At 43.3% G+C, this 72,089-nt stretch overlaps 1 protein-coding gene across 4 annotated transcripts; it reads right to left on the bottom strand.

The window, feature by feature from the left end:
- Positions 1-26,680: 26,680 nt before the first annotated feature.
- On the bottom strand, positions 26,681-62,537 carry LOC128136207 (sorting nexin-2-like). Of its 4 annotated transcripts, none has more exons than XM_052775410.1 (13): positions 62,334-62,533; positions 61,053-61,119; positions 60,799-60,842; positions 60,563-60,704; positions 55,328-55,406; positions 51,624-51,699; positions 49,625-49,738; positions 49,299-49,392; positions 32,934-33,139; positions 30,678-30,821; positions 28,188-28,268; positions 28,005-28,076; positions 26,681-27,157 (listed from the first exon to the last, which is right to left on the bottom strand). In XM_052775410.1, exons 1-13 carry the CDS (start codon positions 62,385-62,387, stop codon positions 27,107-27,109), a joined length of 1,224 nt encoding a protein of 407 aa, XP_052631370.1. In that variant the 5' UTR covers positions 62,388-62,533; the 3' UTR covers positions 26,681-27,106. The 4 variants fall into 4 exon arrangements, with proteins under 4 accessions (XP_052631370.1, XP_052631369.1, XP_052631367.1 ...); XM_052775409.1 differs by lacking the exon at positions 26,681-27,157 and adding an exon at positions 27,169-27,254 and having other exon boundaries at positions 62,334-62,534; XM_052775407.1 differs by lacking the exons at positions 26,681-27,157; positions 28,005-28,076; positions 28,188-28,268 and adding an exon at positions 28,279-30,174 and having other exon boundaries at positions 62,334-62,536.
- Positions 62,538-72,089: the final 9,552 nt, after the last annotated feature.

Raw genomic sequence — 72,089 nt, 5'->3', positions numbered from 1 at the left:
TCGGACTTCCCCATCTTTTCGCATCACCCACCAAGTGCACCCAGGCCCTTGAGCAAAAGCAATCCCACGAATGGGTTTACCTTTGCCTGAGGCAGGAGTAACCCAGACTGTCTTCCCTAACATATTTTTTATGTGCACTACAGGGACTTTATCCCCTTCTACAGTATGTAAAAATTCCGACTGGGCAGGGCCACCCCGATTGGCAGATCCTCTGGTGGTGACTAACCAGGTGGCTTTTGCTAAATGTGTATCCCAATGTTTGAAAGTTCCACCCCCCATTGCTCTCAATGTAGTCTTTAACAGTCCATTGTATCGCTCAATTTTCCCAGAGGCTGGTGCATGATAGGGGATATGATACACCCACTCAATGCCATGCTCTTTGGCCCAGGTGTCTATGAGGTTGTTTCGGAAATGAGTCCCGTTGTCTGACTCAATTCGTTCTGGGGTGCCATGTCGCCACAAGACTTGCTTTTCTAGGCCCAGGATAGTGTTCCGGGCGGTGGCATGGGGCACAGAATATGTTTCCAGCCATCCAGTGGTTGCTTCCACCATCGTGAGCACATAGCGCTTGCCTTGGCGAGTTTGTGGGAGTGTGATATAGTCAATCTGCCAGGCTTCTCCATATTTATATTTCAGCCATCGCCCTCCATACCACAGGGGCTTTAACCGCTTGGCTTGCTTAATTGCAGCACATGTTTCACATTCATGGATAACCTGTGCAATAGTGTCCATGGTCAAGTCCACCCCTCGGTCACGAGCCCATCTATATGTTGCATCTCTTCCCTGATGGCCTGAAGCATCATGGGCCCACTGAGCCATAAATAGCTCACCCTTATGTTGCCAGTCCAGGTCCACCTGAGCCACTTCAATCTTGGCAGCCTGATCCACCTGTTGGTTGTTTTGATGTTCTTCAGTGGCCCGACTCTTGGGTATGTGAGCATCTACATGACGTACTTTTACAACCAGATTCTCTAGCCGGGATGCAATATCTTGCCACAGTGCGGCAGCCCAGATGGGTTTACCTCTGCGCTGCCAGTTGCTCTGCTTCCATTGCTGTAGCCAGCCCCACAGGGCATTTGCCACCATCCATGAGTCAGTATAGAGATAGATCACTGGCCACTTTTCTCTTTCAGCAATATCTAATGCTAGCTGGATGGCTTTCACCTCTGCAAACTGACTCGATTCACCTTCTCCTTCAGCAGTTTCTGCAACTTGTCGTGTAGGACTCCATACGGCAGCTTTCCACCTCCGATGCTTTCCCACGATGCGACAGGATCCGTCAGTGAACAGGGCATATTGCCTCTCATTTTCTGGCAGTTTATTATACAGCGGGGCCTCTTCAGCACGTGCCACCTCCTCCTCTGGTGACATTCCAAAATCTTTGCCTTCTGGCCAGTCCGTGATCACTTCCAAAATTCCTGGGCGACTGGGGTTTCCTATGCGAGCCCGTTGTGTGATCAGTGCAATCCACTTACTCCACGTGGCATCAGTCGCGTGATGTGTAGAGGAGACCCTCCCTTTGAACATCCAGCCCAGCACTGGCAGTCGGGGTGCTAAGAGGAGCTGTGTTTCAGTACCAACCACTTCTGAGGCAGCTTGAACTCCTTCATATGCTGCCAATATCTCCTTTTCAGTTGGAGTATAGCGAGCCTCGGATCCTCTGTATCCCCGACTCCAAAACCCCAGGGGTCGGCCTCGGGTCTCCCCAGGTGCTTTCTGCCAGAGGCTCCAGGTAGGACCATTCTCCCCAGCTGCAGTATAGAGCACATTTTTAACATCTTGTCCTGTCCGGACTGGTCCAAGGGCTACTGCGTGAACAATCTCCCGTTTAATTTGTTCAAAGGCTTGTTGTTGCTCAGGGCCCCATTGAAAATCATTCTTCTTTCGGGTCACTTGATAGAGAGGGCTTACAATCAGACTGTAATTTGGAATATGCATTCTCCAAAACCCCACGACACCTAAGAAGGCCTGTGTTTCCTTTTTATTAGTTGGTGGAGACATAGCTGCTATTTTGTTAATCACATCCATTGGGATCTGACGACGCCCATCTTGCCATTTTATTCCTAAAAACTGGATCTCCCGTGCAGGTCCCTTGACCTTACTTTCTTTTATGGCAAAACCGGCTTTCAGAAGGATTTGGATTATTTTCTTCCCTTTCTCAAAGACTTCTTCTGCCGTGTTGCCCCATACGATGATGTCATCAATGTATTGCAGGTGTTCCGGAGCTTCACCTTTTTCCAGTGCAGTCTGGATTAGTCCATGGCAAATGGTGGGGCTGTGTTTCCACCCCTGGGGCAATCAATTCCAAGTGTACTGGACACCCCTCCAAGTAAAGGCAAATTGTGGACGACACTCTGCTGCCAGAGGGATTGAGAAAAACGCATTAGCAATGTCAATTGTAGCATACCACTTGGCTGCCTTTGACTCTAGTTCGTATTGAAGTTCTAGCATATCTGGAACGGCAGCACTCAGTGGTGGCGTAACTTCATTCAGGCCGCGATAGTCAACTGTTAGTCTCCACTCCCCATTAGACTTTCGCACGGGCCACATGGGACTATTAAAAGGTGAGCGAGTTTTGCTGATCACTCCTTGGCTCTCCAGTTGGCGAATCAACTTGTGGATGGGAATCAGAGAGTCTCGGTTGGTGCGATATTGGCGCCGGTGCACCGTCGTGGTAGCAATTGGTACTTGTTGTTCTTCAACCCTCAGCAACCCCACAATCGAAGGGTCTTGAGAGAGACCAGGCAGGGTAGACAGCTGTTCCGTGCCCTCCGTCTCCAAGGCAGCTATACCAAAAGCCCATCGATACCCCTTTGGGTCCTTAAAATACCCTCTCCTGAGATAGTCTATGCCAAGGATGCACGGAGCCTCTGGACCAGTCACAATGGGGTGTTTCTGCCATTCATTCCCAGTTAGGCTTACTTCAGCTTCCAATACAGTTAACTCTTGGGATCCCCCTGTCACACCAGAAATACAAATGGGTTCTGCCCCCTCATAACTTGATTGCATTAAAGTACACTGTGCGCCGGTGTCTACTAGAGCCTTATACTCCTGTGGGTCTAACGTGCCAGGCCATCGAATCCACACAGTCCAATAGACCCGGTTATCCCTTTCCTCCACCTGGCTGGAGGCAGGGCCCCTCTAATTCTGGTCAGAGTATCCAGTATTCACTTCTCGTAAAATTGGCTCAGAAGTCCCTTCAAGAGGATCAGAAATAAGATCAGCCCTTCTACTCTGTTTGGAAACCGGAGCGGCATTTTTCCTGGTAGAATCCCCTTTTGTGGTGGTTTTTCCTCGCAGCTCACGTACCCGTGCATTTAGGACCGAGGTAGGTTTTCCATCCCATTTCCTCATGTCCTCTCCATGATCACATAAGTAAAACCACAGGGCACCTCGCGGTGTGTACCTTCTATATTCTCTCTCTTGGGCAGAGGAGCGCTCACTCCTAATAGCTGAGACATTGGTCCTTACAGGTGGGCAACAGGACATCTCCTCTTTGAATTGCTGGAAATCCTCAGACAGCTTCTCCACAGCCGAAATGCAGGCTTGTAGGGAGGAGGAGAGATTTTCTTCGTATTGACGGAGTTGGCGAGCCACTTCATCCACTGTCGGTGCCTCTTCGTCTTTCCAGGTCATTATTGCCAGTGAGTTGGCATAGGACGATGGTGCGCTCCGTACAAACTTCCGCCACATGGGTCGTGTGCATTGGACTTCGTCTGGATCTTTGGGTAATTGTGGGTTGTCCGGATCATGATGAATTGTCTCTAGCACAGCTAATTCCCTCAGATATTGGATACCTTTTTCCATGGTTGTCCACTTGCTTGGTTGACATATAACATCTTCCTTAAAGGGGTACCTTTCCTTCACACTTGACAGGAGTCGCCTCCAGAGGCTGATGGCTTGTGTCCCTCTTCCAATTGCCTTGTCAATGCCACCTTCCCTGGCAAGCGATCCCAGCTGCTTGGCTTCCCTACCTTCTAATTCCAAGCTATTAGCCCCATTGTCCCAGCATCGGAGGAGCCAGGTGATAATATGCTCACCTATACGGCGGCCAAAATCTTTTCGCATATCCCGCAGCTCACTCAAGGATAGGGATCGGGTGATTACCTCTGGTTCTGCCTCTTCCTCCTGTTCCCGTGATGACCCTGGTTCGCCTTCATCCTTCGCTAAGCGAACTGATTTTTTTTGTATATTTCTTTTTCTGTACGGGGGCAACTGATACTGGTGCAAGTTGGTCCGCTGGTTCAGTTGCAGTACCGCTCGCTGGGTCTTGGATAACCGCAGTGTCTGTTGCCAAGGTTTGGGTAGCTGCTGTGCTCGTTGCTGGGGCTGGAGGGACCTCAGTGCCCGTTGCCGAGGTTTGGGTAGCTGCCGTGCTCATCGTTTTGTTGTTAGGTCCAGAGACCTTCTCTTCCCCTTGAGGGTACTGAGTGGTGTCGAACAGGGCTCGATAGGCATGGGCCAGGCCCCAGCACGTTGCAGTGATTTGTATCTCTCTCTGGAGCTGCCGGGGTGACAGCATACCTTTTCCAAATATTTTACTAGTTCTTCTGGATTCTGCACTTGTTCAGGGGTGAATTTCCAAAACACTGGAGGTGCCCACTTTTCTAGGTACTTGCCCATACTACCCCACAAACCCTGCCACTCATAATTATCCAGCCTTGGGGCAGATCTCTGGGTGATTTTCTTAAATAGTTGTTTAACCTTAAAAGAGAGCTGAACCACATTCAGAAGCATGCTAATTCCTAGCAGTAGGGCTAGGACCGTGCTGGTCCCAACATCCCAAGAGTATTCAAATTTTTCAAAATTCTCAAACACCATTGTAACTGGACTGAAGGAGAAAGGAGAGGGGAAGAGAGGTATCCCACCCATAGACTGGTTTTCCAAGGAGGAAAGGTAAATGGTATAATTATTAATAGTTTCCCACAGATGGTTTCCACAGTATAAAGGTGACAATGCTGGGTGCAAGTACCGGATTAATCCCACAGCCGACGACTTTATCATACCATAAACCAGTGTTATACAATACATCAAAGCGAAAACCTTAATCCACCTCCCATGGATGATAAGCAGCAGAAGAGGGACTACATACAGCAAGCGAGGTGATACATAACAGAACTTTAAAAACCAGAGCAACAACTCTAAGAACACATAAATCAACATAATGACCAGTGACTATTAGACCGATATAATGAATGCTTATAACAAATTTGTTTTAACAAGCTCTGGTCAGGTTTGTCGTTATCTCAACCCTTCGTGCCCCACGTTGGGCGCCAAAAAGGACTGTCGTGGTTTAACCCCAGCCAGCAACTAAACACCACGCAGCCGCTCACTCACTCCCCCCCACCCAGTGGGATGGGGGAGAAATCGGGAAAAGAAGCAAAACCCGTGGGTTGAGATAAGAACGGTTTAATAGAACAGAAAAGAAGAAACTAATAATGATAATGATAACACTAATAAAATGACAACAGCAATAATGAAAGGATTGGAATGTACAAATGATACGCAGTGCAATTGCTCACCACCCGCCGACCGACACCCAGCCAGTCCCCCGAGCGGCAAATCCCTGCCCCCCACTTCCCCGTTTCTGTACTGGATGGGACGTCACATGGTATGGAATACACCGTTGGCCAGTTTGGGTCAGGTGCCCTGGCTGTGTCCTGTGCCAACTTCTTGTGCCCCTCCAGCTTTCTCACTGGCTGGGCATGAGAAGCTGAAAAATCCTTGACTTTAGTCTAAACACTACTGAGCAACAACTGAAAACATCAGTGTTATCAACATTCTTCGCTCTGAACTCAAAACATAGCACTGTACCAGCTACTAGGAAGACAGTTAACTCTATCCCAGCTGAAACCAGGACACACACACACCTTGTTCTTTTAGCAATAACATATCTAAGGCTAAACGATTCTGTAATGGCATTTTTGATACTTGTTGCACTTGCAGATCTGGTTCCCCAAAGGCATATCAAGTCCAATTACTTAATACATGTACTTGCCAAGTTAGGTTTTCTAGCACCCATTGGTGCCAAACAATATACCCAGATGGTGCAAAGAATGCTTCTAGCTCTAACGATACCTTCTGTCCCCAGGTATAATAATTGGGTTTTAGAATGCTTTGAATCCACTTCTGGGTGCTACTTGGGTCATGAAGTTCTCGTTTTTTCCTGTGAATAGGTGGTGTGGTATATTCAAAGATTCGCCTGGGACACATAGTAGGAATTCCCAAACCACACTGCAATCCAGCCTTTTTGATAACATTCAAGTGCGAGTACATTTTCCCATCTGAGCACCCCCAGACGGTCCCCTCAGGGGCAGCATACAAAGCGTTTTGACAAGTAGCTGCGTCTCCCCGGGGTATTTGATTATCCTCCCCTACCTTATGTCTTGGGAAGTGGTTAATGGGAATTCCACATTTTAGCCAGATATTAACATTATTGGTGATCTGATTACATTGGCTATCTCGGTTTCGGTATCCAAAATTAGGATATCCCCAACAGGTGCACATATCTCGAATTAATTAAGGTTCTAACTTCCAAACTGATCCACGTTTCGATGGGATTGCCAGCACCTGTGGTACAATCTATAATGTGGGTACAGTTTAACAAATGGGCATCATTGGGGTTGGGCGTGCCCACAAATTCTTTCTTTAATAAGTGAAGAGGTTGGTTTTTTAACATGTGTTTCACTGACCATCCCCAAACAGTGTGGATATTATTCATTGAAGGATATTGTCCCTTCCTGTCAGGTATGTGAACACACCAAGCTGAATCCCATCTTACATTATATTGCAATTCAAAAGGGGTAATTTCCAGGGAAGCAGGCTAAAAGGGCACTAGATTACAAGATATATTGTGATAGGAAGGGCAGCCTGTTATTCTCCACCAGGATGGAGAAGGTGGGAATCATCTGGAATAGGCTTCCTTGAATCCTGGAGGACACGGCGGGCTATGACTAATACCAATTTCACGACTGACCTCCAATCTCCATTGCTTACAAGTTTTGTTTATTAAGTCAGGCCACCCTGTGTTCCGAGGGATCTCATAGAAGGCTGCTTCATCTCGCCACCATCTGCCAGAAGAGGTATAATCACTTCGATATTGATACTCAAAAGGAGCATCTACTAACCCTATAATGCCATTGCTCACATTATGTTTTCCAATATTGAGCTTCATGGGTATCAAACCGAATCTAATCCCTGCTCAGCAGAAGTAGGAATCTGAATACAGATCCCCTGATCCGTTCTATTCCAGACATGTATGAATCCTTGTATCACTTCCCAAGCTAAATTGGAGGTCCTTTCTCCTTGTCCATATGCACCAAAGGTAAGAAAGGCAAGGAGGAAGGAGTTCCAAACCATCTTTCCCTGTTATACCATAAGAATATCACAACCAAAATCAAACAAACAATACAGGTAATGGCCCACTCATCAAGTGAAAACATAAGTCCTGCCGTGGGCTTCTGATAACCTGCAAAATATATACAAAAATAAACAATGATTAGAGGGATAGGATTGGAGGAGATGTCAAGCAGTGCTGCTAGTGGTTGGGATCCATTCGAGAGGCTGAGGTGCACCCTCCAAGGCGCTCATGCAGCTTCTGTAAAACAACCTCATTCAGGCCATGTGCAGGATGTGTTACTTATTATAAATGCATACAAACTAGCCTTAAACTTCAAGCTCTCTTGACTGGAATTGCTCTGATTAAAGCATCCATAGATCAGCAGAATGTGCTCATTGTGTGTAAGAAGGCTAATAAGTTTATAGCAACCACTTGCTCCTGTGTGGCGTTAAAGGAACATTGCCTGAACTTTGTGGTGAAGGAACCACATCCTAACCAGGTAAAAAAGCAACCTCTTGCTCTTACATGGCGTAGGTGCCCCTGCAAGAACTCCAACGTGGTCTGCTGCCAAGCTCTCTGTGTCCTTCCCCCAACTCAGGAATCCTGAGAAGTCAACACAGCATCACTAGTCAGAAATACAAAAGTAACACAGACATAAGCAAGCAACCAAGCAGATATGGTCTTAGCAGTATAGCAGAGGGTTGGGGTTATATTGTGCATCTTAACTGATATGCTTGTTACAATCCAGTTAGTGTGATACAGAAAAACCATGTTCTTATCAGCCATTTAACATCAGAACAACTTTACTTCAGAACATGAAAGTCCACTTAGAATGATGGGACAATCCATCGGGTATTGATACGATGCTCTTTCCCACGGGCATCTGTGGCCACCCAGGAATAAAGGTTAAGGGGCATCTTTAGGGTTAGGGGCACTTGCCCCACAGTGGGTAGTTCCACTAATACCGGTTGTCCAGCATAGTGGAGCAAGTGTGCAGGGTCTTTGCCACCTTTCGTCCCTGGAATAATAGAAGGAGGTGTGGGACAGAACGCTAGGAGTCGGGGGCAGCCATTTGCCCCCCACCGGCTATTGATTCGGTATACTGCTTCTGGTACTCTTGAGGCCCACCCTGGGTCATGGGGCCTCAGAGCTCGCTTTAGAAGTCCGTTCGTTCTCTCCGCAATACCATTAGCTTGAGGGTAGTAAGGGGTGTGAAAAACCCACTGGATTTCCTCACCCTTAGCCCATTCTTGCACTGCTCCAGCAGTGAAATGGCTCCCATTATCAGATTGAATTGATTGAGGCTTGGGTAAGCAGCTAAACCATACTTTAAGACTTTTCACTGTATTTTCTCCTGTTGCTCTGGGTACGGCTTCAGCTTGTGTTAGTCCTGATACCACCTCAACTCCTACTAACACATATCGTTTTCCTTCTCATACCCAAAAGGGGCCAATATAGTCAATTTGCCACGTTTGCCATAAACCTTTGTTTGTCCTTAAATGTAGGGGTTGCTCTTTTAAAGGGTTATATTTTTCCAAACGAACTCAACATTGACCACATGCAGAAATAACAGTGTTACATAATTCTCGTGTAATGGCCCATCCTCTACTAATAGCCTCTTTGTACAGGTCTTTACTCCCTGAATGGCCACGCTTCACGTGCAGCCACTCCAGAAGGTGTTCCCATTTCTCTGTTTCGCCATTGATGGCAAGACTGGCTAGACGTGTTAAGGAATCTACTTGGTTATTTAGGAGGTGAGCCGGGTTATCTCCTGCCTGGTGTGCAGCAACCCAGCCTACCAAGAAAGATCTCTGCTTGGCAATATTCAGTATTTCTTCCCATTTGTCTCATTGCCACACTGGCACTTGGTTTACTTCCCACTGGTTTTGTTCCCAAAACGGTAACCATTCAGTGCATCCTTTAAACACTGCATAGGAGTCAGTATAAATGTATACTGGTTCTGTTGGCTCAGCTTCCTTAACGACTACGCTCCACACAGCAACTAACTCCCCTACTTGGGCGCTACCCTCTCCCTCAGTTATCACATGCTCCCCTGAATCAATATGTAATGCTACTGCTCGATACTTCCACGTCTTTCCTTCCCTTTTTGCGGAAGCATGTGAACCACACGTTTGTTAAATGGGGTTTAAAATGAGGAGCCACTTTGATGTACGATGGAGGGGGTTCTGTATCTGGGTGATCAGAAGGGGGTTCCTGTATTTGGAGCATTTTGGGTGTTCCCTCCTCTATCTGTCTAGTGTGACAGTAGTGGTCTAACTGGGCATACCACTTCCTTACTGTTTCTCGTTGAGCTACTCCTATGGGGGGAGGAGTTCCAGCCAATATTGGTTTCAGGATCTTAAAGGGCCCTCGCAAGATGATGGGCTGCTGCCGTATAATTCTCTCGGCTTCCTGTAAGGCTAGGTTAACCACAAAGAGTCCTTTCTCCCAAAATGAATACCATTTTTCAGCATCCTTAAAGCTACGTGAGAAAAATCCTATAGGACGAGTAGGACCTTCAGGTCCACGCTGCCACATATGTATAGATAACCCATGAATTGCAAAACCCCATTCTATGTGGAGTGGGTCTGTTGGATGTAGTGGCCCTAAGGCCTGGAAAATCCCTGCTTCAAAAGTTAATAATTTCAGAGCCTCTTCATGGACAGGTGTCCAGTCCCAAGCAGTTCTTTTACAGGTTAAATCATATAAAAGGTGAGCTATGATAGAAAAGTCAGGGATGTGTTTTCTCCAAGACACTAGAAAGCCTAGGGCATGCTGTAATTCTTTCTTATCTTCAGGCATTTTTACTTGTTCGAGGGTGGACAAGGTTTCGGGAGGTATACACACAGTCCCTCCTTTCCACCAGATACCTAAAAATTTTACTTCGGGTGATGGGAGTTGCACCTTTTCGGCAGGAATTTGGAGCCCTAAATTCTCTAAGTGACTAATGATTTCTCTCTGGGTTTGCCCCACTGCTGTGGTGTCTGGTCCTCCAATTAGCACATCATCAATATATTGATATACTCTTACTCCATCTTTAGGAGTGATCTGATTTAGTTCCTGGGCCAATGCATAGTGAGCAATGGTTGGCGAGTGGCGATAGCCTTGGGGAAGTCGTGTAAATGTATATTGTACACCTTCCCAGGTAAAGGCAAAGCGGTCCCTATCTGCTTCTTGCAAGAGAACCATAAAGAACATGTCTTTCACATCAATGGTTGCTAAAATCTGGTGACCCTGTTCTTGTATGGTTGCAATTAATTCTGCTATATTGGGGACTGCAGCTGTTAATGGGCCAGTATTGGCGTTCAGGCGTCGATAGTCAACTGTCAATCGCCACTTCCCATTTGGTTTGCGGACCAGCCATACTGGGGAATTATAGGGTGAGTGCGTAGGAATAACTATCCCCTGTTCCCGTAACTCAGTTATCACTGAAGTGATCCCTTCCCTTGCTCCCAAAGGCAAAGCATAAGGTTTGACATTAACTATCCTTGAAGGGGGAAGAGTTGGTGCAGACTGCAAAAGCCTCATAGAGATTGCAGGACACCCGAATTTCCATTCTCTTCCCTTAGAGTCTACCCACGACCGGCCCTTTAAGAGGTCGAGTCCTAGAATATTGGTGGGTAGAGAACCTAGTATCATAGTAACCTCAACAGGGGACGAACCCCCTGGCAGCCAGCATTTAACTTGAGCTGTCGGCTGCGGTTGGGAGCTGCCGAAAATGTCTGTGACCCATATCTGCTTCTTATCTGCAAATATTCCATTGCAGTTAGCAACATCCGCCCAGAGTGCTGACATCTGAGCACCCGTATCAACTAAAAAAGTTACTGGGGTCTTAAAGGGACCAAGGGGAAAAGTAATCAACAGGTCTCCTGTCTTATTTTCAGTGAGCCTCCTTAAATAAACCCACTGGCCGTCCCCCGGCTCACTTACTGGGGACGGCATGTCTAGTTTCCCGTCCTGCGGACAGTCATACCTTCCTCTGGGGCAGTAGGTGTTTGGGGAGTGGGAGTTGCCAGCAACTGTGGATTCGCCCCCTTATAGTCTCGAATGTTTAACTCAGTATGGGGAGGCTCCTTGTTCTTGTCTTTCCACCCTAGGACCAACTTTTCTAGGACAGAGGTGGGCAAGCCGTCCATCACATCCCAGGGAATTCCCTTTTCTATCCCTTCTGCCCACAACAAGTTCTGCTGACCCTCATATGGCTTTTTGGTGTTTACAGTCTTAGATGGGGGAGGTCGGCCAGGTCCTTCTATTTGGCAGATAGCAGGCTTAGCCCTGCTTTCTTCCCTTGTGAGACCCATTCTCCGGCCGTAGTTAATCAATTCCTGTGCCACTTCTCCCCAGGTCAGGGCCCCTCCTGCATTCCGCCTGCCTCCTCTAGGTGCTATCGCATCGCGTAATCTATCCTGCAGCTGGACAGCATATAATTTCAAAGAATCTGGTAAACCTCGGATCAGAGGAGTCATTCTATCGGGATTGGCATTTAACAACATTGGAGAGGGCTGTTGTGGCACTAATCGCCTATCATGCATTAATTGGAGACAAGCGGTTTTATGTAAGCTCTCGGTTAACTGATTTATAGAAGGAGTGTCTATCCGTGTTGGTTCTCCTTGTTCCATTTGGTCTATCCCCCCTGCCCAGTAAGCTGCCCGCTGCGTCAGAGACCACGGTTCCCTAGGATCATCGGTAGTTAGGAACACTCCAGGCCCCCAATATCCTTGGGCTTCATCTTCCGACAATAAAATCTGGTCGCCACCGGTTAATGACACCCTCCACACATATTCTGTTTCGGTCTCCTTTGCTAGTCGGATATACTTTTCCTGAATTTTAGATAATTCATTGGTGGAATATGGTATCGTCTTAATGGTCACATGTGGTGTTCCGCCATTTTGGCCATTGTCTATGGTTTCTGTTTTAATTAATGGCCTCATTGCTATCCCCTCATCCTCAGGGTAAAAAACTTTTCTGGTACATTCTAACTCTTGATTTGGGGATGAAGATTTTTGCTGTTTCACCTGAACTACCTCTAGACCTTCCAGGTCTAAGTCCGGGTCAGATCGTTCATCCGCCTCGGCTTGCAAAATTCTTTCCTGATCTAATGCATCAGACAAGGCAGCATGAAGCCGCTGCGTTGTATTACGTTCAGCAGTTAACTGCTCTCACAGGACTTTAACTAAATCCTGCAGGGACTGAATCTTCTCCTTATCTGCCTGCTTCGGTCTCCTTGTTTCCTGTCTGTCTTCCTGGGCTGCTACGACTGTGGCCCCTAAAACCGCACACACTACAGCCTTCCCTTTTCCCGGGCGAAACCTGCCTATTTTTGCTAGCTTCTCAGTTCTTCATACAATGGCTTTTAGGTTGTGCCAATGGTCTTGTGCCCAGGCTACTCCTTGTGGGGAAGGGTGGGCTTTATAGGCAGTTGTCCTGGTTTCAGCTGGGATAGAGTTAACTGTCTTCCTAGTAGATGGTACGGTGCTATGTTTTGAGTTCAGTATGCGAAGAATGTTGATAACACTGATGTTTTCAGTTGTTGCTAAGTAGTGTTTAGACTAATGTCAAGGATTTTTCAGCTTCTCATGCCCAGCCAGCGAGAAAGCTGGAGGGGCACAAGAAGTTGCCACAGGACACAGCCAGGGCAGCTGACCCAAAGTGGCCAACGGGGTATTCCATACCATGTGACGTCTCATCTAGTATAGGAACTGGGGAGTGGGGGGCAGGCAATCGCCGCTCGGGGACTGGCTGTGTGTCGATTGGCAGGTGGTGAGCAATTGCACTGCGCATCATTTGTACATTCCAATCCTTTCATTATTGCTGTTGTCATTTTATTAGTGTTATCATTATCATTATTAGTTTCTTCTTTTCTGTTCTATTAAACCGTTCTTATCTCAACCCACGGGTTTTACTTCTTTTCCTGATTTTCTCCCCCATCCCACTGGGTGGGGGGGGAGTGAGTGAGCGGCTGTGTGGTGCTTAGTTGCTGGCTGGGGTTAAACCACAACACTGCAAACCAGAAGTCCCTTCATCAGGGTCAGAAGTAATATCAGCCCTTCTACTCTGCCCAATAGAAACTGGAGCAGTAATTTTCCTGTATGGACACCTTTTGGCTGTTGTGGGCAAAACAGACTCAACTTGAGCAATTTAACTTAATTTAAAACATTTAATTACTGATTTGGGTATTGGGGGGGGGGGGGAAGACAAACAGTTAAGGAAAACACTTTTCCTCCACCTTTCCCAGGCTCAACTTCAGTCCAGACACCTCTTGTCCCCCCTTCATAGTCCCCACTCCCCTTGTTATCAGTGCATCTTACACTCAGTCTCTTCACAGTGAGGCCACAGGTGGTGCAGGAGGTTGGGGTCAGGACACAATGGTTTCTTTTTGCCACTCCTTGTTCCTTACTCTTATCTTCTGCTGCTCTTTCCTTCTACTCATTTCCTCTGCTCCAGCATGGGTTCCTCCACAGGCTGCAGTCCCTTCAGGGGTGTACCTGCTCCAGCGTGGAGTTCCCCCTACTGTTCTGGCCTTGTTTCTTTTTTCCCTTGATATTTACCGCCCTTTCTTAAATATGTTTTCATAGAGGCACCACAAACTTCTCTGGCTCAGCTTTGGCCTGTGGTAGGTCCATTGTTAAGATGGCTGGAATCAGCTGTGACCAGCATAGGGTGATGGGTGCACTCCTCCTGTTTGAACTAACTGAACTTTGGTCCAGGCAGATGCTCAACAAGTAGGTCTAACCAAAGTTAATCCTATTGTGTAAGGCTATCGGCGAGAACCCAGCACCAAACCCACAAAAACGGTTTGGCTGGAGACTGGGCTGACAAGCGGCAGAAACTGCATGAACATAGCAGAGAACCTGACTACGAGCCAACCACTTTACGCTATAAATATCTGCAGCCATCAGGCTCCATTGAGTTCTCCCTCCATAGCAGCTGGCCGTGCAGCGGTGATCTCCCCTTGAGTAGGGATGCCTCTCAAGGTTACCCTCAGGTCTGAGAGATCCCTTACCCAGCATCTGATGTCTACAGCAAGGTCAGTGACATTTTTTACACATCAAGCTATGGCTTAATTATTAGACATGTAGTAAGTAGTAGAGTGCTTGACTGCCATTTAATCATCGTTTAATCGTTGTTTAATAAAACCTTTTGGTTAACTCCACGACGATGACTCATCTCAATAATTCTTCTGCAACAGTGCCCCAGCCTAATGCATGGACGACCCCAATAAAAAGGAAACCAGGGTTTATATATGTTAAAATACAGTTGCATAGACCAATCAAATTACTCACGTTAAGGGGTGGGCTGATCAGTTACTATTGCTTGCGTAATCTGTGTGTACTTGTCCCGTGCAGGTGGCGTGGACGTATGGTCAGTGGTGTGTTCATCTTCATTGTTCTAAACCGATGTCCTGTGCAGGTGTGGGGGGGTTTATCCTGGCTTCTGGTCGATTGCAGTTTTGGCCATGGTTATATGTCCGATTTCATTGAAGGGTAAATCTTCTATTGTTTTATCATTGGTATGGGGTGTTCTCAGACAGTGAGAGCTGGCTTAGGTCAGGTCTTTAGGTCACATTGACCCTGAGGTAAAAGCTCATAGTCTCAGGTAGTGTTCATTCTTCTAAGCAAGTCGTATTGCAGTTAGTGCCTTGCCTTTCACAGCTTTTTACTTTATTCTGCTTCTGTAGCATACTCAGTGTGATAGATGACTACTTAAAGGTATTTCAGAGTTGATTTATAGTCTAGCCATATGAACATTAGAGATGGGTGTGAATCTTGAAGAAGTCAAAAAAATAGTCAGTCTAGTGGAAAACCATTAAACACCTAAGTGCTATGCTAAATTATTCTACTTCAGCAGTCCCAGAGAAGTCTTTGTATGTTCACAGAGGAATATTAAATAGCCTTTACCAAACAAAAAAGGCAATCAATTCGCTCCACAGTTAATTAAAGTTTTTCATTTGTTCAGTAGAGTCTATTGTATAGCAAAGCAAATTCTCCTCATTTTAACATGAGAATGAACTCTGGAAATGGAATATATGCCATGAGGTTCCTGCTTTGGGAAAGGATACAAAGTATGACATGAATATGAATAACAGGGATATCATCTTTGCATTCTTTTTCATAGATAATTAAATTTTTCCTATTCCCACCTTACAAATTTTGAGCACATCTGTCATGTTGCAAGGGGAGGTAGGAAATACCTTAAAGGTTGACCATCCCTTCCATAAAGCGCTACCATTAAGTATGAAAGTGCAGTGCTGAAACCACAAGAACTGACTTTGATTTCTGATACAACTTGTGCATACAAAGGGTTACAGAGCCTGCGGGTGTATAGAGATCATGACCGTGGGTTTGTAGGATTTCATTATACACAAGGACATGGAGGCTTTTCCCTGTAAATTTCTCTATTATGGATTACCAAAAATACCACACAGATCACCGCTAGCAAGTATAGCTATGATTAATAAAGAGAATATATATATCTCAAGCTATTACAAATTATTAGCAGCAATCAATAATAGAAGCAACAACTGTGTATATATTACAGGTTACTACAAACTCATCATTAGAGAAGCAAACTTATCAACAATATAACAGCAGATATACTTATGATAGATTACTTATGTGGATATATAATACCAGTATCAAGCGAATTAGATTTTAGAAGGGGCCAAACCATCCCAGAGGGGAGGACAAACCGATCCCAGAGGGGGTCCCAACCATCCCAAAGGTGGGAGGACAAACCAAACCGACCCCAAAAGTGGGCCCAGAGGGGGACCAATAAAGTAACAGACAGAGCCTTACTTCAAAGATGAACCGCGTCACAGAGTTTGGAATCAGCCAGACATCCCCAGCGAGGGTCCAAGATCTTGTAGAAAGTTTATGCAGAGAATTCTACTTGTTTAGGAAAAGGAAAACTACGTGCAGCGTGGGAAGGAAGTTCTCAGAGAGAGAGGCTCCATTTTGGATAAAAATTAAGTCATTTTTATATCCTGGAGACATAAGAGGGCATAGGACAACACCACTTTGAGCAGTCAAGAGATGCTGTTAATTTCTATTTTTCACCTGGAACAACCAATAGATGATGATGTTTTCTGTTCTTTCATAACAATTTTTATTTTCCCAGGCTCTTTTCCTGTTCTTGCAGTTAGAACAGCTAATGGATGTCAGTTACCAATTCTTACTTTCTCAGGATGTTTTCCCCTTTTTCCAGACTTTTTTTTCACCTTTTCAGGTGACAAGTTGTGTTACAGTTCCTTGGGGTTTTGGCGCTTATCAATGGTATCTCAGGATGTCTCCAGTTTCTAGGTACCCAGCTGCACTTCAGAGATGCCAGCTGCACTTTCCAAGGATGCTTTTGGTTCCTAGGCCTAGTTCCCAGGCTCACAGTTCATAGAATAGTTTGGGTTGGAAGGGACCTTTAAAGGTCGTCTAGTCCAACCCTCCTGCAATGAGCAGGGACATCTTCAACTAGATCAGGTTGCTCAGAGCCCTGTCCAACCTGACCTTGAATGTTTCCAGGGATGGGGCATCTACAACCTATCTGGGCAACCTGTTCCAGTGTTTCACCATGCTTGTCATAAAAAATTTCTTCCTTATAATTAGTCTAAATCTACCTTCTTTTAGTTTAAAACCATTACCCCTTGTCCTATCGCAACAGGCCTACTAAAAAGTCTGTCCCCATATTTCTTAGAAACCCCCTTTAAGTATTGAAAGGTGGCAATAAGGTCTCCCCGGAGCCTTCCCTTCTCCAGGCTGAACAACCCCAACTCTCTCAGCCTTTCCTCATAGGAGAGGTGTTCCATCCCTCTGATCATTTTTGTGGCCCTCTTCTGGACCCACTACAACAGACCCATGCAGGCATTTTCTCTGTCTGTATTTTTCAGCAGACATCTTCTTCTGCTCAGTAATTTTCCCCTTCTAACCAGGCCGCCTTTATGACTGCTCACAACATACTGAGAACTTAAATTTTTTTTATGCCTCCTAGAGTACACTCTGCTGGATGATAAAATTCAGATTACTTTAGATCTAAACATGTGACACTGCTGGCTATTTTTATACTTGATTTTGGAAGATTTATTACCCTTGGATCTTTGAAATACCAACTGATCTGAAGGAAAAAGATCAGATGTTAAAATCCTCAAAGTCTTATGCAGAGTAAATACATACTTGTAAACCTAATCTGTGTATTTAATTCTTCCATTTGCAAGTGAAATTAAGTGTTCATATGAACAAAAGACCAGAAGAACAGACAATCTAGCCCACAGTTTATAACTTAAAATTTAAAAATCCTAAGGTCCTTCCTACCCCAAACTTTCCTACATACTAACCCCAAATTTGCCCCCCAAATTTTTTTGGCCTAATTTAGATAGTTATCTCTTTTTCAAAAAGACTTTGTCTTCTTGAGGTTCATCTATACAACAAAATGAAGGTATGACTGTAACGTGATAGCTTATGCATGCTCTTCTTATTCTGTCTTATTAAAGCAGTTATTTTATCAAGCTGTTTGTTGCCAGGCCTTTCTTATTGAGATCCAGAAAGAACCCTGCACCATCTCTCCCCTCCCCTGCCCCAGTGCAGAACACTATGGAAATTAAATATATTGTCATATAGATATCCCCTGATTTGCCTAAATGTTGTTTAGTCCCAGCTGCTTCTTTCAAGAAGTTTATATAAAAAAAAGCAATCTCTTAATTTAGAATCTATACCTCAAGGTAAAGGAACCTCCATGTGCTCCAGGGCAAATCATAATGGAAATTCCAGATTTAACAACATCATTTTAATGGAAAAATACTTATTTTATCCTTCTCAATTGCATTTAAACCACGGGTTTTCTATTATGATCATTTATGGTTATCATTTTGGCTGCTCTGAGCAGCAGTATATGGGCTTAGCTGCCTTCTCTCCTCAGAATGAAAAATGAAGTTTGAAAGACTGTTCATTATCTTCATGGCATGTGTTGACTGCACTGATTCTTCATCTGCCAAACTGCGTATGATGGCTTCTGTCTCATCTGAAGACCTCTAGAAATTAATTGATCAAATTAATTTTAATATAATCCCACATAGACCCTGCTGCCTCTGCAGTTGTTAATGTTATATACAGTTTATTTAAACTATCTGGATGACATCATGAAAACTACCTCCAATACATCCAAAAAAATATGAAACAAAAGCCTGTTTCAACTTTTTTTTTCCAAAAAATGATTTGGTTTTGGCTACTTTTTTCTACAAGATAATATTTGGAACCTCAATACTTGCTGAATTAATTTCAATTCGGTTGGCCATACCTCCCAAATAACTGGAACGGATAGAGTATAGTTCCATCATGGTTTAATCCCAGCGCAATGACTGTCTATATGGTATATACCAAAGCATTGCATATTGTGAGGATAAAGGCAATAATTTTATCACCTTCTGCATGATAGGTAAAGTTGACTAATTGCCACCATGATTGAAACTCTTTTTCAAATTCTGAGGCATTGTCCCAAATCAATTTTCGAATTTCAGTGGGTAAGATTCCTCCCTCTCCTTCTCTAATGATAGCTGCTGCTATAAACTGTATCCATGACTGTGCTTGGATGCAGCTCAAGGCAAGGGGAGTATCACCTTGGGTTGCTCTGAGGGCTTTTACAATTAATCGATGATCATTTTCTTCAATTCGTTCCCAATGGGGTAAAATGTCTGATAGGAGCCATTGACTTGCTCCTAAGGCCAATAAGGATGATTTTAATGGTTATTCCAATTTCCTTAGGTCGTCTGTAGTAGCATTTATTTTGTTCGTTAGGACCTCAGCATCTCTGCTATTTACTATTCCTAATCCTGTTCCCAATAACCCAGTGGCATCTTGTGGCATGCATTGAGATTGTTTTAGAGATCGTCCATGTAACCATGCCAACCAGCCAGTGTGAGCACTTCCCAAAAAGGTGGAACAGTTTGGTTTAATTGCTTTGATATTAATGTGTAGTGCTAGCTCTACCCTTTTTAGAGACCAACTAGGGTTAAAGAGAGCTTGTTGTCCCATGTTTCTAATTATGTAAGGGCCTGTGCTGAAGATGTGAGGAGTCGGCTCAATAGGAGGCTGAGTTGGTGCAAATGGCTGTTCAACTTCAATTTTAAACTGGAGTGTCATGCTGGAACTGATCTCAAAATTGGCCCAGAAACACGTTATGAGTGCTGAGCGAACAGGGTAAAAGTATACCAACATTCGCTTCCATAGTGACAGGCATGTATGTAATCAAAGTTGTGTTTGAGTTTATTTCCAGCATATTCTATAGTAATGCATGAGGCTGTTGCACATTCAGTGTTGTTTTCAATTCAGCATCCTACTGAAATGGCATCTCTGCTTTTCCCCATCAGAGACAGAATCCGTTGATCTCTGTCTTCATCTTTTATGACTTGTTTTTGCTTGGAAAAGGTAAAATTGTTTTGTAACACCACTACAGATAAATTTGGTGTGGATCCATTATAATCAATGTAGGCATGGATCCATGGCCACTTCATTGTACATGTGTTCCATATATATTCGGTGTCTCTATAACCCCAAATACAATATGCAATTACAGGTTTGGTGAACGTGAAATTATGTCAGCAATCTAAATTTGGTTATTTACCCAGCAGCCAATTTGTATTTTCTCCCCCAATATGGCCTAAAAACTGGGATTCCACATCCACATGCAGTTCATTCAGGATTCCTGTGAACACAAAAAAGGGAAGAAAATATGCTTGGTTGTATTCAACCAGCAGGGTTAAAAGGAAGGTGAGATTCACCGGGTGCTAATTCGGTGTACCTTTTCTGAGCAATCTCTGGCTTCCCATGTGTAGGGATATTTGGGTGTACTTAGTACCATTGGTACTGTTTCAATCTATCTGAGGCATTTTCACCAGTACAGGTTGTCCGGTGTAAAATCCCATAGGATATTCTCCTGGCTTGGTATGAACTTTCGGGGCAGTTGTATTAGCAGATACACAAAAGGCTTTCATTTTGGGGCAGCCATCTCCGCTGGCATTATACAATCACAAATGCGATCCTGAGTCTTTGCGAAACACTTGACTAATGCAGTTTCAGTTTTGCCTGGCTTACGGCCATAGCATTCTTACAAATTGGCCATTTGAATTGGATCGAATGGGGGTGTTTTTCGGGTACGATCTCCTGCTCCACCCCGAGGTCCAATGGTTTCTTCTGTTTTTATAATGGGCCTGGCCTCATATTCAGTGGGGATCTAAAGGAGACAGTGGGTTATTTCCCCTTGCATAGCTATCATAGGGGTCACCCCATATGTTTCCATCCCATTCTTCAGGGGATACAATTAGTTTCCTAATTTGCATGATGTCAGGGGGATGGGGAGCTTACATAAGCATCATTTAAACTCTTTCCTCCAACTTTTATATTGGCCCTAGCCAGTTTTAGCTGTTCTTCAACAGATTTCCAATCATGCCAGTTACCATGAGCCCATTCTTCTGAAAATTTGGGGCTCAAACTTATTCCATGCTTTGTAAATAATTAGTGATATTACTTGCCATCTTATCCATGATGCCAATTTGTTGTGAAAGGAGTGGTTTGGACTGCTTAAAGAATCACCTTTAAAGGTATTAGCAAAACTGATTTAATAGGAATATATAAAAGTGCAACTTCACAGAATTCGATGGCAAGGTTCACTTTATTATTTAATACTTTGATGAAACATACAAAGGAAAATTAAGTTAGAATCAAACTATGTATACAGAGACTGAAGATGCAATAGGGTAAAAGAGAAACATACAAAGAAAAATCAAGTTAGAGAAAGGTAGGGGAGATCCTCCTGTTGAGTCACAAGGTTCAGAGAAGACCCCCTTGCTTTCTAAACTCTTGTTGGAGTCTAGCTGCAGCTGGATCAACTTCTAGTCTCAGACTTGGTCAACGCTTTATATCTGTCGTGGTTTAACCCCAGCCAGCAACTAAGCACCACGCAGCCGCTCACTCGCTTCCCCCCCACCCAGTGGGATGGGGGAGAGAATCGGGAAAAGAAGTAAAACCCGTGGGTTGAGATAAGAACAGTTTAATAGAACAGAAAAGAAGAAACTAATAATGATCACGATAACACTAATAAAATAACAATAGTAATAATAAAAGGATTGGAATATACAAATGATGCACAATGCAATTGCTCACCACCCACCAACCGATGCCCAGTTAGTCCCCGAGCAGCGATCCCCCCACCCCCACTCCCCCCAGTTTATATACTAGATGTGACATCACATAGTATGGAATACCCCTTTGGCCAGTTTGGGTCAGCTGCCCTGGCTGTGTCCCCTCCTAACTTCTTGTGCCCCTCCAGCCTTCTTGCTGGCTGGGCATGAGAAGCTGAAAAATCCTTGACTTCTTAGTCTAAACATTACTTAGCAACAACTGAAAACATCAGTGTTATCAACATTCCTCTCATACCTAACTCAAAAACATAGCACTATACCAGCTACTAGGAAGACAATTAACTCTATCCCAGCTGAAACCAGGACAATATCTAAAGAGATTATGATTATAATAGCAGCCTGAGATTCACTCACAGTCAAATAAAGTTCACGACAGTAATTTAAGCATAGATTTTGAAAAGCAATATTTGTAATATACTTGCTATAGAATATTCAAGTTTTCTCTAATAGCTGATTCTCCCTTTCCAATAGTTGTTTAAGATGATTATTCTCAGTCACAAGTTTATCAGGTAGTTTTTCTCCTGTCTCCCTTTCAAAAGTCAATGATGACTTCAAAACTTCATTTTCTGATTTCAAAGCTGCATATTCTACATCAGAAATTTGTTTGGGAGCAGGGGCTTCCTTAGCTTCTTGCTGAGCACAAGCTAAACAGGCTCCTAAAGATGCACAAATGCACAGCTTGACACTGCTCAATGCATTCTCATCATTCCAAAACTTTTGAGCCTATTCCTTCCCAGCATGGGAAGGGGCATAATTATATTTTTGCAGCAGTTTATCCATGGCAATCCTGACTACTACGCTGATTTTCTATTGTGTTAAAGAGTAAAGAAGTTTGGCAGAAAATAAATACCCTTGCATTCCATCTTATCCTCAGGTGTCAGAGGGGCTGGGGGCGGCTATGTTTAATTTCTGAGTGATGTCCAATTCAACGCTATAAGTCCGGTCACGTTCAATATGCTGAACTATCACAATGACGGATGCACTTAATAGTGTACTGCACTCTTGGCTTAGCCGCATTCAATACACGAGAATTACTAGACTTAGGGAGTTTGGATGCATTAACGAACTATCACGGCTAGATTAATGAATAGTAGAGGTTATTAAAGCAACAGGAGTACAGGTTCTTTTGGATTGCCAGTGATAAATACAGTGTCTGCAAAGCACGTGCAAATAATAATACAGTCGACTACAAGCACACTAAGTTATGGAAAAACTCTATAGAGCTTTCTAAGTTTCCCGGGGAAGCACTCGGCATAACCGAGGGTTCGAATCTTACCCAATAGGCGTCCCTATGGTGGGGGAGAGAGGTTCAGCCCATCGACTGATCCCAGAAGTCAGCGATGTCCTCCTGACTTGTCTATGATGGTGTCTTCCCTAACATTCCTCCTCTCTTAAGCCCTTTTATATTTTCTCATTTTTAGGTGGAGCTTGAGTGACTCTAGTCATACATACCTTTACTTTGATTGGTGTAAAACCTCCTCGCTTTATTTTTAAAGGTATATGCTAGAGAAAATTCAGAATGCATGCTCAGTGAGGGGTGGTCGCACCTTGGAGGTGGGTAGCTTTTGGGATGGAGGTGTGTTTTGGTATTATAATGAGATTATAATGAGCAAAGTTCACCCAGAGAACATGATTTAGCAGGTCGCTACTCCAGAACTGGGCACTGATGATATACATCAGAAGTAAGGCAATAGCGTTGACAGAACCCCCTTGTTTCACCTCCTTGCTTCAGTGGATTCAATGCAGGGACCTTCCATTCTTGTTCCAGTAGTTCCAGTTCCCCATCCCTGCGATGATATCACAGAGGCTGGCCGCGGTGTCTCCACTCCGCTCCACCCCGCTCCACCCTCCGTGTTGTTTCTCAGAGTCGGCATACCAAGCTCCCCTGGTGTTGCTAACATCTAAGGTTGCAGGTTATGTTGCTTAGGGAATTATTATGGAACAGATTTCTTGCATATCCACTGCATTCCACCCTGGAGGTTTACCTTCCCTTAAGGGGGGGACATATCAATAAGTCACCTCCAGCAATCATTCCACAATACGGCAGAGTCATTTTATTGATGCACATATAGCACACATCAGTTATCACATTGCAAAAATCTATATTAACTTTTAAGAAATTAACCTACAAAAAAAACCACTGTGAAGGAAACCCAAAACATATTTCCAACAGTTGATCTACCTCAATTTTAAAAAACAAAACGAAACAAAAAAAGCCCCGCAACTTTCCTTTTCTCTTTTCATTTACAATAATGACAGTGAGTTCTGATCCTAACCGAGAATTCCTCTGAGGAACTATATAACACAATAGTATTTTAAAAATATATTTAGAACAGAAAGAAAAAAATGCAGGCTCATTTTAAAATTTTGCTTAGTTAAGGAAAAATGCTAAGCAAATATGGAAGGAAAAGTGTGTAAGAAAACAACAGACTTGCACAGACTTGCTAGTGGGGTGCTCAGTTACACTGCTGTTCTAAATTCCCTACGTAAATCTAAGAAGAAATGGGTTGTGCTCAAGCAGTTTTATATATTCCTCAGAGATACCATGAATAGTAATAAGAACATTTTTTAAAATAGTAAAATATTTAATGCATGGGCATGTATGCCATTTTCGTGGTTTCAGCCCAGCCGGTAACAAAGGACCACGCAGCCGCTCGCTCACTCCTCCCCGCCCCCCTCCAGGGGGATGGGGAGGAGAATCAGAAAGGAGAAAAGAAAAAAAAAAACAGAACCTCGGGGGTTGAGATAAGGACAGTTTACTGGGACAAAACAAAAAGAGAAGTTACAACAACAACGGTACTAATAAAATAATATACAAAATGAGTGATGCACAGTGCAACTGCTCACCACCCGGCACCCAACGCTCCACCACTTCCCCCACCAAAAGCCAAGAGCACCCCAAGCCCGCTCCCCATTTATATACTGAGCATGATGTCACATGGTATGGAATAGCTCCTTGGCTAGTTCAGGTCAGCTGTCCTGGCTGTGCCCCCTCCCAGGTTCCTGTGAAAATTAACTCTATCCCAGCTGAACTCAGGACAGCCATACTAATGTACAAGAATTGAATAAAAATCTGATCTTCCCACAGGACTCACTAAAAGATTTTTTGCTTTCCAGAGAAATCCTTGTTAACTCAAACTAACATGTTCAAAATAACAAGGTTCGATGATCTGGCAGTTTTTAAGAACAGATTGCTGACATGGTTTTGAATGTTTCTTAGATGAAATCACTAACATTAACAACTTCACATTAATCAATTGGTGCCACGAGAATTCTCAAGAGCTATTTTGTAGGCTCCAACACCAAACAGTAATCAATTAAGGAAGTCAGATGAAAATAAATGATGCAAAGATCAGAGTTGTCAATGGCAAAATAATCTCATCTCAGTGGTATCAAAGGAAGAGTAAAAAATATGCCATATACTTATTTCATAATGCAAGTAAATTATTCTAAACAGTCAAAAGATTTAGTTATCTGTAACAATTCCCAAATAACTAGTGTAATCAAAATTTATGAACTAACTTCACAAATCTATATTCTAGAGCATATAAATAAATTTCTGTATGAATTACACAAGCTTTTTTCTTTTTTACAGTGTTAAAGAACATAATTTAGGGAATACTTAATCTCCAAATAATTAACACTGACTGTGGTGGGTTAGCCTTGGCTAACAGTCAAACTCCCACCCAGCAGCTTGCTCACTCCTTCCTTCAGCAGGGCTGGGCCAGGGGGGAGAGAAAATGGGAAGAACAGGAACAAGAAAGCTCTTGGGCCAAGATAAAGACGGGAAGACTGCTTACCAATTACCATAGCAAGCAAACCAGACTCAACTTGGGGAAAATTAACTTTTTTTTTAATTACTGATATTAAATAGATATTTAATTACTGATTTGGGTAGTCGGAAACAAAAAGACAGACATTAAAACAACACCTTTCCTCCCCCCTTTCCCCAACTCAACTTCACTCCAGACTCCTCTACCCCTGAGTGGTGCAGGGGGAATAGGGGGGTGGGGGGTTCTGCTCGGTATATAATGGTTTCTCTCTGCCGCTCCTTTCTTCTCACACTTTTGCTCTGCTCCGGCATGGGTTCTCCATGGGCTGCAGTTCCTTCTGGAATATACAACAGATCCGTCACAAGTCCTCCACATGCTGCAGAGAATATCTGCTCTGCCATAGAGCACTGCATCCTCCTCCTTCTCTGACCTTGGTGTTCCCTCCTCCTCTCCCTGTCTGGCCTTTTCTACAGTTTCTTTTCAGAGGCACCACGAGCTTTGCTGATGGGCTCAGCTTTGGCCTGTGGTGGGTCTGTTGCAGAGCCATCTGGAACCAGCTGTGTCCAGCACAGGGGCAGCCCCTGGTCTCTTCCCACAGAGGCCACCCCTGCAGACCTCCTGCCTGCTACAAAAACCTTGCCGCATACACCAAATACACCAACTTAAATACTGAGGGGGGAGGGGGAAATCAAATACATACAGTTTAGTCCCTGGAGATTACTTAATATTTTTACATCTCTTGAGCATTTTTCTTTTTGAATAGGGAGAAACAACGCCACTGGTTTTTTTGTCTATATATTCCACCTGTGAACAACTATTAAGCACAAATAACATTGCTTTGTTAAACAGCTAAGTTTTTGAACCTGCTGAGTTAGCAAAGATATCCACAGCAGCGTGTTGAGAAGGGGGGCAATTAAATACCACTCAAAATAGGGTTCTTATTTTTCCATACTCTTTGTTTGGCTATCACCACCATCATGAGGGTCTCTACCATGTTACATGCCATAGAAAGCTACCTGACACAATCTGTAGTGCATTCTTTACCTTCCACAAGCAAACTATCAGAATCTATTAAAATTACTTTATGCTGATAGTACTAGAGACAGGAGAAATCACAGGCCAAGAATCAGATACTAAAGAATGTGTCTCAGGGTGCTGAGGCCAGGCCCATTTGCAAGCAAATGATATTGTGTGAAGCTGGCATGCTCAATGCATGACAACTGATGCACTGCAGGGGGGCTGGACTAGATGATCTCTAAAAGATCCCTTCCAACCCAAACCATTCTATGATTCTATGTGTTGCTGCCTTTGATATAATCTCAATTGGTTATATATGCTACTTTTAAGAACATCAGTAAATATCTAGAGAAACAAAATAAGAGTTGAATGTTTCACAAGATACATTTCTTTATTATCGTAACCACAGAAACATGATTTTGTACAGGAATGTGTAAGTGAATGTTAATCAATGCAATTAAATTTGTTTCAAAGATCAGGTAAACATACTACAGAACACTGTATTGTAAAGAACAAAAATATCTGCTTTCCAGCCTTACAGTGCACGTTTTGGTGCAAGTATTAAGACACAATAGTGTTCAATTCAGCAATGTATTGCAGAACATCATGCCACAGTCCATTTCAAAGAGGGTCATGACATGCAGCTTGTTAATAAAATGTTGTGGTATATAAAACCACCATGTGTTAATTCATAAAATATATAGTGGTTTATTTGGATGATTTTGAAGTGATTTCAGTGTGGAAGTTTTTATCCAGGACAAACATCGAGAGTCTCTTGTTATTTGGAATAGTCTTCTTTTAGGCGATGGATTTGGCTTCAGGTAGGAATGCCTCCCAGTATTTTATTAGCTTGCAGAGAAGGAAAAAAAAACGCCTTACTTTAAGTACTGAATGTTGGAAAAGAACACACATACACCTTCTTCCTCTCGTACTGAATTTGTCTCCACTGGACAAAGTAAGAGCACAGATGCTTCCATTCACATTATCCATTGATTAATTATCCATTCACATTATTACATGATGCAAGAAAAACACAAGTAATAAATACACAAATCTGCTCATGCAAACAGAGTTATTCTTACGCACTGAGCACATTGCCACAGAATATAGTTATACAGAATTTGTTTGCACGGTGAGTTTGCCATTCTTACCTCTAAAGGTGTTTTGTTTTTTAATTATTTTATTTTATTTTTATTAAACAAAGCTGGAGGATTATATTCCCAGATTGAAAAAAAGAAAAGATTTCAGACACTCATTTGGGAACCAGGCCTACTTCTGAGTCACTGAAAGCTGTTTTACTGCTATACAATATTCAGTACTTCTTTTGTTTGTTTGTTTCTTTTTAAAAAAGCAGATAAGCATTTGAGTATTCAAGTCTCTTCAGTAAGCCTAAGCACATATTTAATGCATTTTGCTCCAGTCTACAAGTAAAAGTATTACTTGAATAGACAAGACCTTCCACTCCCCTCCCACCTCCCTGACGAAGCTTCTCTCTTGCTCCCCTGAATTAGGGCTATGCAAGTGAGAACAGTAATAGCTGGGAAACAGCAATCACTATGTTCTCCTGCAATATATTACAGACTAGAGTTAGTTCTCCATGTTTTAGAAACTGCTATACTTAAAGCCTGCCTTTTTAACTAACCTAATATGGAATATATTAATTATTAACTTGTACAAAAATTTTAAAATTTCTTACCTGCTGTTCTGTTTGCACTAATGATTCTAAGTACTTGATAATAACAGTTTTAAAGTCTTTCACTCGTTCCCTCTGTTAATAAAGTAAATAATTATGGCAGATTAACCTCTTAACCAAGTTTGCTTGGAACATCAATATTATTTAAAGCAAAACTGTCATTTATTTGGACAAAATTATACATGCCTCAAATCTTTGCACTTCCTCACGAATGGTTTTGGAGACCTGTTCAAAATCTTTTTCCCCTTGCTGAACTTTTGTCTCCCACTGGCAAAGGAAAAACATGCAGAGATAAGACTGCGTTCTCTGTTCAGTCTATTGGTAGCTGAACTTTTTTTTATTATATTAGTGATAGTCATTCAAGAGTTGAAAAGCACCTTTTTGACATACTTAAGGGAAAATATCAGTACAGTAATTTCAGAACAACAATTTACAGAGAAGGATGTCATCAGATCAGTTAAAACAATGATATCTCTAAGGTAATGTTATCTGTATACCAAATATAAAAATATCTTAATATTGTTATTAACGAATATTTTGTAACAAAAAATTTAAAGATTCTTTAGCAAAGAAAAAGGATCTCTAAAGCTTTATTAGCTATTCCCTTTACAAACACTGCTATAAAAGGAAGCTAAACCTTTAAGTTTTCTTATCTGTTCAATCAAATGTGAAAAAGTCTCAAAAAATAGTTGCCTGTACTTTCCTATTCACAGAATAGATTATTAAGTCTTCATCTCTGCCTATGGACAAGTAATTGCTTATCTTTGTCATATTTCTGCTGCAGATGACAAGCTAACAAGGATGCGTTTATTGATAAGAATGTATATTATTTAGGCAAGCCAAAGCACAAACTTTCTTGCTCAGTGGGGACTGTTTTAAGAGACAGCAGCAATAAAAAAAAAAGAAAATAATAAAAAATTGCAGGTAAGAGCACAGAAGGAAAATTCAGAGGAAGTGAAGCTGCTTGTAGGGTTTTGCCATACTGGGAACAAGGCATTAATATCAATACTACAAAACACTTGATCATGTTTATCCTTATTTTATATCAAAAGACATCCAGTTACACAATTAAGAAAGCATCACCAGCTATATTACCTTATCATTACTAGACTTTCCTTTGCACCTGCTTTTATGCAACTATTATATTACTAAATTTAAACCATCTGTGTAAGTATATTATGAAAAAAGCTATCATCCTGACACTTCAGACATATGCATGCTAACAGACATTCTAAAAATGCAACTGTATCTGTTAATCTCAACATACTAACTGAATTATGGGAGCTAATAGATCTGGTAACAGTTATCTTACTCAGAAAAAAGCAGCCAGGAAGCAACATTTTTTTTTTTTTCAGAGACAGCCTCTATAGGCCTATGGACCCACGTCCCAGATTCATCATATCCAAACACCAGGGTTTGTAGGAATTATCACTGGATAATTTGCCATCTTACAGTTTCTGACAAGGAAAAATCTTCCCCTTGTTTAATATGGTGTTTTGAGGACTACTCTTTTACCTTTTATCTGCACAAAGGAACTGAGTCATGGATGAAGCTCAAGCTGCATAGGCTTCCACTTTTTGATATCTCTGTCAAAAGGACTACTATTAAAGAATTCAGCAACTCTGAATATATTTCAGTGGAAGCAATAATTTTCTGCCAGCACATTCAAATTCTGTGTTTACTAACAACCTTCTCTAAACACACAATAAAGTAGGAAAAAGAAATCCTTCAGGAACGACATCATTAATTCTTTTTATATTAAGAATGAGAAAGGGTCATTGAGTATTTCCTACTACTCCAAACACTCAGGAATTAGTTTTGCCAATGAGTTCCAGCTCACTTGTTGCATGGTGGATGGATGACATCAAGAGAGCCAACCAGCAAGAATGTGGTCACAAAAGAGTGACACTTTTTTCCCAGTCAACAAGGGCCTTTTTAAAGAAAAAAAGAAAGCCACATTAATGAGCAACTTCAACACTGTACGTAAAATATATTGAAGTGCAGAAAGAAAAAAGCAGCTTGGGTTAGTGACCAATGAGGCAGCCAAACAAAATAAAGTGCATAAGCGATTGAAATCTGCAATGATGTTCTCCATTATTTCATGAGAAAATAGTGGTGCATAACAAGAATGCATTAATGTTAAATAATTAAACTGTCCTACCTCTTCAATTTCCTTAGTGAAGCATGTTAGAAAAAGTGTATAATTCATGAAACTTCAACATGTTAGATTTTTACTGAAATTATAATATATATATATTTAAAAAAAAAAATATATAAGTAGATATGCTGGATCATTAAGCAAAACATGAGAACAGTTATCTGTTTGTTAGTCTTTTTAGCTAGATTTTAGCTTTAGAAGCCAAGAGATGTTCTTCTGACTACCCAAGTCATCTGCAACAGTTAAAAGCATTTTTAAACTTGTTCATGTTCCCCTCCTCCCATATCCCAGACTCTGTAGAGACAGTATTTGATTGCCTTACATATCTCAGAATGGGTAACAATTGTGCACATCTCATATTTTAAATAAATTCCTTTTAACAATTTCAGTAAATATGGAAAATAGCAAATACGTGATTTATAAACAAAAATTGTATAAAATAGTGCATTGATGGGGATTGAATGAATCAGTACAAAAAGTCTGGCCTCCAGAATAATATAAATACTTGACAACATTACCTCTTTTATATCATCTTTAGCTTGCTGCAGTTTATCAGGTCTGTTGGCAAGTTGGAGCTTTGCTTCAGCTTCATGTTTTTTTTGTAAAGTGACCTGAGCATCTTGCCATTTCTGCCAGCATTTCATTCGATGATCAAACACACCCTGTAAGTATGGGCGTTTATTAAGCAATTGCAATTGTTAAATTTATCTAAAGTCCTATTAGGAAAAGATATTTCTGGATAAAACTGAAACAAGTGTACTCAAAAGAAACTTCGCTGTGTCTTGGATTTCATTTGCCAGCATGCTTGCACAGCTAAATACCATCTAAAAATAACAGAGGGCATTCAAGAAGCCTCTTTAGAGCAGACACCTTGGTGCTCCAAATCATCTTGTGTTCCTTGACCCATCACAATACTACCAAAGCAATCACTGCAAAGTGCTATAATACACAAATGCTTCTCTAAATACAGATTCTAGCAAACTTTTTCATTTACTATATGCATAACTGGCAGTACATTTTTGTTAGCAATGGAAGGAGGTAGTAGAATTGAATTATACATTTTTATATATTATGTATTCTATATAATAGAATATATAGAATAACAATATATAGAATAACATATAGACTATAACTATATATATTATGTGTGTGTGTATATATATATATATAAAATACATAAAAATATATTCCCAACAGCCTGACAAGTTCAAAGATATTTCTGGATAAAATCCTTAGACACCCCTGTGATGGGTTGACCCTTGGCTGGCTGCCAGACCCCCCACCCACAGCTGCTCTCTCATTCCCCCTCCTCAACAGGACAGGGGGAGAAAATAAGATGAAAAAAAAGCTCATGGGTCAGGATAAAGACAGAGAGATCACTTACCAATTACCATCACAGGCAAAACTGACTCAACTTGGGGAAGATTATTTTATTGACAATTAAAAACAGAGTAGGATGGTGAGAAACAAAGACGAAAACTAAAACACCTTCTCCCCACCCACCCCTTCTTCCCAGGCTCAACTTCATTCCTTCATTCCCAACTCCTCTACCTTCCCCCTGCCTGAGCAGCACAGGAGGGATGGGGGGGGTGCAGTCAGTTCATAACAGTTCCTCTCTGCTGCTCCTTTCCTCCTTACACTTTTCCCCTGCTCCAGCATAAGTCCTTCCCCCGGTCTGCAGTCCTTCAAGAACTGCTCCTGCGTGGGCTCCTCACCACAGGCCACAGTTCCTGTGAGGAGCCTGCTCCTGTGTGGGCTCTCCAGGACTGCAGCTTCCTTCAGGGCTTGCTCCTCCTTCCACTTGCTTGGGTGTGATCCTCTCCACAGGCTGCAGGGAAATACCTGTTCCAGCACCTCCTCCCCCTCTTTCTTCTCTGACCTTAGTGTCTGCAGGATTGTTTCTTACACTTCCCCCTCACACACACACACTGCTGAGCAGCAATTTGTCCTTTCTTAAATATGTTTTCACAGAGGTACCACTAGCTTTGGTGATTGGCTCAGCTTTGACTAGCAGTGGGTCCACTGGGTAGCTGTCTGGAACCAGCTGTGTCTGGCATGGGGCAGCCCCTGGCCTCTTCTCACAAAGGCCACCCCTGCGGCATCCCCCACTACCAAAACCTTCCCACATAAACCCAATACAACCCCTCCCCATGTCAAAACCTAATCATGCTGTATACCAAAATTGAATACTTTCTTTAATGAGATGTAGATCCACAAGTGATATTTGTTGCTTATGTACTGAAACTATTGGTTATCTAATATGGCCAAACTATTTTCTTGAAAACATTTTATGAGCATACTGTAAAAATCAGTTACCTGAAAGAAACATGTACAGCATGCTAACTAGTATGGTGTCCCTAAATATTCTGCACAATTAATATTGCTCTAATTAGAAGATATTCACCATTTAGATTTTGTCTGGATCCTATTAATCCATGCCCATTTTTTGTCACAACAATTTTTTATCATGGGAATAACTGATCATGGATTCATTCATTTTACTTGATTGGAATTTCAGGCAAAAACTCAGCAAGTCTTAACTGCATAATGAAGTGTGCAAGTGCATACAAACATTCATAGACTCATAGAATGGTTTGGGTTGGAAGGGACCTTAAAGATTATCTAGTTCCAACCCCCCTGCCATGGGCAGGGATACCTTCCACTAGATCAGGTTGCTCAAAGCCCCATCCAACCTGGCCATTTACCTTAAATATACAAACTGCAAAGTGTGACCCTAAACACAAAACTTAAGCATTTTTCCTAGCAGTACTTACTTTTACTGCAGCAATAAGACGAATGTAGTCACCAAACAGTTCTGAGAACACATAAAAATCAGCAAAAGCTTGTTCTTGATGCAACTGATCTATCTTCTCCTCAACCTCTGCAAGCTGAGACAAAGCTCTAGATAGAGCAGTGTGGTCCTCAGAATTACTTAACATGGCAGCACTTTTAGCAAAGGCAGCTGTGTTGGCTGAAAGCTCTGAAACACAGGAGTGACATCCATACAATGAAGTTAATTTGTTATGTTACTCTTCAAGATAGATCAACCAAGCAGACCTCTGCCCTACAGCAACCCTAAATTTACCAACTGAAAAATATAAACTATATTTCCCAAAGCTCACGATAAAATACACAAGGAGATCACAATGAAACCACATTTAGGAGAACATAGTGCACCCAAAAGTCTCCAACATCAGTAAATGATTTGCTGAGCCTGTTATGTGATACCTATTGTGTTTTGCAAAATACATGGAAGAAACTGTCACTTCAGTATTATCCAACTGCTTAGTTCAGAAAAAGTCCAAGCCCATAAAACAAAAGTCAAGTCACATATACAGCAAATTCAAGACAATCTTAACTGGTCTGTAGTGAAGTTGTTCCATGCAGTTGTGGGGGAGGAAGAAGAGGAAGAGAATTATTCAATGAGAACATCAACACCAGAGTGGAATTTGCTTCCATTATACTGTTCTATTGACTTAAGTATCCTTAACAAGACTGTATACTGTAATATATTGACATGTTTTAACATGCCTTAAAAAAAAAAAAGCATATGACTTTGTGGCTGGCATCCATGAAACTGAAGTTTTGAGCTTATTCATTAACAAACACTTAGGCAACTGTCTTATCAAACCTCATGTTAAGTCATCGTGTTAACTCCTATGAAGGACCTTTGAACAAAATTTCATTGTAATCCTTAGTTAAGGATTGAAAGCTTAGTTAAGGATTGAAAGCACAGATTTGTTTATAACTGTGCTGCTTTTGTAGAATCATCAGAACACCAGAAATATTTGTAGAAGAAAAGTCTTCAGATATTTAAAACTATCACAATTTAAATACCACTCTTTAAAAAAAGCATTTCTTGAAATCTAAGAGCAGGTGTCAAATCAGCGGTAATCAAATACATTCCCATTTTCATTACTTCTTAAAATACTCTTTAACCTTGAGGACATCTGATCTCAGAGACATCTGCCTCTACAGAGAATAATTCCTAGTAGAGGAAGTAGAGGTATGAGAAAGCAATTTAAGACACATTCATGTACTTTTGAAAGGGCAGAGTTGAAAGGTGACCCCATACTTAAACATAATGCATCTGTGTCATAAGGCACATTTATGGTCTTTCATATACTACAAATCAAACTTTGATTTATTTAATTTATATTAAAATAAATAAATGATCTGATGGAAAGTAGTATTGACAAAACAGCTACATAGGTAATTAAAATATTAAGCTTATGGACATTTCTTCTCTCAAAACCTAAAATTGCTAGTGAAAGAAAGAGAAAAGGAGGAAAACTTATCTACACATTTGCCTAGTATTCCTCCAATACAGGGAAAACCATTCAAACTGCAAAAATAACCTGATTTGTCTCCTATCAGAAAGCAGTATTGGTGTGATGTAAAAGGACTTAACTGCAAGGTTCAAGCAAATGATTTATTTGAACTTCACTTACAGACTTAACACGCCACTATTGCAGGTTTTACAGATACAATGGAGGAATGCACTATTGCAATTTTTTAAGGCAAGAGTAGTACATTATTACAACCACAAGCAATTCACAGACAACCACAAGCATGCACGCGTTCACAAACTTAAAGCATAAACAATATTCACTTACCCCTCCAGGTAAGGGCTTTCAATCCCAGGGAAGTTACCTCAACCGGCGTCCCGATCAAGGGGGGGAAGGGTTTCCTTCACAAGCCAAGTGTATAGTTGGAGAAGTGAATCCCCCATTTCCAACCTGAATCTTAAGAGTTTTTATCCCCTGACTTGTGGAATGGTGTGTATGACTATGCCTGAGTGGACTATGATATATGCCTAAATGGATTATGTATATCTGAGTGGAGTTTCCCCTTATCTTTCCTTTGTTGGGCTGTGATTGTTTGAATACACAAGGTTGTCATTTGAAACTGAAGCTGAAACCCTCCAGGTTTTGGGGTTTTTTACCTTGCTTCCTCAGGCAACTGAATAGTGGTTGGATCGAGACTCAGGGCATACTATTTGTTAAGGGATTTCAAGGCTCAGTTCAGGTTTTGGTTCTTTGAATGGCACAGCCACCGCCCTGTTTAGTTTAGGGTTTATCAGACAACCCAGGGCTAAGCTGTCTACACAGCTCCCCGTGAGTGGTCTCTGCAGAGAGACAGGGCCTCAAGGCAATCCAAGGCTGGGTCGCTTTTGTAACCCCCCATGAGTCGCCTGTGTGCACTAGACATGGTGAAACTCGTTTGTGAACTATGAGCCGGACAATCCACACAATTGGGGAAACTAGACCAGGGACTCGGACTAGCAGAGGCCATAGTAAACGATAAATTAAAAACTGATTTTCTCATAGATACCTGTCCTAGTTTTGGCTGGGATAGAGTTAATTGTCTTCCTAGTAGCTGGTACAGTGCTATGTTTTGAGTTCAGTATGAGAATAATGTTGATAACACTGATGTTTTCAGTTGTTGCTAAGTAAGTTTAGTCTGAAGTCAAGGATTTTTCAGCTTCTCATGCCCAGCCAGCAAGAAGGATGGAGGGGCACAAGAAGTTGGCACAGGACACAGCCAGGGCAGCTGACCCAAAGTGGCCAACGGGGTATTCCATAATATGTGACGTCATGCCCAGTATATAAAGTGGGGGGAGTGGGGCTGGGAGGGATCGCTGATCGGGGACTAACTGGGCGTTAGTCGGCGGGTAGTGAGCAATTGCATCGTGCATCACTTGTATATTCCAATCCTTTTATTATTATTATTATTATTTTCTTCCTTCCTGTCCTATTAAACTGTTCTTATCTCAACCCGTGAGTTTTACTTCTTTTTTCACGATTCTCTCCCCCATCCTACTGGGTGGGGGGGAGTGAGTGAGCGGCTGCGTGGTGCTTAGTTGCTGGCTGGGGTTAAACCATGACAATACCAGAGCACAATTTTCCATGATTAAAGTAGAATCATGTCCTGGAGCCATCCCTCTGAAACATCAGAAAATATTAGTAAACGGAGTAAATGGAGTAGTGGTTCCTTACTGAATTGTTAAGGTAAAACTGAAACCTCCCTTTTGTGCCCCCCCCCCCCCAATACTAAATGCTACTAGGAAACCTAAATATATTATACATGGATATTCTATGAGGCAAAAGCTGGATACAGGGCAACACTAAACAGGCTTTTGAAACAACTGATGAAGAAACAATATCAGGAGGTTACCTTTTTCAGGACCAAATGGATAGAGGGTAGGAAATAAGTCCCCTGGTCCACTTGGTAAATTGATTATGTTGGACCTCTTCCTCAAACATCCGAGGGGTGGCATTATATCCTTCCTGGAGTTGAAATAATATCAGGCTTAGGGAAAGCTTTCCTTGTAGGAAAGCTGATGGTCTTAACACTGTGGCAGGACTTAATGGATGGTTTGCTGACACTCCCATGCCTTCTGCTTTGCAGTCTGACAACAGCTCTCATTTCAAAAATAAAATTGTACAAGAACGGCGTGAACGTAATGGAGTTGCCTGGGTGTTCCACATGCCCTACTGTTGTGTTAAAGGGTAAAGAAGTTTGGCAGAAAATAAATACCCTTGCATTCCAGCTTATCCTCAGGTGTCAGAGGGGCTGGGGGCGGCTATGTTTAATTTTTGAGTGATGTCCAATTCAACGCTATAAGTCCGGTCGCGTTCAATATGCTGAACTATCACAATGATGGATGCACTAATAGCGTACTGCACTCTTGGCTTAGCCGCATTCAATACACGAGAATTACTAGACTTAGGGAGTTTGGATGCATTAACGAACTATCACGGCTAGATTAATGAATAGTAGAGTTTATTAAAGCAACAGGAGTACAGGTTCTTTTGGATTGCCAGTGATAAATACAGTGTCTGCAAAGCACGTGCAAATAATAATACAGTCGACTACAAGCACACTAAGTTATGGAAAAACTCTATAGAGCTTTCTAAGTTTCCCGGGGAAGCACTCGGCATAACCGAGGGTTCGAATCTTACCCAATAGGCGTCCCTATGGTGGGGGAGAGAGGTTCAGCCCATCGACTGATCCCAGAAGTCAGCGATGTCCTCCTGACTTGTCTATGATGGTGTCTTCCCTAACATTCCTCCTCTCTTAAGCCCTTTTATATTTTCTCATTTTTAGGTGGAGCTTGAGTGACTCTAGTCATACATACCTTTACTTTGATTGGTGTAAAACCTCCTCGCTTTATTTTTAAAGGTATATGCTAGAGAAAATTCAGAATGCATGCTCAGTGAGGGGTGGTCGCACCTTGGAGGTGGGTAGCTTTTGGGATGGAGGTGTGTTTTGGTATTATAATGAGATTATAATGAGCAAAGTTCACCCAGAGAACATGATTTAGCAGGTCGCTACTCCAGAACTGGGCACTGATGATATACATCAGAAGTAAGGCAATAGCATTGACAGAACCCCCTTGTTTCACCTCCTTGCTGTCCTGGGTTCAGCTGGGATAGAGTTAATTTTTACAGGAACCTGGGAGGTGGGGGGGCATAGCCGGGGCAGCCGACCTGAACTAGCCAAGGAGCTATTCCATACCATGTGACATCATGCTCAGTATATAAATGGGGAGCGGGCCGGGGGGAGGGCTCTCCACTTTCGGTGGCGGAGCATCGGGTTCCGGGTGGTGAGCAGTTGCACTGTGCATCACTCTTTTTGTATATTCTTTCATTAGTACCGTTGTTGTTGTTGTAACCTTTTTTTTGTGTTGTCCCAGTAAACTGCCCTTGTCTCAACCCTCGAGGTTCCAGGTTTTTTTTCTTTTCTCTCCTCCGTCTCCTCCCTATCCCACCGGAGGGGGGCGGGAGGAGTGAGCGAGCGGCTGCGTGGTCCTTTGTTACCAGCTGGGCTGAAACCACGACAGTCCTTTTTGGCGCCCAACGTGGGGCACGAAGGGTTGAGATAACGACAGATCTGGCCAGAGCGTGTTGAAACAAATTTGTCATACGCATTTCTTATATTAGATAAATAGATGTTAGTCACAATGTTGATTCATTTGTTTACATGGTGGCGTTTTGTAAGTTCTTATATGCTCTATGTATTGCCTGTAGTTACGTTTCTCACCTCTGGGAGAGTGATTGGGATTATCATTTTGCTGTACTGGGCAATGTCGACTTGTGAAATGATTACATCACTGGTCATGAGGTTAAGCTGGTATCTGTATGAGGCAGTGATATCATTTCCATACCTCGGGCACCTTCTATCGGATTTTATTGGTAATGACACTCAATCCATGGGGAAGTTAGGGGGGGATACTTCCCCCCGTCCGTTCGCCTCCCTTCTCTCCTTCCGACTAATTACAACAGCTTTTGAGAATTTTGAATATCCTTGGGATGCGCAAGCCAGTGTGCTTTTAGTGCTATGTCTCCTGAATGTGTTTCAGGTGATGTTTAGGGCTACAAAAAGGCTCTTTAAGAGTACCACCCAGAGATCTGCCCTAAAGCTGGATATTCATGGGTGGCACGGCATGTGGGAGGATATGGGCAGGTATGTAGAGAACTTCTCACCTGAAGTGGCTTGGAAGTTCACTCCTGAACAACTAAAGAACCCTCATGAAGTGGTAGAATATTTGAAAGAAAAATGCTGTGGCTATTCCAAAGACGTACAAGTCACTGCACTGTGCTGGGCCCTGGCCAGTATCTACCAAACACTGCTTGATATTAGGCAGCACCCTCAGGGGGAAAAGGGGGAAAAGATGGAAAACAGGACAACAGGCACCGTGGCTACCCCAACACTGACAACAGGCACCATGGCTACCCAAACCCCGACAACAGGCACCGTGGCTACCTCAACCCTGACAACAGGCAGTGTGGCTACCCCTACCCCGGCAACAGGCAGTGTGGCTACCCCAACCCCGGTGACAGATACTGCAGCTAAACCAGAGAACCAACCTGTGCCAGTATCAGTCGCCCCTGTACAGAAAAAGAAACACACAAAGAAATCAGTTCACTTAGTGAGAGATGAAAGTGAACCAGGGTCATCGCGAGAACAGGAGGAAGAGGCAGAACCTGAAATAATTACCCGATCTCTATCCCTGAGTGAGTTGCGTGACATGCGAAAAGATTTTAGCCGCCACCCAGGTGAGCACATTGTTACCTGGCTGCTCCGATGCTGGGATAATGGGGCTAGTAGTGTGGAATTAGAGGGTAAGGAAGCCAAGCAGTTGGGATCTCTGTCTAGGGAAGGGGGCATCGACAAGGTGATTGGGAGAAAAACACAAGTCCTCAGCCTCTGGAGGCGACTTCTGTTAGGTGTAAAGGAAAGATACCCCTTCAAGGATGAAGTTACATGTCACCAAGGCAAGTGGACCACCATGGAGAGAGGTATCCAGTACCTGAGGGAATTAGCCGTGCTGGAGGTGATTTATAATGATCCAGAAAATGCGCAGTCACCCACAGATCCAGATGAAGTCCAATGCACACAACCCATGTGGCAGAAGTTTCTACGAAGTGCACCACCAACCTATGCCAACTCATTGGCAGTAATGTCCTGGAAAGAAGGCTATGGACAAACGGTGGATGAATTGGCTGTCCAACTCCGGCAATACGAAAGAAGTCTCTCTTCCTCCCTATGGGCCTGTGTCTCGGCTGTAGAGGAATTGTCCCGAGAGTTCCAGCAATTCAAAGTGGATATATCCTCCTCCCCACCTGTACAGGCCCGCATCGCAGCTACTGGGAGTAAGCACTCCTCTGCCCAAGAGAGAGGAGAGAGAAAGTACACACGACGGGCTAACCTGTGGTTTTACCTGCGTGACCATGGAGAGGACATGAGGAAGTGGGATGGAGAACCTACCTCAGTCCTGGATGCACGGGTACGGGAGTTGTGAGAAAAAGCAACCAGAAAAGAGGATTCTTCTTGGAAAACTGCTGCTCCAGTTTCCCGTGAGCAGTCCCCCAGACGCAGTAGGTGGGCTGATCCCATTTCTGATCCTCTCGAAGGGACTTCTGATTCACGTGTGCGAAAAGTGAGTAACAGATATTCTAACCAGGATTAGAGGGGCCCTGCCTCCAGCCAGGTGGAGGAGAGGGACAACCGAGTCTACCGGACAGTGTGGATTCGATGGCCTGGCACGTCCGACCCACAGGAATATAAGGCTCTAGTAGACACTGGTGCACAATGCACCCTAATGCCATCAAGTTATAAAGGGGCAGAACCCATCTGTATCTCTGGTGTGACAGGGGGATCCCAAGAGCTAACCATATTGGAAGCTGAAATGAGTCTAACCAGGAATGAGTGGCATAAACACCCCATTGCAACTGGCCCAGAGGCCCTGTACATCCTTGGTATAGATTATCTCAGGAGGGGGTATTTCAAGGACCCAAAAAGGTACCGTTGGGCCTTTGGTATAGCTGCCTTGGAGACGGAGGAGATTGAACAGCTGTCTACCCTGCCTGGTCTCTCTCAAGACCCTTCGGTTGTGGGGTTGCTGAAGGTTGAAGAACAACACGTGCCAATTGCTACCACGACGGTGCACCGGCGGCAATATCGCACCAACCGAGACTCCCTGATCCCCATCCATAAGCTGATTTGCCAATTGGAGAGCCAAGGAGTGATCAGCAAGACTCAATCACCCTTTAATAGTCCCATATGGCCTGTGCGGAAATCTAATGGGGAATGGAGACTAACAGTAGATTATAGTGGGCTGAATGAAGTCATGCCACCGCTGAGCGCTGCTGTGCCAGATATGTTAGAGCTTCAATATGAACTGGAATCAAAGGCAGCTAAGTGGTATGCCACAATTGACATTGCTAATGCATTTTTCTCCATTCCTTTGGCAGCGGAGTGCAGGCCACAGTTTGCTTTCACTTGGAGGGGCGTCCAGTACACCTGGAATCGACTGCCCCAGGGGTGGAAACACAGCCCCACCATTTGCCATGGACTGATCCAGGCTGCACTGGAAAAAGGTGAAGCTCCAGAACACCTGCAATACATTGATGACATCATCGTATGGGGCAACATGGCAGAAGAAGTTTTTGAGAAAGGGAAGAAAATAATCCAAATCCTTTTGAAGGCTGGTTTTGCCATAAAAGAAAGTAAGGTCAAGGGACCTGCACAGGAGATCCAGTTCTTAGGAGTAAAATGGCAAGATGGGCGTTGTCACATCCCTATGGATGTGATCAACAAAATAGCAGCTATGTCCCCACTGACTAATAAAAAGGAAACACAGGCTTTCTTAGGTGTTGTGGGCTTTTGGAGAATGCATATTCCAAATTACAGTGAAATTGTAAGTCCTCTCTACCAAGTTACCCGGAAGGAGAACAATTTTAAATGGGGGCCTGAGCAAAGACAAGCCTTTGAACAAATTAAGCGGGAGATTGTTCATGCAGTAGCTCTTGGGCCAGTCCGGGCAGGACAAGATGTTAAAAATGTGCTCTATACTGCAGCTGGGGAGAATGGCCCTACCTGGAGCCTCTGGCAGAAAGCACCTGGGGAGACCCGAGGCCGACCCCTGGGGTTTTGGAGTCGGGGATACAGAGGATCCGAGGCTCGCTATACTCCAACTGAAAAAGAGATATTGGCAGCATATGAAGGAGTTTGAGCTGCCTCAGAAGTGGTTGGTACTGAAACACAGCTCCTCTTAGTACCCCGACTGCCAGTGCTGGGCTGGATGTTCAAAGGGAGGGTCTGCTCTACACATCATGCAACTGATGCCACGTGGAGTAAGTGGATTGCACTGATTACACAACGGGCTCGCATAGGAAACCCCAGTCGCCCAGGAATTTTGGAAGTGATCACGGACTGGCCAGAAGGCAAAGATTTTGGAATGTCGCCAGAGGAGGAGGTGGCACGTGCTGAAGAGGCCCTGCTGTATAATATACTGCCAGAAAATGAGAGGCAATATGCCCTGTTCACTGACGGGTCCTGTCGCATTGTGGGAAAACATCGGAGGTGGAAGGCTGCCGTATGGAGTCCTACATGACAAGTTGCAGAAACTGCTGAAGGAGAAGGTGAATTGAGTCAGTTCGCAGAGGTGAAAGCCATCCAGCTAGCGTTAGATATTGCTGAAAGAGAGAAGTGGCCAGTGCTCTAGCTCTATACTGACTCATGGATGGTGGCAAATGCCCTGTGGGGGTGGCTACAGCAATGGAAGCAGAGCAACTGGCAGCGCAGAGGTAAACCCATCTGGGCTGCCGCACTGTGGCAAGATATTGCATCCCGGCTAGAGAATCTGGTTGTAAAAGTACGTCATGTAGATGCTCACATACCCAAGAGTCAGGCCACTGAAGAACATCAAAACAACCAACAGGTGGATCAGGCCACCAAGATTGAAGTGGCTCAGGTGGACCTGGACTGGCAACATAAGGGTGAGCTATTTATGGCTCAGTGGGCCCATGATGCTTCAGGCCACCAGGGAAGAGATGCAACATATAGATGGGCTCGTGATCGAGGGGTGGACTTGACCATGGACACTATTGCACAGGTTATCCATGAATGTGAAACATGTGCTGCAATTAAGCAAGCCAAGCGGTTAAAGCCTCTCTGGTATGGAGGGCGATGGCTGAAATATAAATATGGAGAAGCCTGGCAGATTGACTATATCACACTCTGTCCACAAACTCGCCAAGGCAAGCGCTATGTGCTCACGATGGTGGAAGCAACCACTGGATAGCTGGAAACATATTCTGTACCCCATGCCACCACCCGGAACACTATCCTGGGCCTTGAAAAGCAAGTCTTGTGGCGACATGGCACCCCAGAACGAATTGAGTCAGACAACGGGACTCATTTCCGAAACAACCTCATAGACACCTGGGCCAAAGAGCATGGCATTGAGTGGGTGTATCATATCCCCTATCACGCACCAGCCTCTGGGAAAATTGAGCGATACAATGGACTGTTAAAGACTACATTGAGAGCAATGGGGGGGTGGAACTTTCAAACATTGGGATACACATTTAGCAAAAGCCACCTGGTTAGTCAACACCAGAGGATCTGCCAATCGGGGTGGCCCTGCCCAGTCAGAACTTTTACATACTGTAGAAGGGGATAAAGTCCCTGTAGTGCACATAAAAAATATGTTAGGGAAGACAGTCTGGGTTACTCCTCCTCAGGCAAAGTTAAACCCATTCATGGGATTGCTTTTGCTCAAGGGCCTGGGTGCACTTGGTGGGTGATGCAAAAAGATGGGGAAGTCCGATGTGTGCCTCAAGGGGATTTAATTTTAGGTGAGAATAGCCAGAATTATAACTGTATATTAGTTGCTATATAACCCTGCTACTGTATATTATCCTTACTATAATTGTTATATGCTATATCCATAGTACTATAGTAAGAATCACTTAGATCAAGCAAGAAAAGAACTGTGATAAAACTGAGCAAAGCGCAGTAGTGATGGAACCAGAACTGACTCCAGCATGCAACAATCCAACGGTGCACACCATCCTCCTGCTGCGCCAAATGTCACCTGCTCGTCACACCGCACTGAAGCCCCATTCTGCTCTACCGACTGAGAGGACTTTGCACCATCCCTCCTGCCCAGAAAGACTGGTATGACAGATGGAGCCCAGAGTCGGAAACTAAATGAACTCAATGAACATTTTATGAACATGACCCATGAACTAAAGGAATGATATCTCTGTGTGTGTATACATATATATATATATATATATCTCATTGTTCATATGTCTTAAAGGGATGGAAAGGTGATGATGATTGATCAGGATGTAACTAAAGGTATGGGAACTGTGCATGATGTCAATGGTATAGAATAAGGGGTGGATACTGTCCTGGTTTCAGCTGGGATAGAGTTAACTGTCTTTCTAGTAGCTGGTACAGTGCTATGTTTTGAGTTCAGTATGCGAAGAATGTTGATAACACTGATGTTTTCAGTTGTTGCTCAGTAGTGTTTAGACTAAAGTCAAGGATTTTTCAGCTTCTCATGCCCAGCCAGCGAGAAAGCTGGAGGGGCACAAGAAGTTGGCACAGGACACAGCCAGGGCAGCTGACCCAAACTGGCCAATGGGGTATTCCATACCATGTGACGTCCCATCTAGTATAGGTACTGGGAGGGGGGGGGGCGGGGAATTGCCGCTTGGGGACTAACTGGGTGTCGGTCGGCGGGTGGTGAGCAATTGCACTGCGCATCATTTGTACATTCCAATCCTTTCATTATTGCTGTTGTCATTTTATTAGTGTTATCATTATCATTATTAGTTTCTTCTTTTCTGTTCCATTAAACCGTTCTTATCTCAACCCACGGGTTTTGCTTCTTTTCCCGATTTTCTCCCCCATCCCACTGGGTGGGGGGGGAGTGAGTGAGCGGCTGCATGGTGCTTAGTTGCTGGCTGGGGTTAAACCACGACACATATATATATATAAGACAAGGAAAGTGGTAGTGGTTGATTGGAAAATGTAAGATCTGGGCATGATGTAGATGGTATAGAATAAGGGGTGGATAATGTCCTGGGTTCAGCTGGGATAGAGTTAATTTTTACAGGAACCTGGGAGGTGGGGGGGGCATAGCTGGGGCAGCCGACCTGAACTAGCCAAGGAGCTATTCCATACCATGTGACATCATGCTCAGAATATAAATGGGGAGCGGGCCGGGGGGGGAGGGCTCTCCACTTTCGGTGGCGGAGCGTCGGGTTCCGGGTGGTGAGCAGTTGCACTGTGCATCACTCTTTTTGTATATTCTTTCATTAGTACCGTTGTTGTTGTTGTAACCTTTTTTTTGTGTTGTCCCAGTAAACTGCCCTTGTCTCAACCCTCGAGGTTCCAGTTTTTTTTCTTTTCTCTCCTCCGTCTCCTCCCTATCCCACCGGAGGGGGGCAGGAGGAGCGAGCGAGTGGCTGCGTGGTCCTTTGTTACCGGCTGGGCTGAAACCAGGACACTTGCTTCAGTGGATTCAATGCAGGGACCTTCCATTCTTGTTCCAGTAGTTCCAGTTCCCCATCCCTGCAGTGATATCACAGAGCCTGGCTGCGGTGTCTCCACTCCACTCCACCCTCCGTGTTGTTTCTCAGAGTCAGCATACCAAGCTCCCCTGGTGTTGCTAACATCTAAGGTTGCAGGTTATGTTGCTTAGGGAATTATTATGGAACAGATTTCTTGCATATCCAACGCGTTCCACCCTGGAGGTTTACCTTCCCTTAAGGGGGGGACATATCAATAAGTCACCTCCAGCAATCATTCCACACCTACAGACCCCAAAGTAATGGCATGGTCGAGAGATGGAATGGTCTACTAAAACGAACTCTGGAGCAAAATTTATATACAGGAAAATCGGGTAAAGCCCGACCCGAAGCTGTCCGATGCTTAAATAACCGACAGACGCCCACCAGATGCCCGGTAGAACGAGCTCATTTTTCTGCTCTCCATCCAACAAAACCTATAAACCCCCCACTGTAGCCTGTCGCTTTTCTCAGGGTGACACTATTCTTATTAACTACATTTCAATGGTTAAAATATCTGTCACTTTACTCACTCCCTGAGAAAAGGGCATATGGAAAACCATTTCTAAATGGGGACTCCCTCTAACTATCACTGAGGCTTGGATAATTTCCAAGACCAGATAATTTCTGTCCTGGTTTCAGCTGGGATAGAGTTAACTGTCTTCCTAGTAGCTGGTACAGTGCTATGTTTTGAGTTCAGTATGCGAAGAATGTTGATAACACGCTGATGTTTTCAGTTGTTGCTCAGTAGTGTTTAGACTAAAGTCAAGGATTTTTCAGCTTCTCATGCCCAGCCAGCGAGAAAGTTGGAGGGGCACAAGAAGTTGGCACAGGACACAGCCAGGGCAGCTGACCCAAAGTGGCCAACAGGGTATTCCATACCATGTGACGTCCCATCTAGTATAGGAACTGGGGGGAGTGGGGGCGGAGGGAATCGCCGCTCGGGGACTAGCTGGGAGTCAATCGGCAGGTGGTGAGCAATTGCACTGCGCATCATTTGTACATTCCAATCCTTTCATTATTGCTGTTGTCATTTTATTAGTGTTATCATTATCATTATTAGTTTCTTCTTTTCTGTCCTATTAAACTGTTCTTATCTCAACCCACGGGTTTTGCTTCTTTTCCCGATTTTCTCCCCCATCCCACTGGGTGGGGGGGGAGTGAATGAGCGGCTGTGTGGTGCTTAGTTGCTGGCTGGGGTTAAACCACGACATTTCTCATCGCTTCAGGTAATGAACTATACTTGGATGGATTCTTCAGCCTGAATAAACCTGGAATGCACCCAAGGAATCATCAGTTTACCTTCATGGAAATTCCAAATGCAGGAAAATAATAATCATAGCACCCATTGTATTGTACTTATCCTTATTTTTACCCCGTTCCTCTTTATGTCATGACTGGAACAATAATCGTGTCATTCAGTTCATGAACATCATCTCTCAAATGGGTAACGAATCAAAGTGCTGGTATTGTTTACACCATCCTCAATCTTCAGATACTAATTCCGGGTGTTTAGCTGAACCTGTTCGTGAAATGTCTTGGTACCAATCGAAATTGGCATACTCACTTCCCAATCCTCCAACTTATCAAACCCAATCTTCTAAGGCACATTCGTATGATAAAACCCCATGGTGCATTACAATGCCCGAACGTACAAATTCAACGTGGGTGGGAGAAACAAGCCATTGTGACTATACTCTGCTCTACAACTGGTCACAAACCCAGTTTCAGGTGATATGCCATAATCGAGCCAGAGTTTGTAATGAATCCAATTTAAGAACCACATGAATCTGTAAAAATAAATCAGTGATTACAAATGCTGGTGTTTTAAATATTTCACCACTCTGCAATCTCACAGGGAATGGTACATTTTGCCAAAGATACTATAATTTCACTGGTCCTAATTCTACATTTTACATTCTACAGAGTAATGGTTTGTCCTGGTTTTGGCTGGGATAGAGTTAATTTTCTTCCTAGTAGCTGGTACAGTGCTATGTTTTGAGTTCAGTATGAGAATAATGTTGATACCACACTGATGTTTTCAGTGGTTGCTATGTAATGTTTATCTGTAAGTGGCATAACATGACCAGCTGTATATATGCCAATCCTTTTCACACTATTCGAATGAGCCACACTTTCCTACTCAAATTTGATCATCCTTACAGTGAAAAAGAGTCTTATCAATGGTGTGAGGAATATTTCCCTAGAAATCTTATGAAATCAAATTGGTGGCCTACCATTCTAGCATCTGGATGGTTCTGGGTCTGTAGCACAAACTCATATAGAAGTCTTCTACCACAATGGGAAGTACTTGTCCCGTAGCACATCTTGCTCCCTATGCATTTCAAACCAAAAATTTAACTACTACCTTTTTACACCACCATTACCCTGTATGTCATAAGCATTTTGTGATCGATCCCCTGGTAAAAAGACCAACGAGATTCCATCAATTTATGTATGCATTGTTTCCAAGTTTAGGTATTATTGAGTCAGAAAAAGCTATTGTAAATACTTCTGCTGTGCTTGAAATTGTCCAAAATGCTACTGTAGATGTTTTAAAGAATTTGCAATTGGAAATTAGTTCACTTTCACAATTAGTTATTAAAAACCATTGGGCCATAGATTATCTTCTAGTATCACAAGGAGGTGTATGTGTACTGTCAAACACCACTTGTTTTTATGCTAACAAATCTAGACAAATTGAATATCATATAAACATCATTCAAAGACTAGTGCGTACCTTTCACCAAACAACTCAAGCAACCCTTGTCAGAGGATCTATCAACTGCCTGGTTTTGGCTGTGGTCTTGGTTACCTGACTTCAGAGCATGGGCCTGTCACGTTCTGTTAATATTAGTTCTTATTATGGCTGTTGGAATTACATTATTTTGTGTTATATCTTGCTTTAAATCTTTATGCATATCAGTTACTAAAAAGCAATGTTTTATACTCTCCTCCCTCCTCAGATGAACAGCCTTAAGACAACAAGCAGCTCATTATTGCCGTAGAGTCCTCCTTATGACCCCATTACTAAGCTGTAGGCTGTGAACAAGAGGTGATGGTACCACCACCGCTGGCATCCTTCCCTGTTTGTGACAGTGTCAGGGGATGGGGTATGACCAGTACCCACTGCTCCTGACCCCTGATAATATAAAATGGCATTAATTATGCTAACCATAAGGCAAATGGCCATTCTCTGTGACCAAGCTGGTCACGTATTAGTCCCCTTTCCCCTCATTATCAGGCCCTGGAGGTCATGTGAACCAAGTAGACGAACCAAACAGATTTCTTCTTCCCCTCCCTGTTGGCCTCAAGATTCCTGGGTGCCAGACTGACTAATCCTTTCCTTACTGGCCTTGAAGGTCCCAGGCACCCAGCCAACCAGGTGGTGGTGATGACCCCGTCACAGAACAAGTAAGCATAACAGCATACAGAGCACTGTATATAAAATCAAGCAGTTACAAGTCCTAAGTGGGAACTTGGACCAGAACTGCTGCTGGAAAGTAAGACCTGTGACCTCCTGGTGTCCAGGGATGCCTCCACCGTCGTCTGCTTCCTCTGAGGATTGAGTGACTCATATTCTTTTATATGTTTTTTGAGTCTAGATTATGATTGTTATGTTGATACAGCAAACCAAGTATTAAGATTTGACCCAATCTGCAGAGGGTCCAGGTGATTAGAAACCATAAGCTAAAAGTGGTGCTATAAAATTCTGTACTTCATTACTTATAAAATTGTACTACACTGATTATGCTTATAGAAATCTTGTGCTATTGTGATTATAAATTCTGTGCTATACTAATCATAAAATCCTGTTAAGAAAAATAAAGCTTTAATTGTAACTACGACTTAGTGCTGTCATCATTCTGCCAAGGATCCCTAAAAGAACCTGTCTGTCCCCTTGGTGTCGGGTGACACCATGAGATCTAGATACATTTATAGATGTCTACTGTAGCATATCACTTGCTAGTTATGGTATGAAATCTCTGCAAGACAAAAATTTCATGCTAAACAATATAGTAACTTTCAAGTTCAACAGAAGGAATGATATATATTCTGGATAAAATGAAAATTAAAAACAGATATACCAGAAATGCTAGAGCAGTTTAAACTAAAAGGTAGAGTTAGAAGACTTTTGCATTAAAATTTACTGTAAAACTAACTATTTGTTAGTTAAGAGCTCTGACATACTAAGTTCCTGTTTCATGAACATTTTCTAAAGCTCTAAGCACTTAAGCTCATGCAGTCACATAAAAGTAAAGATACCTTTTCTGCGGCAGACTAATGCTTCAACACTGGCATGAAGTTTCCTAAGTTGCTGATCCAGATTCTCAAATTGCTGCTGTTTTTCTTCAAACCACTGACAAAAGAGGAAAGAGTCTAGAATTATAATTTAGATTACCAACAGCATGTCTTGTTTTAAAGAAGCAAATTATCCATTTATTGCTAGGATGGTCAACTGCTACAGCTAAGAATCCAAGCCAATAAGCAAGTTACGATCTCATTTTCTACTTCTACAGCTTTAAAATGCAATTGTCGAGCCTCATTAATTCGACTCATTATTCAAGTAATAAAAATAAATCAGCTCTTACTGCATCTGATTCATTCATCTTGATTGTCATTTTGTTGACAGCGTCAGCAGCCTTGTTTACCATCCTCAATATTCCTGCTCCACTCAGAGCCTGGGTGTTAACTGCTCTCGGCAGCTGGAAATGAATGACAAATAAGGGCAAACAGAGTGGTTAAAAGGCTGGAGGTTTAACTGGGTACAAGGGGGAAAGAAAAGAATAGACTATATTCTTTAGTCCTATGTGTTACAATATAGTGGAATCTAATTTCTCAGTTTTACTATTTTTACATTCTCAGAGGCAAACTTAACAATATAGACTATTCACTTTTCTTCTACACCTTTACATTTAAATGGAACAAACAACCTACTTGTAAGAAGTCATGAACTAGCCAAAGGTCCTAACTAGCCACCTATATACTACAGAGAACAAACTGCCACTACAGAAACAGAAAAGCTTAGATTTACAATAAGATACAGAAATTCTGTAAAACACTTCATTATAATGCAAGATTCACACTGTATACAGATGTCCTGCTTTCAGCTGGGATAGAGTTAATTGTCTTCCTAGTAGATGGTACAGTGCTATGTTTTGAGTTCAGTATAAGAATGTTGATAACACACTGATGTTTTCAGTTGTTGCTAAGTAGTGTTTAGTCTGAAGTCAAGGATTTTTCAGCTTCTCATGCCCAGCCAGCAAGAAGGATGGAGGTGCACAAGAAGTTAGTAGGGGACACAGCCAGGGCAGCTGACCCAAAGTGGCCAACGGGGTATTCCATAATATGTGACGTCATGCCCAGTATATAAACTGGGGGGAGTGGGGCTGGGAGGGATCGCTGCTTGGGGACTAACTGGGCGTTAGTCGGCGGGTGGTGAGCAATTGCATTGTGCATCACTTGTTTTGTATATTCCAATCCTTTTATTATTATTATTGTCATTTTATTATTATTATCATCATTATTATTTTCTTCCTTCCTGTCCTATTAAACTGTTCTTATCTCAAGCCATGAGTTATACTTTTTTTTCCGCGATTCTCTCCCCCATCCCACTGGGTGGGGGGGAGTGAGTGAGTGGCTGCATGGTGTTTAGTTGCTGGCTGGGGTTAAACCATGACAACAGATCATAAAAAGCTGATGTCTTTTTGCTTTTAAATATAGGCCAGGTTTCAAAACCTACCTCATGAGTATTGCGAGAACTGTGCATTTGTGAGGTACTTAGAAATCCTCAGGAGTAAGTTAAAAAACTTTAAACTGATATTATTTTTTGTTAACGTTAGTCTAAATATGCTGTACAAAGTGGCCCTGATGTCAGGCCATTTACCTTTCGTATCTGATACTTTGTGTCAGCAGCATTGACACTTTATCTATCAATGATGCTTTTGTCAGTATCGAGGCCTCTGTGACTTATTAGCACAGCTAAGATATTGACATTGGCCAAAAGACAATCCACTATTACAGCAAATCCACTATGCACATTTATAGACTTATGTTTTTGGAGACATAACAGACAATCTGTTCTGCAATATATTTCATTTTGTGAAAGATGCCAGATTGATAGCACTGGTGACCAAAGTCCTCTATCCACAAAACATCTAGCGTGGACAGCAGCACTGCATGCCTGTTTACACTATCATACCAATAAACCTCTAGCTTGACTCCTAGAGGCAAGAACTGTTTCCAAGTCAGTTTAATTCATGGTCTTAATTAACCCTCAGTAGCACTGATTATGGATTTTCACTCTGTGTATGATGAGCTTCACTCAGAACTGGACAGACCAACTCACTTGGCAGAAGTCACTGAACAGCAGATAGCTTTTGGTCACTACCAACCTAAGATTTATCAGAGGTAGAGGCAACAGACTTTGTACATGATTACCTAAGTAGCCTTTTGTCACTGTCCCATGAAGGGTACAGTCCAATTTGATTTCATATGAATTTAGGAGATTAGGTCTCAATACAAAGAGTACATTACTTTGTACATTACCATATCTGGAAACAAATAAGGAACTTAAAAGAATGTAAATACCTCAGAACTTTCCAAGAACTGCCTTAAATCTGGATCCTGCAACAAGGTAGGGTGTTTTACTGTTCTTTGTAGATACCTATGATTTAAAAAAGTTAAAATATTAGATAACAAAACAGATTTCATGTGCCTGACAGCATTGGAAAGTGTCCTTTAGCTAAAGAATAGGTACAATGCAGGCAGCATGTAACCTTTCCTCATTATCTAATGGGGTTTGAATACTTGTAAAGTCACCTCTAAAGACAAGTTGCTGGCAGTGGTTTCTAACCTAGTTTGTTTACATCAAACTTCTTAAGGTGTCATAATTTGCCATAAATCTATGTTGCACAGTATTAAAATAATATACTTGATATTTTTAACACCTCAGTGAAGGCTTCCTGCTTTAACAACAAACAGTTTAAGCCAGAAAATAGATGGGCTTCCTTAAACACATTCTCATACAGTGCAGTGAACAGGCTTTTTGTTACAGCTAATTCTGGCTGGTTTGTTTTAGAATTAAAGAAAGTCTTGGAGAAGTGAGCTGATTTTGCTCTGGGTATGAACTATTTATTCGCTGGCTAGACAGCCTTCAACCTATATTAGTTCTATAGGACTCATTCACCCAGAAGTTAAATTAGTGCAACTCCTTCCTTTTGCAATTTTTTGCATTTCTGCTTGGATCTAAAAACTATTGATTGTACAAATATGAGTTGAAGAGGGAAATTTATACAGTGCTCATTCACTAAAAACTGCTGCAAGTTTGTCATAACTGATTTTAATATTATGTATTAATGGAAAGTGACTGATATTTACAAGGATGCTTTACAGAAACTTAATACCTCAAAAGATCATGGGAGTGTGAGAAAGTATGCAATATTGCCAATTAAGATGTACTAACAGAACACCATTAACAGTATTTGTACTTTTTGCAAAGCTTTGGTTTTGCTCAAGCTTCAGCTGTAAAGTGCCAGAACTGCCCCATTACAGTCACAAATTGCTTGGAAACTGTCCTAGAGAGTTATATAGACTGGGACTTAACTGAAAGTTTGAGTACATTGATATTGTAAACACAATATATTTTCTCCATCCTCCATTAGATATGGCCACTAGATACTTATTTTTCTTCTTAAGAAGCTAAGAGTTGCAGCGAAACTATTTCATACATTAGATTGCTCAACTTTTCCTTGCTTGTTCTGACAGTCAATAGCAAGTACGAGTTAAAGTTGATGCGGCAAAGAGCTTTTTCTTTAGAACTTTGCTGCTAAAGAATAGCACTTACTCCAAGGGAGATAACTAACGTTTTCACTGGAGACAACTAGAGGTATACTTGAAGACACCTGTCAGACTTGTAGTACTTAAGTTCACTATTCTAAGGCATAAATTTCAGTGAATTCAATAAAAAAGGCACATATTGCTTTTCTGCCCACTTTCCCCATAGCTCTGGGCAATCTAGAAAGAGCAATCTAGAACAGATTTCTTTGGTCTCTCTGGGGCACGTTAATATGTTTTCCTTGGCTTTAGGAAACAGCAACATAACCACTGCCTCTAAATACCTTTTGAACACCTCAGTAGATAGGTGACTTTTTGGTTCTGAATGGAAAAGCTAGCTAAAATTGGCTTAGGAACATGATGAAAAAGTTGCTCGTTGCCAGATAAGACTTTCATGGTCTTTCTGAAAAAAGAGAATATACCGTGAAGCCTTCCCAACACTGTCAGAAGTACTGAGGAGTCCCTTCCCCAGTATGGGAAGAGTGCTTAACATCCACTGAAAGTGGTATACTAGTTTAACTCCTTTAACAAAATAAATGACAAAGCAATCTTTAAAGCATGCACGCAAATTTGTGAATTAAACTTTTCCTAATCCGAGTTCTGTTGTTCAAGTGACCAACCAAGGAGGAAACCAGTCATCTCTATCACAGACAGAGACCTAAAGTTGTCTGGAAGTGGTTGTTTGGTTGTCTTAAGTCTAATTACTCCAATCCCAGCTGTTATTCCAAGTCTTCATATCTTATACCACCACTCTTTCAGCAACAGGCTTGTTGTATAGCCAGGATGTGTTTCAGAGTTCTGCTCCAAGTGATAGAACTATTTCAGTAACTTAATGGTACAATTTTAAGTAGCAAACGTTAAGCTGTATACCAATCTTTAGTGATGAACAGCTGTAAGATAGGACAACCTATCAGTATTTTGAGGGTCAACATCAGTTCAGATGTTCTTCTATTAGTTAAGAAATGGAAGGATGGTAGCAACAAGATTCTGAATAGATATTTTTCCAATTAAGATTGCTTCTGGAACTCCAAAAGCTCAAGAGCTTCATATATTATCTGTTAGATATGCTGTTTGACATACAATCAAAAACCTTTGATTTCTATTAATTTTCTAGTTTAACTGAAACTGTTAAATGGTATATTGTTTTCATATGATGTAATAATCACATAGAATCACATCACAGCAATGGGCATATTATAAAATCATACCAAAATTAAGTCTGTATACTTGACTCAGCTGTATGTGACCATAAGTTATAGAAGTTTTACTAGTTGCTTTTGAAAGGCTTTACCAGCCATGTCAACAGGAAGGGATGATGCAGCACATCAGTGACAGTACCCTTTGTGACGGGTGCACTCCTCCTGTTTGAACTAACTGAACTTTGGTCCAGGCAGATGCTCAACGAGTAGGTCTAACCAAAGTTAATCCTATTGTGTAAGGCTATCGGCGAGAACCCAGCACCAAACCCACAAAAACGGTTTGGCTGGAGACTGGGCTGACAAGCGGCAGAAACTGCATGAACATAGCAGAGAACCTGACTACGAGCCAACCACTTTACGCTATAAATATCTGCAGCCATCAGGCTCCATTGAGTTCTCCCTCCATAGCAGCTGGCTGCGTGGCAGTGATCTCCCCTTGAGCAGGGATGCCTCTCAAGGTTACCCCTCGAGGCTGAGAGATCCCTTACCTGACACCAGGCATCGATGTGTTGGTAAGTGACATTTTTTGCATGCATGTAATATTTAAGATACGTTTAGTAAGCTTACGCGATGATCTTTGTATCCCATACTAACTTTAAGTATAGTAAATAGCAGAGTATTGACCGCCAATCCATCTGTACTTATTAAATATTTTACATACCTAAATCTACTGATTAGATCTCAATAAACCAACTACTAGATAAGATCTGTCTGAGTGATCTCTGACTCTTCTCCTGTGACACCCTTCCATAGCAAAGGTATTTGAACAATACCAGTTGTATGCCAGTGCTGGGTGACAGAGATCTGCTATCTCTTACATCAAAATATAGCTAGTCACACTAATGCATTATAAGTCATCAGAAGGCCATTATAGTTTCAACTGACTAAAGGTTTCTTTCATCCTTCCCCCTGCCCAACAGTCAATTTTATATGAAATAGTTGCATTGAAGTGATTTAATGCCTTAAAATCACAATGTGTAAGTAAGCTGATGAGGAAAGTTTTGCTTACTGGATCTCTGCAACCTCAATTTTCAGAAGTGATCTGTTTGAAAAGAGGTAACTCTAATTCTCCCTATGAATAATTCTACATTTCCTATTATTAACGGGAATTATTCCATCTCTACACAAAAATTGGGCACCTGCATACAGACTCCAGAATCCACCTAAGTATAAATGGTCTAGATCCCAGTTACAGAGCCAATGTAGTATATTAAAATTCATTTTGACACTAAACAAGTTTTAGTTAGATACATATATTACCTTTCTAATGCTGCTCTTCTTTTTTCTACAAATTCAGCAGATGAAGAATCTTCCTTGCCTACTTTAACCTTGGTCATGCCTTTGAAGAAAATTGCATCATATTGATTTTACGTTATCATAAAGAAATCATTAATGGAACTGATATGATTAGAAGATTAAGCTCAGCTAAGTTTAAGCCAAATTACAATGAAAAGTGCCACAGGATACAAAGAACACAAACACCACACGCTGCACACTTTTGTGGGAAACGTCTATGAAATATGCAATTTCCTGCAATACATCTATTGTGATTAAAGTTATTAAAAAACTAGTTGAATTTGCATTTATGAAGACAATCTAAATAAAGGTCACAGCCTTATTGGTCACTTGTGTTCAGAAGAAAACCGTTACTCTAATAAAGCAGAACAAGAAATTAAATCTTAGTTTATAAGTCTATTGATTGGTATACTCATAACTAATATTTTTATTCTAGTATTTTCTAATTTCTAAAAATAAGTGTGTGTGGGTTTTTTTGGGGGGGGTTGGTTTTTAGGGTTTCTTTTTAATTAAGGGATTGGGTATAAATGGCAAGGTTTCGGGGGGGGCAGGCCCTGCAGGGGTGATCTCTGTGGGAGGAGGTCAGAGACTACCCTATGCTGGTCACAGCTGGTTCCAGCCGGCTTAACAATAGACCCACCACAGGCCAAAGCTGAGCCAGAGAAGTTTGTGGTGCCTCTATGAAAACATATTTAAGAAAGGGCGGTTGTGGTGGGTTGACCCTGGCTGGGTGCCAGGTGCCCACCAAAGCCGCTCTATCACTCCCCCTCCTCAACTGGTCAGGGGAGAGAAAATATAACAAAAGGCTCGTGGGTCAAAAGGTCGTGTGTGAAAGGAAAGGAAAAAAAAAGATTTTATTCTCTACTTCCCATCAGCAGGCAATGTCTGGCCACTTCCTGGGAAGCAGGGCTTCAGTACTCATAGCGGTTGCTCCGGAAAACAAATGTAAATAACGAATGCCCCCACTTCCATCTCCTTTTACTTAGCTTTTATAGCTGAGATGACATCATATGGTATGGAATATCTGTTTCATCAGTTTGGGTCAGCTGTCCTGGCTATGTCCCCTCCCAAGATCTTGCCCAGCCCCAGCCTGCCAGTGAGGGGGGCAAAAATGTTGGAGAGACAGCCTTGATGCTGTGCCAGCACTGCTCAGCAGTAGCCAAAACACTGGTGTGTTATCAACACCTTTCTAGCTACCAATGAAGAGCACAGCACTACGAGGTCTGCTATGGGGAGAATTAACTCCATCTCAGCCAGACCGAATACAATCTCCACCCCTTATTCCATACCATTTCGTCATGCTCAGGTCCCACATAATTTAATACACATATATCTTCTAACCACACCATTGTATTTAATTCTCATTACTGAAATCCCTTCTTACCAACACTTACAACTGAAACTACATACTTAAACCACCTTCATACCCAACATACAGATTTATACATTCTTATTAACTACTATCGCCTGTCCTTTAACAGAGAGATATTCCATGGGCTTCTTCCACTCCTCCAGATGTTCACAAACAAGCTATGACTTGGGCCTCATCTGTCAAGATGAGTGGTCAGGACAGGAGAAGCAGTATGTTCGAGGGAAAAAAGAAACAAGGCCAGAGCAGTAGGGGGAACTCCATGCTGGAGCAGGTACACCCCTGAAGGGACTGCAGCCTGTGGAGGAACCCATGCTGGAGCAGAGGAAATGAGTAGAAGGAAAGAGCAGCAGAAGATAAGAGTAAGGAACAAGGAGTGGCAAAAAGAAACCATTGTGTCCTGACCCCAACCTCCTGCACCACCTGTGGCCTCACTGTGAAGGGACTGAGTGTAAGATCATCATAGAATCATAGAATCATAGAATCATTTCGGTTGGAAAAGACCTTCAAGATCATCAAGTCCAACCATTAACCATGCCCCCTAAACCATGCCCTGGAGTACCCTGTCCACTCGCTTTTTGAATACCTCCAGGGATGGTGACTCAACCACTTCCCTGGGCAGCCCATTCCAATGTTTGACAACCCTCTCAGTAAAAAAATTTTTCCTAATATCTAACCTAAATCTCCCTTGCCTCAACTTGAGGCCATTTCCTCTTGTCCTATCTCCAGACACCTGACAGAAGAGACCAACACCCACCTCACTACAACCCCCTTTCAGGTAGTTGTAGAGAGCGATAAGGTCTCCCCTCAGCCTCCTCTTTTCTAGACTGAACAACCCCAGATCCCTCAGCCGCTCCTCATAAGACTTGTGCTCAAGGCCCCTCACCAACTTGGTTGCCCTTCTCTGGACACGCTCAAGCAGCTCAATGTCTTTCCTGTAGTGAGGGGCCCAAAACTGAACACAGTACTCGAGGTGCGGCCTCACCAGTGCCGAGTACAGGGGAACAATCACCTCCCTGTTCCTGCTGGCCACACTGTTCCTGATACAGGCTAGGATGCGATTGGCCTTCTTGGCCACCTGGGCACACTGCTCGCTCATATTCAGCCGGCTATCAACCAGCACCCCCAGGTCTTTCTCTGCTGGGCAGCTTTCCAGCCACTCTTCCCCAAGCCTGTAGCGCTGCATGGGGTTGCCGTGACCGAAGTGCAGGACCCAGCACTTGGCCGTGTTAAACTTCATACAATTGGCCTCAGCCCATCGATCCAGCCTGTCCAGATCTCTTTGTAGAGCCTCCCTACCCTCAAGCAGATCGACCCTGCCTCCCAACTTGGTGTCGTCTGCAAACTTGCTGAGGGTGCACTCAATCCCCTCATCCAAATCATCAATAAAGATGTTAAACAGAACAGGGCCCAACACCGAGCCCTGAGGAACACCACTCGTGACCCGCCGCCAACTGGATTTCACCCCATTCACCACTACCCTCTGGGCTCAGCCATCCAGCCAGTTTTTCACCCAGTGAATAGTGCACTTATCCAGGCCACAAGACGCCAGCTTCTCCAGGAGTATGCCATGAGAGACAGTGTCAAAGGCCTTGCACTGATAACAAGGGGAGTGGGGACTATGAAGGGGGGACAAGAGGTGTCTGGACTGAAGTTGAGCCTGGGAAAGGCGGAGGAAAAGTGTTTTCCTTAAGTGTTTGTCTTCCCCCCCCCCCCCCCCCAATACCCAAATCAGTAATTAAATGTTTTAAATTAAGTTAAATTGCTCAAGTTGAGTCTGTTTTTCCCACAACAGCCAAAAGGCGTCCATACAGGAAAATTACTGCTCCAGTTTCTATTGGGCAGAGTAGAAGGGCTGATCTTACTTCTGACCCTGATGAAGGGACTTCTGGTTTGCAGTTACAAAAATCAAGTAATAAATACTCTGACCAGGAATAAATAGGCCCTGCCTCCGGCCAGGCAGGGGAAAGCGACAACTGGGTTTACTGGACTGTGTGGGTTCAATGGCCTGGCACAGCAGACCCAAAGGAGTATAAGGCTGTAGTTGACACCAGTGCACAGTGTACCCTAATGCTATCAGGTTACAAAGGGGCACAACCCATCCGTATTTCTGGAGTGATAGGGGGATCCAAAAAGCTGCCTCTGTTGGAGGCTAAGGTAAGCCTAACTGGGAATGAGTGACAAAAGCATCCTATTGTGACTGGCCAGGAGGGCACATGCATCCTTGGCATAAACTACCTCAGGAGAGGGTACTTCAAGGTAGGCTTTTGGTATAGCTGCCTTAAGTACAAGGAAGATTAAATAGCTATCTACCCTGCCTGGCCTCTCAGAAGATTCCTCCATTGTGGGCTTGCTGTATGTCGCCACTGCTGTGGCTGCCATATGCAAAAGGTATTACAGCAGGAGTCACCCAAACCAATGAAGACTGAATCTCATGAGGAACCAGGCAAGTACAGCGTGACGCAACCTGAGCTGGATTTGTTAGACAACAATCCAACACAACACACCATCCCTCCTGTCCTGAGTGACCACCATAACAGATGGACTCCAAAGTCACGGAGTAAATGAACTCAACAGACATTTTTATTGGCATTTTATGGACATTTTACAGGGATGACCCATAGACTAAGGGAATGATATCTGTATATATATCAAAGGACGGGAAGGGTGGTGGTAGTTAATGAGGGATGGGATAGCGTGGGACCTGAGCATGATGTAAACGGTATTGAATAAGGGGTGGAGATTGTACTGGGTCTAGCTGAGATGGAGTTAATTTTCTTCATAGCAGCTCATATGGTGCTATGTTTTGAATTTGTTCTGGAAACAGTGTTGATAACACACTGATGTTTTATTTATTGCTGAGCAGTGCTTACACAGTGTCAAGGCCTTCTCTGTTTCTCACACTGCCCTGCCAGCGAGTAGGCTGGGAGTGCACAAGAAGCTGGGAAGGGACACAGCCAGGACAGCTGACCCCAACTGACCAAAGGGATATTCCATACCATATGACATCACTCTCAGCAATAAACTGGAGCAGGGGTGGGGTGTGTGTTGCCAGGGCTGCTGTTGCTCAGGGACTGGCTGGGTATTGGTCAGTGGGTAGCGAGCAATTTGGTTTCTTTGCATCACTTGTTTATCTTGGTTTTGTTCTTATTTATGCATTGTTTTTTGTGGGTTTTTTCCCCCTTCCTTTTTTTTCTTATTAAATGGTCTTTATCATCTCAACCCACAAGTTTTCTCACTCTTACCCTTCCGATTCTCTTGGAAGGGGGAGCAAGCAAGCAGCTGTGCAGTGCTTAGCTGCCTACCAGGGTTAAACCATGACAGTAGGACATTTCATATTAAGACTGCAGACTTAAAAAGTAAAATAAAATAAACTAAACGCGTGTGTAGTGTAAATGCATGTCATCTGCTTTCAGCTGTTTTGCCAGCTCTCTGCTTTAAGATGCCTCATTTTAAATCAGCCTAGAAAGCTCTATTTTTTTTTTCTTTCCAAAATTATAAGCATGTGGACTATACACTTTTAGATGTGACTAAATACTACCCAAGCACTGAAGGGTAGGCAGTTCAAGTTTAAAGTGGGAGCTTTGTGCTCTTTGGAGAAAGGTCCTACAGAGTCTGTGAGTTTTCCCAAGTTATCTGTAGCCAAAGAAAGTCTCTACACTAGGACCTTAAGTCACACCCAGAGCTTGCTTACATAACAGTAAGTCCCACCATATTACCAAGTTCCATGTATATTTATTTTACAAGCAGAATTGGTATTAGAATATTTCATTTATATTATAGTACTGAAATCACATGCATGCATTCAACCTTACAGAAAGTAGACTTACCTACAATACTTTTTTCTGGAGCGGGAGGCACAATGTAACCAATATGCATGTACTTCATTGCTAATTTGCTGTGCAAGCCAAGGAAATCACTAAATCTTCTTTTAACAAAGAATTCATTTTTGTTAAACATGGAAAGGGATGTCTAAAAAAAGAAAAGTAATTTTAGTTATGACTTACTGATGCATCTCCTCAGCTGTGATATAAAGTTATTTGCAAATATATGTTGCACTAGTTACCTTTGTTGTTACTCTGTATGCCATATAAGCATTCATGCCATCCCCTGTAAGAAAATTAAAATACTTATCCTAAGGCAAGTTACCTTAATCCCTCCACACGCATTTTTTTTCCAGAATACATATTAAATAGCTTTTTATTTACATACTAAAAACCATAAAAAGATAACTGAATAAGGAATTATGCTAAAATCTCAGAATAATCTCTAAGAGGTAAGACAGCCTAACATATGACTTACTAGGTTCAAGTCACTTACCAACTTTCTCTGGGTCTGATACATTGATTTCTATATCAAGAAAATCTCCATTTGCTTCCTCTTCAATCTAGAAAAAAATGTATGCCATATTTAACAAGTTAATGTGCATTCATACTACGTATGGGTACAAAGATAAGGATATAGAGGAAGGGTCAGTATGTCTCAATGACTAAAAAGCTCTTCTAGACCCACCATCCAATTTTAAGTAAACATAATTTCACATCTTGGTTTTTAATTGTGAGCCTTCCTAAAAAAATTTTTAGTGTGGCAACCTCTTCTTCAGACTTGTTGGCCTCAGAGTTTTAGTAAACATTTATCTTGGGGAAATGCTCATTTTATCTCCTCCAATTCCAGCAGGCACAGAGGTTCAAAAATGCTCTCACAATGTTTCTATAAGCTTCTAATCAAAAGACAGATATATTCCTCATTATTAATGGTATCTGTAGTTGAAGAGTTGGGGATGGGGAAAGCAACAACTACAGAATTTTCAGATACTTGCCTGAGCTGTGTGATCACAGAATTTCCTAATCTTTCATGCAATATACATAAGTTTGATAAAACAGAAGTAGTTAAACACCATGGCAGAATAGACAGTGTGCCAAGGTTGAAGGTGAAGAAAATCAGAATGAAGTGTCAGTTTAAGGCATCTGGGGAAGCAGCCATCATTGAGTCCCAGGCAAGTCTTGTTTGCCAAACCTCATTCATCAGTGATGTTTTCTAGGAGCATATTCTAGAATGAATGGTATTTGCCAATGCACAGACTTTGAATGGAATGCCAAATGTAAATAGCAAATTAAGTGGTAAAACTATGACCAGCCTCAGCTGTTTGTTAGTATGCGGAATAATGCTAACAACTACTTCCTCCATTTCCTCATTAACAACAGCTTCAGAAATCCAAGTTAAAACCTGTAACATGCTAGTATGAATTAATACACATCTTCAACATTTCTCCTCCATCTAGCTCAACACTTGCTCCCTTCACACACTTTTACAATACCTGTCCTGTAGGAATGGAGCGTGTTATTCCTCACACTACAGATCTCATCACCTAAGCAATGAATACTCATGATATTGAGTCAGATACATATTAAACACAAAATAAACAGAATAGTTGTTCTCTTGCATACTTCCCTTTACCAAAGAATGATCCCATGAGTAATTAGGAACTGCATTAAAAAAACCCCAACAAAACCAACAAATAGCAAACGTGTACCACACACACAGCCCCCAACAAGACATTTCCATAGTCATCAAAATATATGTTAAAAATTTTCTCAGTACCTCTTCTCTGGATCTATCAAAAATCACAGGGGCTGTTAAACTTTTCAATTCCATTCTGGCAGCTACTAATGTAGTAGGTGTTACAGAAGTGATTGCAGCAGTAGGTTCTGGTGAAAGTACTGGATCCCTCTCTGGACTGTCCAACGAAACTTCTTCTGTGGCTTCTAGATAAAGATTTTGAGTTCACAAAAAAGTTTTTGTATGATAGAGATAGATGTGCACTACAAAAGATACCAAGCATGCACATTAAAAAGTGATAATACATAAGTTTAATAAGATCATTTATAAATAACATCCATTTGTCTCTCAGATAATTTCTCTAAATATGTCGGTAAAACTAGAGGGGACATCCAAGTTTCTAGTGAATAATAGGTTAAAGTAAAATTAAGTATGCATTTTTTTTTTATATATGCTGCCAGGTAAAGTCTTTTAAAGTAGTCACAAAACTGCTAAATCATTCATTCATTTCTATATGATATATCATGAAAACTAATGACATTTTTTCCACCACAGACCACTCTTTTTCAGCACCTATGTGTGAGGGACCAAGAGACTGAGAGACTGGCAACCATTTTGTCTCAAACAACCAAGCAGGTAGCCACAAGCAGTCAAAACAGGACATGCCCTGCGGAGGTGGGGTAGTGAACTGTTTCTGGGAGGCTTTCTAGTGGTTGTGCCTCAAAGAGGCTTTCTGGCGATTGTCTTTCTGGGAGGCTTTCTAGCTGTTGCGCTTTGGATGTTTTGTCACAGGTTCGGAGTTTTGCCATGGGCCCTTACCACAGCAGTTGTGTAAACAAGTTAAATGGGATAAGGGGGCATCACCGACCCCCCCAACTCCCTCCTCAAGAACTTTGAGAAAACCCCACAATACGGTATAAAAGGGGGGGAAGACCAACCCCCAGGAGTGCGCCTGCCGCCTGAGGAATCCAGACAGTTACTATCGAGACCCTTTCCTCGCTGGATCCAAGGGCGGTGATACTTACCTCTCCTTTTCTTCTCTTTCTTCTCTCTCTCTCATCTCTTCTCTTCCTCCTACCTTGTTGTTAGGAATATTTTGCTATGGCTGTTAGGTGTCAAGTTTTTTATTTGAAATATTTGCTACGCCAAATTTAGCCACACTTGTGTTTATAAGTCAATGTTAAATAAAACATATTTCAAGCATTTAGGAGCCATTGTCACGACTCCTGCCCTGGGATTCGCTGAGCGAAACGGGGCATTGAAATTTTCCCTGTCCCTCCTGAGTAATTGTCATGACTCCTGTGTGTGGCAACGGACTATCTAAAAGATGACCTCCCTCGAGCCCACCAAGTGGGACGGGACACTATGCCAAATGTAGTTTTTGCACTCTGAACAACAACTGATTAAGTCACATAGGCTGATAACTGAGCATATCAAGAGAAGTTATATATATATACACACCCCCTACCAAAAGCCCACAACTCATAAAATACAAATATTAGTAGATGAGACATTCTGACCAGTAAGACTACTTATTTTTACTGTCTTCAGACTGTAGATAGTTCATCTATATTAAAGAGGATGCATAACTCCGCTCTGCAAACACTTCGTGCTTTCTTTTCTCCACTAATTGATTTTGACCACCAGCAAACCATATATTTACAATAGATTATTTCAGTTGGAAGGGACCTACAACCATGATCTAGCTCAACTGCCTGACCACTTCAGGGCTGACCAAAAGTTAAAGCATGTTATTAAGGGCATTATCCAAATGCCTCTTAAACACTGACAGGCTTGGGGCATCGACCACCTCTCTAGGAAGCCTGTTCCAGTGTTTGACCACCCTCTCGGTAAAGAAATGCTTCCTAATGTCCAGTTTAAACCTCCCCTGACACAGCTTTGAACCATTCCCACGTGTCCTATCACTGGATACCAGGGAGAAGAGATCAGCACCTCCCTCTCCATTTCCCCTCCTCAGGAAGCTGCAGAGAGCAATGAGGTCGCCCCTCAGCCTCCTTTTCTCCAAACCAGACAAACCCGAAGTCCTTAGCTGCTCCTCATAGGACATGCCTTTCAGCCCTTTCACCAGTTTTGCTGCCCTCCTCTGGATGCATTCAAGCATCCTTCACATCCTCACTCAAGGTGAGGCCGCACCAATGCTGAATACAGCAGGATAATCACCTCTTTTGACTGGCTGGTTATACTGTGTTTGATGCACCCCAGGATGCAGTTTGCCCTCTTGGCTGCCAGGGCACACTGCTGACTCATATTGAGCCTGCTGTCAACCAGCACCCCCAGATCCCTTTCTGCAGGGCTGCTCTCCAGTCACTCCTCACCCAATCTATACTTGTGCCCGGCATTACTCCATCCTAGGTGCAGAAATCAGCATTTCAACTTGTTAAATTTCATCCCATTAATCATTGTCCAATGCTCAAATCTATGGAGATCCCTCTACAAGGCCTCTCGTCCCTCGAGAGAGTTAACAGCACCTCCCAGTTTGGTATCATCAGCAAACTTGCAAATGGTGCATTCAACTCCTGCATCCAGATTGTTGATAAATATATTGAACAGAACTGGCCCTAGAATTGAGCCCTGAGGAACACCACTGGTGACCGGTCACCAGCCAGGTGTAGCCCCATTCACTACAACACTTTGAGCCCTGCCCTTCAGCCAGTCCTTCACCCAGCATACCGTGAACCCACTCATCCCAAAGTTGGACAACTTGTCCAGAAGGATGCTGTGAGGAACAGTATCAAAAGACTTACTAAAATCCAAAAAATCCACCGCCTTCCCTTCATCCACTAGGCAGGTGATCTTATCATAGAAGGAGATCAAATTAGTTAAACAAGACTTTCCCTTTGTGAACCCATGTTGACTGTGCCTGAGGATTGCATTTGCCTTTAAATGCCTTTCAGTAGTACCCAGTATAATCTTCTCCATAATTTTTCCAGGTATTGAGGTTAGACTAACAGGTCTGTAGTTCCCTGGGTCTTCCTTCATGCCCTTCTTGTAAATTGGAATAACATTGGCTAGCTTCCAGTCAGCAGGGACCTCCCCAGACTCCCAAGACCTTAGATGGTCAAAAGGGGTCCTGCCATAACATCCACTAGCTCCTTCAGTACTCTGGGATGAATCCCATCAGGCCCCATGGACTTGTGAACATTCAGCTGATACAGCTGGTCCCTTACAATTTCAGTGTCCACAAATGGAAAGTCACTGTTCTCATGCTCGCAGTCCTCCAACTCAGGGGACCAGGCAGCCCAAGGTCTATCAGTATTATTAAAGACTGAGGCAAAAACCACATTGAATGCCTCTGCTTTTTCTTTAACTCTATTAGTCAGGTGACCATCTTCAATAAGTATCGGTCTGATGTTTTCTTTAGACCCCCTTTTGCTATTAACATATTTTAAAAAAACCCCTTCTTGTTATCTGAAACAACACTGACCAGTTTAACTCTAGTTGAGCTTTGGCCTTTTGTGTCTTCTCCCTGCGTATACGAGCCACAGCTCTGTAATCTTCCTGCGAAGCCTGACCTTGCTTGCAGAGATCTGTGAGAGACTGAAAGAGTTAATGTCTCAAACATTGTGGTGGGGCAAGTTCTGCATAACAACGAACCCTGCATGACAATGACTGCACAGAGAAGCTGGTTACCAACAGGGCGGGTTACGGAGGGCGTGCTGGAGGATGCACAATGCCGTGATACACTGAGCAGGGCAGCTCACCATATATGGCCAGAGATCATACAAAGTTTATTTGAGGAAGGGGCTCACGGCTGTCCAAGGGACCCTTTGCGACCACCAACCCCCAATGGCACCTGCGCACAAGATCGAGTTACATAAGTCCTTACAGGCAATGTGTAGAAGACCAAGAGGGGCATGATTGATGTGAGAAAAGGCGGGAACTGGGCTATAAAAGACACAGACACGAGGAGCCCTGCGAGCGCGCCCACCGGAACTGGACCTCTAGATGGGCTGGACCAATGCTGGACCCAGGGCTGGTGAAATCTTTCTCTTTTCTTCTTTCTCTTTCTCTCTCTGGATCTCTCTCTCTCTCCCCCCTTTTTCATAATCCCTACACCTCATCCCTTCAGATATAAAACCGTTGACCAATTCTGGGACTAGGAGTGGATCTAGCCGCCCCTAGGCTCTTCTCTGAGAAGGAGTCTAGAAAGCAAGGGGGTCCACTCTGAACCTCCTGACTCAACGGGAGGGATGTCCTTATTGTCTTCCCTGAATTGATATATATGTGGTTAGCACGTGTTACACGATTTACTGAGGTAGTCTCATGCCAATTCCTCTTGTGAGAAACCTCGCCACCTACTGTTACACCTCCCAAGTTCAGGCTGCTTCTGCCATAAATAAAATGTTTAACTGATCGTTTGGTATCGTTTCACCTTAATTTAGCCCGAGGGAATTCTGAACTCACCACAACCCCTCCCTGGTCTGTCCAGCAGGGGTCGTGACAAGATCTTACCATTTCTTTTTCCTCTTGATTTCCATGAGGAGTTCCCTGTTCAGCCAAGATGGTCTTCTGCCCCACTTGCTTGACTGACAACACAGTGGAATTGCCTGCTCCTGTGCTTCTAAAAGGTGGTTCTTAAAAGACTGACCAGCACTCATGGACTCCTAAGCCCTCAAAAGCAGATTCCCAGGGTAGTCTGCTAAATAGCTCCCTGAATAGTTTAAAGTTTGCTCTCCTGAAGTCCAGGGTAGCAACTCTGCTGTCCTTTTTTCTCATTACACTGAAAATTTTAAACTCAAGAATTTCATGATCACTGTGGCCAAGACAGTCACCTACCATCACATCTCCCACAAGTCCCTCTCTATTCACAGACAGCAAGTCTAGGAGGGCATCTTTCCTAGTTGGCATCCTGAGTACCTGTAACAAGAAGTTATCTCCTACAAAATTCAAGAATTTTCAAGACCTGCTTGTCACAGCAGTATGTTATTCCCAGTTGATGTCTGGGAAGTTGAAATCTCCCATTAGGACAAGGGCTACTGATCCAGAGATGTGGAGGACCTCGGCTGGACCGAGGGGCCTGGGGAGGATATTGACCTTGACAAGATTACAGTGTTCCTGTGAGAGAACAAGAAAGAATGAGAAGCATGCCTGGGAAACTAAGTTTAAGGAATGTGTTGACCATTTGCAGTTGTGAGAAGGAACCTGAAAAAGTCACCCAATGAGGGGTAAGAAAAACAACTTCTGACAACTTTTTGACCAATAAGGGACAGACATATGTACAAGGTAACAAGTATAATGGGTATAAATTTGCTGGCTTGTAGTAATTAAAAAAAAAACAAACCCTTCTTTGCTTGTACTATAAGAATGTGTACTTGTCGTTTGTCCGTCTCGACCACGACAATTGGTGACCCCGACGTGATGCTGTAAATAATGCTTGTGACTGCGAGGAGAGCAGTGGAGACGGAGCCTGGCATAGCTTGAGAGCAGTGGGAAGAGCTGCTAGTCCGGACTGATACTTGACACCTGGAGATAAACAGGTGAGCTGCCAGGAACATGGGCGGGACCCTCAGTAAAGAGGACGCCGGAATTGTAAATATGTGGAAAGTAATATTGCAAAAGAGAGGACTTAAAGTAGAAGAGTTGATGTTGCAGAAAATGCTCTTATGGGGCAAGCAACACAGATATAAAGCAGATAGAGTGACTGCATTTAGTGTGCCTGTGTGGCAAGGACTCGGGGACAAGCTGTTTGACAGTGAGTCCCGAGGGTCTAAGGAGGCAGCCAGCCTCCTGACGACTTGGCGCCTGCTCCTTGAAACCGTCAAAGACATTAAAGAACAAAGGGATAGGATGAAGGAGCCAGACGTCCCTATCGTGGGGGGAGGACAGTCCTCTCCCACAGAGGACGTGGGGTCTGTTGCCCAGTCCTCTGGCGAGCATGCAGGGTGGCCAAAGCCACGGGGCCAACAAAAGAACCCTTTCGTTGCTGACTCTGATGATGAGCAGCCCTCGGGACATCCTCGGACTATTAAAGATAGAACATATAAGCGGCCCCAGGACTTGCTTCCTGGTAGTGACGTATGCCCCGCTGAAACGGCAGAGGCGCCGGTTAACCCGTCCGCCCCCCCCTTGCCGCCTGATTCAGAGGATCGAGAAGGGATGAATAGCTCCCCCGGGCGCAGGGAGGGGAACAGGGGACCTCATGCCTGTACCCCCCTCTGCCAGCCGAAACATCAGAGGGTTGGGATGATCCCATGGACAATGATATGGGGGATCCTGAATCTGGGGGGTCTGCGGGAACACCGAAGGAGGGACAATTACAGGGAGGCTCGCGTTGCCGAGGACAGCCCTGGGTCCTTCCGCCGGCTCGAATTACTGTCAGTCCCCACAACCCCCTGAAATTCTGGCAGCAGGTGAAAGCTCGAGCTCTGCAAGAAGGAAACTGGGACCTATACGAGCAAATTAACGTTCCTGTAACAGCAGGCAACTCCGGTGAAACGAATTTAAGGGGGACTGGGGCGATGGCTTTCCCAGTGGTACGGGGTGATCCAGGACAAGGAATTATGGATGAACATAGACCATATTCGTGGAAAGTTATACAGGATTTACAAAAGGCAACTGCGCAATATGGTCCCAACTCCCCCGCAGTTATGCAATTAATACGCCTATTAACTATGGAAGAAATGACACCTTATGATGTTGCTCAAATTGCTCAAATTATTTTCCAACCTGTGCAATGCGCCGTTTTTCGTAGAATCTGGACTCAGAGAGCAGAGGCGCAAGCAGTACACAATTTACAGCTTTCACAAACCGATCCACGTTATGGTAACGGAGCTGATGTTCTGACTGGGACTGGTCAATTTAATAATCCTCAACATCAGGCTCAATGGCATCCGCTTGTATTGGAGCAAGTAAAGACTATTGGTGTAGAAGCTTTACTCCAAACGGCGGAGCTGGCGGAGCCTAAGGCAAGATATACCATGATTAAACAGGGGGCTAAAGAGCCGTTTCTAGAGAAATTGATGGGGGCTATAGAGCGGCAGGTATTTGATGCACATTTACGAGAAATGCTGGTAAAACAGTTAACCCGTGACAATGCTAACGCAGATTGTCAAAGGGTGATTGAGATGCTCCCTGGGGATCCAACCCTAGAAGCTATGATTATGGCTTGCGGGAAGGTGGGCTCTGTTGAACACAAAATGTCTGCATTAGCTACAGCTATGTCTGCAATGCGTATGTCTAATCAGAAACGTTACTGCTGCGGGCAGACTGGACATGTCAAGGCTAACTGTCCTGCTAAAAATAGAAAAGGAGGAGCCGGGCAGGTGGCCGTGGGAGCAGCTACATGTCTCAAGTGCGGAAAGCTGGGACACTTTGCAAAGCAATGTAAATCTAAATTTCATGCTAACGGTCAACCCCTCCAGTCGGGAAACGGCAGAAAGAGCACGAAGGGGCGTGTGCAGACACAAATGCCCTACCACTCCAGCAACCCCTTTCTGGTACAACAGCCAGCGCAGACACCACAAGCCTTTGTGACAAGTTACAGGGACAAACCCAAGGAGCAGCCGGGATGGATGTATGCACCGCCCACACAGTAAATTTATCTACCCAAGGAGTGCATAAAGTGCCCCTGGAAGCCTGGGGACTGATTGGTAAAGGATTAAGTGCCTTACTAATAGGACAATCAAGTAGTACTTTGCAAGGGTTAATGGTGCATGTGGGAGTTATTGATGCTGATTATCACAGGCAAACATGTGCAATGGTATCTACTGCAACCCCTCCAGTCACTATAAAAGGAGGCACACGAATTGCTCAACTCGTACCATTTATGAGCTGTGTGCCTGAGACAGAACAGGTAATTCGTGGTACTCAAGGTTTTGGGTCCACTGGAAAGCCGCAGGTATTTTGGTCGCAACGCATTACGGAAAGCAGGCCAGAAATGACCTGTACCCTCACTATGGCAAATGCATCCTGTCGTGGTTTCAGCCCAGCCTATAACAAAGGACCACGCAGCCGCTCGCTCACTCCTCCCGCCCCCCTCCGGTGGGATAGGGAGGAGACGGAAGAGAGAACAGAAAAAAAAAAAAAAAAACTGGAACCTCGAGGGTTGAGATAAGGGCAGTTTACTGGGACAACACAAAAAAAGGTTACAACAACAACAACGGTACTAATGAAAGAATATACAAAGAGAGTGATGCACAGTGCAACTGCTCACCACCCGGAACCCGAAGCTCCGCCACTTCCCCCACCGAAAGTCGAGACCGCTCCCCCCAGGCCCACTACCCATTTATATACTGAGCATGATGTCACATGGTATGGAATAGCTCCTTGGCTAGTTCAGGTCGGCTGCCCCGGCTATGCCCCCCCACCTCCCAGGTTCCTGTAAAAATTAACTCTAACCCAGCTGAACCCAGGACATTATCCACCCCTTATTCTATACAATCTACATCATGCCCAGATCTTACATTTTCCAATCAACCACTACCACTATCCTTGTCTTATATATATATATGTATATGGACACCCCCCCACACACACACACACAAATAGTATTCCCTTAGTCGATGGGCTATCCCTCCAATGTGTCCATCAATTTTATTTAGTCCATGACTTTGGGGCTCCATCTGTTGTAACAGTTCTTCAGGATAAGAGAGATGGTGTAGAGGTGTTAGGTTGTTGTATGCTGCCTCTGGAACTTGTGGCCGGTACATTTGGTGCAACCCACACCCTTGGCCTGCAGGTCGAAGAGGCTGATCTTGAGGAAATCGCTGGGCGCCAGTTCAAGTTCTATCACTGTTGTACTTGGCTCAGAAGTCCATCCTTCAGTCATTTGGGTAATTCTTACCGTAATACCCTTGTGTGATGGGTTAACCCTGGCTGGACGCCAGGTGCCCACCAGAGCTGTTCTATCACTCCCCCTCCTTCTCAACTGGACAGGGGAGAGAAAATATAACAAAGAGCTTGTGGGTCGAGATAAGGACAGGAGAGATCACTCACCAATTACCGTCACGGGCAAAACAGACTCAGTTTGGGGAAAAATTAACTTGATTTATTACAAATCAACCGGAGTAGGGTAATGAGAAATAAAACCAAATCTCAGAACACCTTCCCTCCACCCCTCCCTTCTTCCCGGGCACAACTTCACTCCCGGATTCTCTACCACCCCCCCAGCGGCACAGGGGGACGGGGATGGGGTTTACGGTCAGTTCATCACACGTTATTTTCTGCCACTTCATCCTCCTCAGGGGGAGGACTCATCACACTCTTCCCCTGCTCCAGCGTGGGGTCCCACCCACAGGAGACAGTCCTCCACGAACTTCTCCAACGTGGGTCCTTCCCACGGGCTGCAGTCCTCCACAAACTGCTCCAGCATGGGTCCTTTCCACGGTGTGCAGTCCTTCAGGCACAGACTGCTCCAGCGTGAGCCCCCCACGGGGTCACAAGTCCTGCCAGAAAACCTGCTCCGTGGACTCCTCTCTCCACAGATCCGCAGGTCCTGCCAGGAGCCTGCTCCAGCGCGGGGTTCCCACGGGGTCACAGCCTCCTTCGGGAACCCACCTGCTCCGGCGTGGGGTCCTCCACGGGCTGCAGGTGGATATCTGCTCCACCGTGGACCTCCATGGACTGCAGGGGGACAGCCTGCCTCACCATGGTCTTCACCACGGGCTGCAGGGGAACCTCTGCTCCAGCGCCTGGAGCATCTCCTCCCCCTCCTTCTTCACTGACCTTGGTGTCCGCAGGGTTGTTTCTCTTACATGTTCTCACTCCTCTCTCCGGCTGCCGAATACCGCCGTCCCAACTTTTTTTCCTTCTTAAAAATGTTATCACAGAGGCGTTACC

This window comes from Harpia harpyja, chromosome W (assembly GCF_026419915.1).
Source record: "Harpia harpyja isolate bHarHar1 chromosome W, bHarHar1 primary haplotype, whole genome shotgun sequence".
NCBI lineage: Eukaryota > Metazoa > Chordata > Aves > Accipitriformes > Accipitridae > Harpia > Harpia harpyja.
This window is presented reverse-complemented; position numbering and strand designations above follow the sequence as displayed.

Bases quoted from the DNA above. Each gene is read 5' to 3' on its own strand.
- LOC128136207 (XM_052775407.1), bottom strand. From the start codon at position 62,387: ATGGAATTGAAAAGTTTAACAGCCCCTGTGATTTTTGATAGATCCAGA. The intron at 51,700-55,327 runs GTAATATATGTA...TTTAAATCATAG, and splicing joins AGAAGAGCAGCATTAGAAAG to GTATCTACAAAGAACAGTAA. The intron at 33,140-49,298 runs GTATCTTTACTT...CCTGTGTTTCAG, and splicing joins ATTAGTCTGCCGCAGAAAAG to AGCTTTCAGCCAACACAGCT.